Source organism: Sycon ciliatum, chromosome 12 (assembly GCF_964019385.1).
Source record: "Sycon ciliatum chromosome 12, ocSycCili1.1, whole genome shotgun sequence".
NCBI classification, from domain to species: Eukaryota; Metazoa; Porifera; class Calcarea; order Leucosolenida; family Sycettidae; genus Sycon; species Sycon ciliatum.
Window position 1 is genome coordinate 8,194,420 of NC_088654.1, and position 72,089 is coordinate 8,266,508.

The following is a 72,089-nucleotide window of genomic DNA, read 5'->3' on the forward strand; positions in this document are numbered from 1 at the left end:
GAAGATTGTGCCTGAATAGCACCACTTATATAATTATTGCTCTCCAGGCCAAACCATCACCAGGGATACAAACTTACAGAGACGCTTTGTTTCCAGCGCGACAAACACCTCGTGAAGCTCTAGGTAGCAGCGTGAGTCAGAGTCGCTCATGGAGTTGTGAAAAAACAGACGTTGAGAGCCAGTATAGCTATTCGCAACGCTGTCACCTCCAACAACTAGTCGCACGTCCGCGTGAGGGACAACAATACGATGAGGGGTGAATTCCCCGAAACACCGTGTATTGAGCAGGGAGTGGTGCTTTCTTGCAGGTTTGCCGAGTGGAAGGTGCGACGTGCTCCTCGTGTGTGAGTCAGTCAAGTGCCAAGTATTAGTTCGGCAAGAAGCGTGTGTTCCTAGTTGGAACAATCAACTTCATGACTATTACCGCCGAAGTCCCAACTTCTAAGTTCGTATAGCTATAATGTGTTGTACTATTAAGAGCCATGCTGGTTTAAGGATTTCTCTGAGAACTTTGAAGGAACGCTGTTGTGGGTTTGTGCTCGTGTCGAAAACATGAGTTTTATAGTGTCAGCTGAGTAAAACCGGGAAATTATGTTTGTAATTCGATCTGATAGAAGCGTCTGAGCATTACGAAACAAGTTCACCCAATAATCCTTTTGCAAATACGTTGTGTGACCGAATTTATGAACGGTTTACGTTTTTCGAGCTCCGTCTGGTGAGCATTAGTTACTTAGTATAGCCTACGAATGGCTTTGGAACAAGAATACTTCAGCTCTCTTACGAACGAGGATCTCAAGGAGCTGGCCCGGCGAAACGATCTGCAATGGATCGGGCAAAGTGGGTCCGAAACCGTGCGAGAAATAAAAAGTCGGTTTTCTGCCGCGAGTAGCAATGCGCCGGAAACAAGTGACTTACATAAATCAACCAGTGCTATTTCCCTTTTAGCTACTCTTGTGGACACGGTGAAGGTGCTGACTAACCAGGTACAGGAGCTGAAGGAAGTGGTGATGAGTCAAGCGAAGGCAAAGAATTCCGCCATTGAAGCCCTTGAGAAGAAGGTACGCGTTCCAACGGCCAAAGAGAGTTGAAAAGCTTGTGTCTTTGTGGGTAACTTGAACATTTGGGGCTCATGTAAAATCGCACTGATTTTGGGATTTCCGTGCAACCTTTTGCTTCAGCATAAATGTTGTGCTTGACCGCATTCCTGTCACTTCGCAGTGGCTTTTCGTTGGTGCAGTTTGTATTTTCGAGTTGTGTGAATATTTTGGGTCTATCATGATCATGGAAGAGTGTTCTCTCGACGGGAACAGGACTTCAACTCTAGATTTACAGCAGGAAAGAAAATCGATGCTGGTGGTGAGTGGGGAGGACGTGATTGAACGATTTGTTGCTTAGCTGTTGGCAAGTCAAATACATGTACTTTGGTAAATTATCGAAAACATCCACAATCTCAAGTACTAATACTTATCTTTTCTCTCCGGTCCATGTGCTGTCCGAAACCTGGCTGGTTGTCCCAGTGAACTCCGGCTGGTGTTTTCGAGAGACATCTACGACCTTGCTGCCCTTCGCCACGATATGAGACAACTACTTCAGTATGACTGCGGTGTCATCACTGCCAGCACTTTCAGCGTGTCTCTGCCAGGAGCTTCGCCACCATTTGGGACACGATGTTGTGATCGACAGCGCTCATCACCAACTCCGTAGCCTCTCGATCTCATCACTGCGCCCACGGAAAAACTCTCAAGGACTCGTTGAAGCCTTTGAAGAGTATTGCTGCGGTAAAGGTACATGTCGACTCAATCGACATGTCGGAGCTGAGTGACCAATTGCTTTTACAACAAAATTTTACTTCCACAATCTTTGCTGGCCGTCCGAAACGCAATTATTTGTGTAGCTGTCAACTGGTCAACGGTGACTCTGCTCAGCCTTGTACGAAACTTGCTGGTGTGTGGCGGATTACGCTCAGCTCGTTTTAGCTGTTTTCGCCTTTCGCAAATCGATCAGCAGCTCCCAAAACCTTCAGGTACATCCGTTTGCAGGCGCAATCAGGCGATGTGGACCTTTCGTAGGCTGGACCGATTCATGATAGACGGTACACAGCACTGTCGTTTCTTTCTCTACTACTAAGGACTAGTACACTGTAGATCTACTAATAGTACTATGAAAATATAAATAAGATGAGTTGTGGTGGTGTGTGGCTGCGAGTGGAAACTAAAAACCGGAGCACTTGAAAACTACAACTACCACGAGGAAAAACAAAGACCACGATGGCAGGTTCAACAGAGTTGCGCAGAACAAGAGCAAACGCATGAAAATATTTGCGAGTGAAAAATACGATTTTTGCACTCTCCCGCTACGCTCAGCCGTGAAAAAACAAACCTTGCCTTCATCGCCTGCCACCTGGAGGCATGGATGGCTCGAAAACGAAGCTTTTTGACCTGGATTTGAACGTGCATCTTGGTCAGCGTATTGTTTAGTGCTGAAGGGTCTGCCTCAAACTCTGATGAACACGCCGACCTTAGCTGCAATTGCAGCGAAGCGGGAGGCCACAAACTAAAGCCTAGTTCACATTCGACGGGGCGCGACGGGATGCGACGTAAGGATCGACGGGTAGCGACGGGACGGACTGACGGCGTCCAATGTGAACACCAGGAACGGGAACGCAACCGTACGACCGTACAGATCGGGAAGCGACGGGAAGAGTTGGATCGATCCAACTTTTCATATCGTAGACGGGCCTAGACGGGGACGCAAGCTTACAAAACGGCTGCAATTCGAGTGTGAACAGGAGACGGCGTCGTGCGCCGAATACTCCCGATTCGTACTTGGAAGATTTTAGCATTTCGAACACTGCGCTTCCCATGATAAGTCACAGAATGGCTAGCACGACTTGAGTTGAATTTAAGCAACATAAGATCTCATGTCACTTATTGTATTTGGGGTCGTGACAGACGAACTATTCTATCATTTCCTGGGGCTCTTATTTGAATGCCACAACTTTTAAGGCTAATTTTTTGATCTTCATGAAAAACTGGTATTGTTAACTTGATACCGCTTCTTTCAAGGAGAAGTAATTGAAAAGAAGTGCCGAAAAACGAGAAATTAGGTCCGAAAGTCACCCCGTCACGGACCGTGCCTTATGACTCGCGCTGTTTGACGTTCAACGTCGCAACGACCGCTGCTTGTCGTGTCGTACGAATCGTACAGCTCACCCCAGCCCTCCCGACAAGCCCCTACATCCCGTACCGTCGGCGTTGCGTCGAATGTGAACTAAGCATAAAGCCTGGTCCGTCGACAATGCTCTGCCTCAATATCTAGCTGATTTCTGTGCCCTTCAAGTGGACAAAATTAATTCGAAACATCGCTCTGGGAAGCGACAATTTTAATGACGCGGAACTAGTACAAAGAAAAAAGCAACTCAGACGAATGAGGTTTTGTCCGACCCGCCCTGGAACACGCCACCTCGACCTGGTCCTATGCCATCACCAAAGCTGAGCTGAAGCGTTTAAATATTTTACAATCCAGAGTAGCTAGGAAGTATTTGCTACCTAAAAAGGTCAGTGTAGATAGATGCGAAACGTAATCCCAGTTAAATGCCCTTTGTGACTTAGAGTCCTTGCACTTTCGCAGACAAGTATCAGCTCTTGTTAGTCTATGTAAACTTAGAGGCAATATGCTTTGGTTCTGCAAGAGTGCTCAATGCCTGATTCAGAAAGAGCGGCGGACACAAAGGCACACAATGAAAACCTTGGCAAATTAATTCCGTTGTGACTCAGAGTTTCATGGCTGAACCAATCATCAGACAACGGTAATGGAATAGGAGGCAGCGCTGGTATATCTAAGTGGCAAGATGTGGGATAATACGATAGCGAGAGGAGTAATCGCGTGAATGTTTACAGGGACGGGCTATTTCAGAAGCAGATGCAGTAGGTGCAGGTCTAGCACTAACAAGTACGCGCTTAATCTTGCTCACACACCACACACACACACACATACTAACACGCACACACATAGTAACACCCACACACATACACGCACACACTTACACACACACACATACACCCACCTACAACACCCTAACTTGCACATGGGCGCACGCACACACAGGACACCCTACCACCCACAACACCCTTACTCGCACACGCACAAACACACGCACACACGCATATACACACACCTATAGACACATGTCCACACGTATACACAGGCATCTGCGTTCGTATTACAAATCTAAGCGCACACAAACTCCTGCAATCACGCGTCAAAAAACCCGCAGTGATTGCAGGTGATTGCAACACTGCCTACTTCGGCTAAGAAACACTTTTAAGCTTGGAATAATTACGCCCGAGCTAAGGAAAAATATTGTTCATTTCATTGATGAGTGATTACTCGGTTATTCTATAGTATGACATTAGCAAATATCTCCTCAAGCACACTGGTGTGCCTGCCTCTACATCCCTGACCTACACCATCAACACACCTTTCTGACAACACCAGGCACATACCCTGTGCTAACATCACATTGCTAGCCCTGTCAATGCCCCAACAGCTCTCTGGCTACAACAGCCTCACACTCTGTACGCAGCCTCCTGATAACAGTATCCAAACCTACAATGACACCGCTAGTCGTGAAACTTATCCAGCCTCGAACATTCACGCACAGCTTCACAGACAGCGCTTACTTAAAACTACTAGATCAACACCCAAATCATAGTACCATAACAATTCACCATTACCTTGCCTGGCATGAATACCAGTTTGGCCAGTACCATCCCCGTGTTGCATTTACATTAGAGGAGCGACGAACTAGCCTTCCTTGCGGTTGATTGCCCTTGTCATTCTTTGTAGTATGGCACTAGAATCATCGAATAGATTTATATGTGGTCATGACGGCTGTACCCTCAGCTTCACTTGCCTTAGAAGCGTAGACCGGCACAGGCTTACGCATACAGGCGAGGAGCCTTTTCAATGCCCGATCTGTAATAATCGGTTTACAAGTGCGGATAACTTAGATACGCACCTCCGTGACCATTCCTGTGAGAGGGGTTTTTAGCCTTCAAATAGCACTGCTGCATCAACAACACCCGCCTCATCGACGGGTACTACCGCCTCCCGGCACAGGCGTAAGCATACAGGCGAGGAGCCTTTTCAATGCCCAATGTGTAATCATCGGTTTACAAAGGCGGATAACTTTGATGTGCACCTCAGTAGCCATCCCCGTGAAGAGGGTCTTCAGTCTATTAATAGCACTGCTGCATCAACAACACCCGCCTCATTGACGGGTACCACCGCCTCCGCTGTCCCGCAACAACACGTAACCATGGCAGGCTACTCCACAGTGAACGTGCCGCAGGAGCAACGTCAAATCCGTTAGCGTTGTCCTTTTTTACCCATGTTTTTGATGCGTCAAATAGCAGAGATCTCCTCGCGTGCATAATGATGTCTACGTCGCTCTTGCTGACGTTGGTGTATTGCGCCGCAAATCTCAGTGCTTGGCGGAGGAGGTCTTCTGTAATTGACGGGTAGTAGCTGACGATGTCGAAGCACACAAATGGGGTCTTACGACGGAGCTGAGGTCTGCCAGCTGGTAGGCGCATTACTCCTGAACAAGCTGGCAACCTACATCGACAAGCCATCAATCGGATTGTACCGTGATGATGGCCTAGCTACCCTAAGGAGAGTACCGGGTTGGAGAGCAGACAAGATACGGAAGAACATCATCGGCATGTTCCAATCACTCGGCCTGAAAATAACAATCGACGTCAACAGAAAAGTAACCGACTTCCTAGACGTCACTCTAAACCTCGAAACAGGCACCTACAAGCCATACCGCAAGCCCGGGGACACGCTCCTCTACCTCAACCGTGAGTCTAACCATCCTCCAATAGTAATCAAAAACCTGCCGCAGTCCATCAACAAGCGCCTAACGAGCGTCTCTGCCAATCAAGAAGTCTTTGAAGAGGCTGCCCCCACGTACGCTGCAGCTCTCTCAAAAAGTGGCTTCAACTGCGCACTCGTCTATAACGAGGAACCGGCGAACACGGAAGGACAAGCCAGGAGGAAAAAGAATCGAAAGAGGACCATCATTTGGTTTAACCCACCGTACAGCCAATCCGTGAAGACTGATGTTGGCGCGACATTCCTGAGACTTGTCAAGCGCCATTTCCCAGAAGGATCTGCTCTAAGAAAAATATTTAACAAAAACACGCTCAAAGTCAGCTACAGCTGTTCGCCTAACTTAGCCTCAATAATCAAGGGCCACAACGCGAAAGTCCTCAGACAGCCGGAAGAAAAGAGATGTAACTGCCGTGTCAAAGCAAACTGCCCACTCAACGGGGACTGCAACGCCAGCGAGATAGTATACGAAGCTACAGTGGACTCCAATCTCAGCCGGAAGAAGTATATCGGCATCTCCGAAACCCCGTTCAAACTCCGGTTCAACAACCACACGTCATCGTTCCGGAATGCCCCACACAGAAACAGCACAGAATTGTCGAAGCATGCATGGGCATTGAAAGAGGCAGGTGAAGGCGTCAACATCTCGTGGAGAATCAGGCAGAGATCCAGCGCCTACAAAAGAACCTCGAAGCGGTGCAACCTATGCCTATCGGAGAAGATCGCCATAATGAAGAGTGACAAGGCATCGCTCCTCAACACCAGATGCAGCCTGGTCACAAAATGTCGCCACAGCACCAAGTACCTCCTATCGGAGGTGACCTGAACTGTAGACTGCGCTTGCTATCTGTTACACATATACAGAACTCCTGCTATCTAATGTGCATGCATCCTGCTGCCACACTTCACTTTATGCACACCACCCGGCCTGCGCGATTGCTCACACTACCACACTTGCCACATTTATCTTCACCTGTGATTCCCACCTAGACTGGCTAGCCTGCTTCTTTTCCCCACCTGTGATTCCCACCTAGGGTGCTTCTTTTCGTCTTTTCTGGTATGTAAAGGGATACTGATGTGAGAGAAGAGTAAGTTGCCTGAAGAGTGCTTTTGCACGAAACTCAGAGTAGCAACACTGAGAAACTTGGAGATCCTTTGTGTCTGAGTGTATAACCCCGCTCTGTCTTAGGACATTGAGCACTTTTTGCCGACGCAAGAAATACTTCTATTGTTCTATATATATATAAGAAATACTTCTATTGTTCTATATATATATAGAACAATAGAAGTATTTCTTGCGTCGGCAAAAAGTCGCAAGAAATACTTCTATTGTTCTATATATATATATAGAACAATAGAAGTATTTCTTGCGTCGGCAAAAAGTGCTCAATGTCCTAAGACAGAGCGGGGTTATACACTCAGACACAAAGGATCTCCAAGTTTCTCAGTGTTGCTACTCTGAGTTTCGTGCAAAAGCACTCTTCAGGCAACTTACTCTTCTCTCACATCAGTATCCCTTTACATACCAGAAAAAAAGCACCCTAGGTGGGAATCAAAGGTGGAGAAAAGAAGCACGCTAGCCAGTCTAGGTGGGAATCACAGGTGAATCACACTGACAACGGGAACAAGTTAGTGGGAACGACATTTATTATAGACGACGAGACAAGAGACCAAGACGAACGAAACGACTACTTGGTGATTATTGACGAGTGAGAAAAGAGAGAGAGAGATCAAGTCTAAACGGCAAGATAAAGGGCCTGGGTAGCTATGGCAAATATGGGTGCGCAAGTAGCTACCCAGGCCAACGGAGCAAAAGGAGACAAAAGGTGCGTACGCAAGTGCATGCAGGCCAGCTAGAAAAGGTACGGGAGGAGGTACCTAACATACAACCCCTCCATGAAAAAAATCCCGCGTCCTCGCGGAGAGAAAAAAAAGAGAGAAAAAGATTTTAAAAAATGAACTGGAGGACAAAACACACACACACACACACACACACACACACACATACTGCACGCGCGCATGGATCTCACGAAAGTGTATCCTAAAAATGCACTCGTACACATCATTCCTGTACTACTTATTGTGTGTAATAACTATTGGAGTTTGACGAGGAACGTGAATTACTAGTATTTTGCACGGCTAATACAGCCTAGTTACACTTTTGCTAAACATCCAAAAATTAGAGCGTGGCTCACCATGATCGGACCCCTAACTTGGTTATGTTTTACGAACACACGCGCGCGCACACACTACAAAAAAATTCACGAAAATATATTTGACGAAGAAGCATACAAAAAAAGAAAGAGAGAAAGGTAGCTGACCTGCATGGCTTGAACGAGAATAGACGAGGTAAGGTTGGCGTAGGAGAGACGAGGTTGATAGAGACGAGACGAGGTTGGCGTAGGAGATACGAGACTGACATGGACGAGACGAGGTTGACATAGACGAGACGAATGGTGGTTGAGGACGGCTGGGCATGGAATGATCTCAGGGTCGTGGGTCGATCAATAATCGGGCGCCAATGTTGAGTTCGAAACAGGACGACTGACAACGGGAACAAGTTAGTGGAAACGACATTCATTACAGACGACGAGACAAGAGACCAAGACGAACGAAACGACTACATGGTGATTATTGACGAGTGAGAAAAGAGAGAGAGAGATCAAGTCTAAACGGCAAGATAAAGGGCCTGGGTAGCTATGGCAAATATGGGTGCGCAAGTAGCTACCCAGGCCAACGGAGCAAAAGGAGACAAAAGGTGCGTACGCAAGTGCATGCAGGCCAGCTAGAAAAGGTACGGGAGGAGGTACCTAACATATATATATATACTCAATCTGCGGACAGCATGCTGTTTCGTTCTTTTTGAAGTCATCAGCGCAGCACAGAGGAAATGAGGCCGAACCTGATAGCAATGGAAATAAAAATTTCCAATCAGGCCCGAGCGTACCTTGCCAGAGTGCTCAAACTGACAAGTCAGTGAGCTCTGCATAACGCAAACAGCAAAGGCACTACCCCACGCAAGAGTGCTCAACTGCTACAAGAGCAGGAGCGAAATACTCAATCTGCGGACAGCATGCTGTTTCGTTCTTTTTGTACTCATCAGCGCAGCACAGAGGAAATGAGGCCGAACCTGATAGCAATGGAAATACAAATTTCCAATCAGGCCCGAACGTACCTTGCCAGAGTGCTCAAACTGACAAGTCAGTGAGCTCTGCATTACGCAAACAGCAAAGGCACTACCCCACGCAAGAGTGCTCAACTGCTACAAGAGCAGGAGCGAAATACTCAATCTGCGGACAGCATGCTGTTTCGTTCTTTTTGAACTCATCAGCGCAGCACAAAGGAAATGAGGCCGAACCTGATAGCAATGGAAATAAAAATTTCCAATCAGGCCCGAGCGTACCTTGCCAGAGTGCTCAAACTGACAAGTCAGTGAGCTCTGAATAACGCAAACAGCATTTATCTGTCAACTTCGTTGCATAAATGATGGCGTCACCTACATGTGTATGGTTTTTTTTTTAATTGACAATACTGCTAGTTTTATCTTTCAGTTGTTTGGGTTGTTTTTGAGTTATCACTTGAAGTTCAATGCACATTTTGCAATATTGCTGTATGCCATTCGCTGGTGCTTAGTATACCCGAGTTGATTTTATAGAAGTTTTGTCTATCGAGAACGAAATTTGCTATAATGTGCTTGAGAAACGAGAAAGTATCGATAAAACCAATAAATCGATCGAAAGCGCTAATGGTTAATCGTTAAGAGTGAATGAGCGTTTCAGCCCTAGTTTGATGTATATGTGTATACTGTCTATTTTACACGGTCCAATGTAGGTCTACATTGTATGTTGTTGGTTTTCCACTAAGATCATAAAACTACACCAGCATATGTATGTCTGCATTCGCTCGTGGATCATACAAGATTACAAAATCAGTTGTGCCTCGCAGGCGATGACAGTATATTTGATGTAATCCAATGATTGTAGCTCACCGGTCTATTTAAACTTCTCCCATATCTTGCGACTCGTAAAAGAAGATCAGCAAAATGAAAAAGCACCAAATTTTCATTTCAAAACTAAACCTAGCACTAATTACGCCAGTACTGAGGGAATCGCCTGTTTCTTTTCATCGACCAGTGATTACTGGATGGTCCTATAGTACGACCTAGTGCAGATATCTCCTCAATTACCACAGTGTTCCTGCCTCTACATCCCCTTACCTACACCAAACACACACCTTTCCTGCAACACCAGGCGTATTCTCTGCGCTAACAGTGCACTGCTAGCCCTGTCACCTACTCCACAGTGCCCTGTCTACAACCACCACGAGCTCTGTATACAGCTTCCTGTCCACACCAAACACACCCAAAATAAGAGTGCCAGACCTGAAACCCGTACAGCCTTCAAATTTACACACGGCCTCCCACAAAGCGATTGACACTACCACGTCAACACCCACTGCATATTGATAATAACCTCACCTGGCATAAATTCCTGTATGACCAATACGATCCTCATAATTATTGCCTGATAGGGATGGAATTCAGAGTAGCGACGAAAGGGCTTTGTTTATTCTTGGGGTCTGTGTTGTATGGCATTTGTATCATGGAAGAAATTCATATGTGGTTATGAAGGCTGCACTTACCACTGATCGCAAAGTGACGAGCTGACACGCCGCAGGCGTGCGAATGCAAGCGCGAAACCTCCCCAATGTCAGATTCGTAGGCGTTCTTTTTCAAGGTGCTATCACCTAACTGAACACATCCGTACCCATTCTTGTGAGACTGAAACTTATACAGCCTCCACATTCACGCACAGCCCCCACATAGCGATTAGCACTACCAAAATCAACACCCGGTGTTTAGGGCCAGCAAAAACACCAATACCTCTCGTGGCATAAATACATGCTTGACCAATACCAAACTTATGTTGTCTGATAAGCCTGAAACTAAGAGTGAACTAGACTTGCTGGCCGTTGTGGTTATTTGTAGTATGGCATGTGCACCATCGAAGAAATTCAAATGTGGTCGTGAAGGCTGCACACTCAGCTTCTCTCGCGCTCACGAAGTGGCAAGGCACAGGCGGACGCATACACGCGCGTCGATTGTCGTACCCCCTCCAGATTCGGCGGACAGTGCTAAGACAGGTGGTGAGACGGGTCAACCGGCCAATAATGTTGTTCAACAGGAGATGTTTTTGCCCAACCCGGCCGTGCAAATCCATGGAGCTGGGCTGCCGATGAACACAACAAGCAACAACATGCAACTCTATGATATGCCGAAACCTTTCGGTGGCAACGATGCGGGTTCGCTTCGTATTATAACTGGCAATTTATATCAGGACTTAGAATTTTTACAACGTTTAGATCTCAAATCCATTCCTTTGACTCCGCCTAGCAATGCTCTTGGGATGGAGGAGATGCATCCTTACACGACCGACGTCTTCGTCACACCACCGGTGCCAGGCGGTATGGGCACGGCAGCAGCAGAACTTGACTTGCTAGAAGCATCAGCGACCATGGATGTCGCACCTTTCAATCTCACTGATGGCGCAGGTCAGGACGCCATCCTCCAGCATCTGACCCCTTCAGGGCCACAGTCCGAGTCACAATTGTCCGAGTCACAATCATATTCTTATCGACACATACAACGTGCTCAATCATCATTCTTGCAAGACCAAACAAGCTCTTTAGTCAGAAGTAGCGGGCAAATAACGCAGACATCACCTCAATGCCGGAATCTGGGAAGTGACATGGCTGGTGCACCAGTTGATGGTGGGAATGACGATACGTTCCCAAGATTCCCATCCGTTCCATTATTGTCAGGGTCAAAAGTTTCTCTGCCGGATGATCAGGTAGCAATGGGCTCATTAGCTACCACCAACCCGCCTTCCGGGTCTGCTGGTGCTGATGCCACCATAAGCCCTAACCAGAAGCACCAGCAGCACCAGCAGCAGCGGCAGCAGCAACAGTACACTATGACCGCTGGTGTAGTGGGACAAGAAGATGCCACAGCTTCAATTGCAAATATTTCCATGGTGCATGGGGCCGGCTGGCATGAGTTTCCTTCGACTCACGGGATTGGGTATTCACATGGTTCCTCGTGGATGACGACGCCACCAGTCAATACGGTGCCAGCTACTGACAATCACGAAGAAGAGATTTGCAGCGTGAGACTGTCATCGAGTGGTGGATCTATACCATGGAAGCACCGGCCATTGAACCATGTATGTGATTATGGGGACTGCACTCGCCGCTTCCGAAGCAGTTTCAAACTGACCCGGCACATGCGTACACATACAGGTGAAAAGCCTTTTCAATGTGGAATCTGTCAGCGCGATTTTACAAGGCTGGACAACCTGAACGAGCACAAGGTCACACATACTCGTGAGAAACCATACCAGTGTGTGTTGTGCCCCAAAAGATTTGGTTGGGAGCGGAGTATGCGTCGACACATGAAGGTTCACCAACAGCGAGAATCAAGACCAACCCCAGGCGTGCATCACGGAGACTCTCCGGGACGTGTCGGTGCACCTTCCGTTTCAAACATGGTGAGCTTGGCATCACTTTCAGTAATAAATGCAACTGGACAGTCATCTGAAGCAGTCACTGCGTCGCCTATTAGTGCAGCCTCCGTTGCGTCTTCGAATAGCACTGCTGCATCGACGGGCACCACCACCTCCGTCGACGCACAGCAACAGTTAACCATGGCAGGCCCATCCACGGTACAGCAACAGCAACAGATACATTATCTGCAGCAACAGCAACCAGAACACCAGCAGTAGCAACCCCAGGTATTTATATGTGGTCATGAACGCGTGAAGGACGGACAATATCGAGGTCGTGCTGGTATGACTTCGCTTTCAAACATGGCTAACAGACCATCACTTTCGATGCGGAACGCGGCTGAACAGTTCTCTGTCACATCCAATGCCCCAGCGGTTAGTGCAGCTTCAGCCATGTAGTCTCACAGAGCTTCTACTCCGACGACACTCGCCAGACCCGCCTCCATGCAACAACAAGGAACCATGGCAGGCCCATCCCTGCAAAACGTACGGCTGCATCAGCAGCGGCAACATCATCTCCAGAAAATGGAGTCCGAACATCAGCAGCAGAACCGCCAACACCACCGCCAACGGCACTTGGTTACAAATCTAGAAGAGAGGAGTGGATGACTGGTGAAATGGAGAAAAACTTCCTGGTTCATCAGCAGGCACCAATGGTTCAACACCATCAAAGTATTCTTCTATTCTTACATTTAGAATGGCCCTACCTCCACAGGTAAAGGTGCTGGACGTCTTAAGTGGCAAACGCATGTGTTTCTGTAAACTGTAGAGTTAAGTTTGCCTGATATGCTACTGCAGTGTGCTGGTGCAGCTCCAGGGTTTTGCGTAGCATAGACTACTATGCCGAAACCCGGCCATATCCTTTGTATCAATCAAGTCTGTGTCCAATCACACTTTGTCTCCTACATGCGGATAAATTCATAACGCTGACGTCACCTACATGTATATGGTTTGATGTATAGGTGTTCACTGTCTACTGTCTACTGTATTGTGGTCTGCTGTATGTCTACATTGTATGTCGTTGGCTTGGCTAAAGAAACTGCACCAGCATATCTCTGTCTGCATTCACTCGTGCATCATACAAGATGCCTCAATCTGTTACGGTCTAGTCCAGAAGCATATTCTTATAAGCAATTATAAGCAATTCTTATAAGCAATTCTTCTCATGTCTTGTGCAAGCCATACCTAGTAAGAGGCTGACGTTACATGTACTTGCATAGCATTTTGACAAGAGTATAATCACGTATATTGCGTCTATATGTTCGCTCCCGGCCATGTTAACATGGTAATAGCTTGAAAGGAATATGGGACATGTGCCTCGTAAAAAATGCCAGAATCTTAGCTGAACTCTAATGGCTGTAGTCCACCGATCTATTGAAAACACTCTCATAATAATAATTATTATCTTGTGAAAGCCTTACCAATTATCAGGTTCACATTGGGCAATCTTCTCACACTCGCAGGCAGATCTAGTTTCAGCATTTCTCCTGCATCCGTTTCATCTCTCCCGACCAAGTGATCCTGTTAGCTCTTTAAATACAGCAAAAGGACTCTCCCATGTCATCTGCAGGCAGTAAGTATACCGGTCTACATCACGTGACATTTTTCTCTCAAAATGCAAAATTCAAGTGAATCGATAGTAAGTGCACCTCTGAAGAGTGGAAGGTTAGAAGGACAACTGATGCTCTCTATATTGCGGTCCAGCTAGTCAAGCCTATGTACGCCCGTCGTAGTAGTAGGTTGCGTGTTTTGAGGCTCCCGTTTTTTCGTAGTTTTTATGTAGCTTTTGGGGACTAGCCCCGACAGGCTGGGTGAGATGGCTAACCCAGATCAAACTGAGCAGCTGGTGAGCGCCGAACAGGTCCATACACAGCTTCGTTCATTGCCTGGCACCTGACGTAGCACTCAATATGAATTTACAAATTCGATTTTTCAGCGAAGGGGCAACCTACCCATACATTTCATATGGCATTCAATTGACCGTAACTTTGGTGTTTCTCAATGGATTTGAATGGCATATTGAGCACACACTCCTGCCAATATGCTGGCCTTCAGGATTTGATTTACAAGTTCTTGCGCCTCACTGACAGGCTTTCCAGGCCGGAAAACTCAAATTTCCGGCATAGTGCCACTGTGTGCGAGCCACCCAGGAGCAAAACAAATGCATTTACAAAATTTTCACATTTTCGTGCCCATTCTGTCAGTGCTCGGGATCCAAACCTAAACCAAATCCAGAAGCAGCCATGGGTGGTGGGGTAGGGCCCCTCAACGTGGCCCTGCAATCTGTCACAACGGAACGAGTGGGCGTTTCTCTCACAGACTCCCACAGACCCAAGTCAATTTTTGAATTTTTTTAGGTTTAGCACGTGCTACGAGGTCATACCTTTGATAAAACATCCAGTGCTGGGAGCTCCACCGCAAGCCATTTCCACTGCGCTGCACACCAAATCCAGGGTGCCTTCAGAAACCGGCAAAGACTACCACTCACGTTCCACTAGTGCCTAGTACTGAATCCTACCTGACTTCTTGACACGACTCAAACTTGCCAAAGTCACTAAATCAACGTCAACTACAATAATCAAGCCACATATCTGTAACGTCATGAGGGTGCACGCAAAAGTCCTGCTGCACGGCGGCGGGCAAAGCCCGCCGCCATGCAGCCCAATACGTGTTTTTAACGTGATTTTTTGGACTTTTTTGGACTTGGAGCAAAATTCTGCACACTTTCGCGTGTTGCCATGTTACGACAAGTTGCGCACGTACTGCTCACATTCAAATACAGTGCTGCCAACAAATGACAGCGTGCAACCAAAAAATCTTTCCTTGCAAGGGCACATTTTAGGCCATACATGTGTCTCTTGAACGGCTGGTCAGATCGGGACACAATTTTCACGAGAATTTGCAGCTATTCAAGCTCTTTCAACTGACATAGCACTCAATATAAATTTACAAATTCGATTTTTCAGCTAATTTTGGTTAGTCTGCCACCTTAAGCTTGGAATAAGTACGCCCGCGCTAAGGAAAAAGATTGTTCATTTCATTGACGAGTAATTACTCAGTTATTCTATAGTATGACATGTGCCAATATCTCCTCAAGCACCATGGTGTGCCTGCATCTACATCCCTGACCTACACCATCAACACACCTTTCTGACAACACCAGGCACATACTCTGCGCTAACATCACATTGCTAGCCCTGTCAATGCCCCAACAGATCTCTGGCTACAACAGCCTCACACTCTGCACGCAGCCTCCTGATAACAATATTCAAAACTACAATGCCACTGCTAGCCGTGAAACGTATCCAGCCTCGAACATTCACGCACAGCTTTACAGACAGCGCTTGCTTAAAACTACTAGATAAACACCAAATCCTAGTACCATAACAATTCACCAATACCTTGCCTGGCATGAGTACCAGTTTGGCCAGTACCATCCCCATGTTGCATTGACCTAAGAGGAGCGACGAACTAGCCTTCCTTGCGGTTGCTTGCCCTTGTCATTCTTTGTAGTATGGCACTTGAATCATCGAATAGATTTAAATGTGGTCATGACGGCTGTACCCTCAGCTTCACTTGCCTTAGAAGCGTAGACCGGCACAGGTTTACGCCTACGGCGAGGAGCCATTTCAATGCCCGATCTGTAATAATCGGTTTACAAGTTCGGATAACTTAGATACGCACCTCCGTGACCATCCCCGTGAGAGGGGTTTTCAGCCTTCAAATAGCACTGCTGCATCAACAACACCCGCCTCATCGACGGGTACCACCGCCTCCCGGCACAGACGTAAGCATACAGGCGAGGAGCCTTTTCAATGCCCAATGTGTAATGATCGGTTTACAAGGGCGGATCACTTTGATAAGCACCTCAGTAGCCATCCCCGTGAAGGGTGTCTTCAGTCTATTAATAGCACTGCTGCATCAACAACAATACCCGCCTCATTGACGGGTGCCACCGCCTCCGCCGTCCCGCAACAACACGTAACCATGGCAGGCTCATCCACGGTAAACGTACCGCAGGAGCCAGAACACCAGCAACAGGTGCCAGAACACCAGCAACAGGAGCCAGAACACCAGCAACAGGAGCCAGAGCACCAGCAACAGGAGCCATAACACCAGTAACAGGAGCCAGAACACCAGCAACAGGAGCCAGAACACCAGCAACAGGAGCCAGAACACCAGTAACAGGAGCCAGAACACCAGCAACAGGAGCCAGAACACCAGTAACAGGAGCCAGAACACCAGCAGGCAGAACACAACCAACAAACCCACCACCAGGAGCATCTGGTTCCAATTCCAGACCAGAGTAGTGGCATGACTGATGAAATGGAACATCCTCCTGGTTCACAAGGAGGCACAAAGGGTCCAACACCATTAAGGTATTCTACTATCCTTGGAATGCCCCTACCTCCCCCGGTGTAGGTGCTGTTTTGTGCTGGTGCAGCTCCAGGGCTTTGCGTCGCATGGACTACTATGCCAACACCTTGCATATTCCTTGTATCAATGGAGTCTGTGACCAATCACACTTTGTCTCTTACGTGCTGATAACTTTCTAACGCTGACGTCACCTACATGTGCATGGTTTGAGGTATATGAATAGACTGTCTATTGTACACGGTCTGATGCATGTCTACATTGTTTGTCGTTGGCTTGCCACTATCATTAAAATACACATGCATATATATACCGCAGATTGAGTATATATATATATATATTATAGAACAATAGAAGTATTTCTTGCGTCGGCAAAAAGTGCTCAATGTCCTAAGACAGAGCGGGGTTATACACTCAGACACAAAGGATCTCCAAGTTTCTCAGTGTTGCTACTCTGAGTTTCGTGAAAAAGCACTCTTCAGGCAACTTACTCTTCTCTCACATCAGTATCCCTTTACATACCAGAAAAGACGAAAAGAAGCACCCTAGGTGGGATTCACAGGTGGAGAAAAGAAGCACGCTAGCCAGTCTAGGTGGGAATCACAGGTGAAGATAAATGTGGCAAGTGTGGTAGTGTGAGCAATCGCGCAGGCCGGGTGGTGTGCATAAAGTGAAGTGTGGCAGTAGGATGCATGCACATTAGATGCAGCCTGGTCACAAAATGTCGCCACAGCACCAAGTACCTCCTATCGGAGGTGACCTGAACTGTAGACTGCGCTTGCTATCTGTTACACATATACAGAACTCCTGCTATCTAATGTGCATGCATCCTACTGCCACACTTCACTTTATGCACACCACCCGGCCTGCGCGATTGCTCACACTACCACACTTGCCACATTTATCTTCACCTGTGATTCCCACCTAGACTGGCTAGCGTGCTTCTTTTCTCCACCTGTGATTCCCACCTAGGGTGCTTCTTTTCGTCTTTTCTGGTATGTAAAGGGATACTGATGTGAGAGAAGAGTAAGTTGCCTGAAGAGTGCTTTTGCACGAAACTCAGAGTAGCAACACTGAGAAACTTGGAGATCCTTGGAGATCCTTTGTGTCTGAGTGTATATATTATATATATATATCTGTCAATTTCGTTGCATAAATGATGACGTCACCTACATGTGTATGGGGTTTTTTTGTATTGTATTGTATTGTATTGTATTTATTTAAAAGGATTCTCCAAAAGCAAATGGATGCTTATCACGGAAGTCTCCCACATAAATATCGCAAGAAAAATGGGGAAATGGGGGAGAGGAGAGTGGAAGATGAAGCATGGGAAGAAGGGAAACAAGTACCTAAATATCGAGGTATAAAAGCAGGAAAGAAATCGACGAGGGAAGAAATCACCTCTGCAGATAATACCGGGACATTTAGATGAAAAAACCCCAGCAAGGATTAATTTCAAGGAAAAAAAATTCTCAAACGGAAAAGTTCGGAATTCCAGTCAGAGAATATCTATGCTGAGAGTAATGAGCCTTTAGAGCAATGCGAAAATTGACAGAGGACTGAACGCAGCGGATGTGTTCTGGAAGTTTGTTCCATTCCACAGATAAACTGAAGAGAGGGGATTTAAGGAAATGGGCGCCAGAACGAGGTAAAACTATAGAGGACGGGTGACGACAACTAAGGGATACATTGAATTTGAAACGAATTAGCAAAGACGGAAACTGGTAAAAGACATTGTGAAAATACAGCAAGGACAGAATCTGACGACGCCACTTCAGGGATGACCAGTCACAAGTACGATTAAGAAACTGCTTCGGGGTTTCCCACTCAGGAGGGTGCCGGGTCTTACAAAGCAGATATGAACGAGCAGCAACGGCTTGCAGTGGGTCTAACGTAAGCGAATCTGAATGGGATACGGCGAATGGCCAGACAGGGACTGAGTATTCTAACAGTGGTCGTACGTAACACTTGTAGAGCAAATTTTTGAAAATTGACAATAATGCTCTTTTCATCTTTTATTTGTTTGGGTTGTTTTGAGTTATCACTTGAAGTACAATGCACATTTTTCAATATTGGTGTATGCTATTTGTTGGTGCTTAGTATACCCGAGTTGATTTTTTTGAAGTTTTGTCTATCGAGAACGAAATTTGCTATAATGTGCTTGAGAAACGAAAAAGTATCGATAAAACCAATACATCGATCGAAAGCGTTAATGGTTAATCGTTAAGAGTGAACGATCGTTTCAGCCCTAGTTTGATGTATATGTGTATACTGTCTATTGTACACGGTCCGATGTATGTCTACGTTGTATGTCGTTGATTTTCCATATCTTGCGACTCGTAAAAAATCAGCAAAATGAAAAAGCTGCAAATTTTCATTTTCAAACTAAACCTAGCACTAATCACGCCAGTACTGAAGAAATAGACTGTTCTATTTCATCGACCAGTGATTACTGGATGGTCCTTTGCCCAATGCTGTAGACAGAAAGCTGTTTCAGCCATAAAGGCCTCATCAGTACAGCTACGAGCTAAATAGGCCGAGCTACCGGCCATGGTGCAAAGGAGGCACCACAGACCTTAAGGAAGCTCGTCGCTCTAGCGCCAGAGTGCTCAAACTACAAAAGTAGCGGGCATTGCGGGATGCAGCAGCACTAGAGCAGCCTACTGAGAGTGCTCCTATAGTATGACTAGTGCAGATAGCTCCTCAAGTACCACGGTGTTCCTGCCTCTACATCTCCTTACCTACACCAAACACGCACCTTTCCTACAACATCAGGCGCATTCTCCTCGCTACCAGTACACTAATAGCCCTGTCACGTACTCCATAGCACCCTGTCTACAACCACCACGAGCTCTGTATACAGCTTCCTGTCCACACCAACCACACCCAAAATAAGAGTGCCAGACCTGAAACCTGTACAGCCTTCAAATTTACACACGGCCTCCCACAAAGCGCTTGACACTACCACGTCAACACCCACTGCATAGTGATAATAACTTCACCTGGCATAAATTCCTGTATGACCAATACGATCCTCATGTTGCCTGATAGGAATGGAATTCAGAGTAGCGACAAAAGGGCTTTGTTTATTCTTGGGGTTCTGTGTTGTATATCATTTGTATCATCGAAGAAATTCATATGTGGTTATGAAGGCTGCACTTACCACTGATCGCAAAGTGACGAGCTGACACGCCGCAGGCGTGCGAATGCAAGCGCGAAGCCTCCTCAATGTCAGATTCGTAGGCGTTCTTTTTCAAGGTGCTATCACCTAACTGAACACACCCGTACCCATTATTGTGAGACTGAAACTTATACAGCCTCCACATTCACGCACAGCCCCCACATCACAATTAGCACTACCTAAATCAACACCCGGCGCAAAGGGCCAGCAAAAATACCAGTACCTCTCGTGGCATAAATACAGGTTTGTCCATTACCACTCTAATGTGGTCTGATAAGCCTGAAACTACTAGTACCGATGAAGGAGCCTTGCTGGCTCTGGTTGTTTGTAGTATGGCATTTGTACCATCGAAGAAATATGGTCGTGAAGGCTGCACACTCAGCTTCTGTCGCGCTCACGAGGTGGCAAGGCACAGGCGTAGGCATACACGCGCGTTGCTTGGCACACCCCATCCCGATTCGGCGAATAGTGCTAAGACAGGTAGTGAGCCTGGTCAACCGGCCAATAATGTTGTTCAACAAGAGATGTTTTTGTCGAACCCGGCCGTGCAAGGCCATGGAGCTGGGCTGCCGATGAACGCAACAAGCAACAACATGCAACTCTATGATATGCCGAAGGGTTGCGGTGGCGACGATGCGGGATTGCTCCGTATCATATCTGGGAATATATATCAGGACATGGAAGTTTTACAGCGTTTGGCTCTCGAATCTATCCCTTTGACTCCCCCTAGCAATGCTTTTGGGATGGAGGAAATACAGCTCTACACGACCGACGTCTTCGTCACACCACCAGTGGCAGGCGGTATGGGCACTGCGGCATCAGAACCTGACTTGCTAGAAGCATCGGCGACCATGGATGCGGCGCCTTTCAATTTCACTGATTTCACCCACACTGATGGCGCAAGTGTGGACACCATCCTCCAACATCTTGCGCCTTCAGGGCCACAGTCCGAGTCACAACCATATTCTCATCTACACACGCAACTTGCTCGATCAGCATTGTTGCAAGATAAGCCGAGCTCTTTAGTCACAAGTAGCGGGCACCAAACTCAGGCTTCACCTCAATGCCAGAAACTGGAAAGTGACATGGCTGGTAAACCCGTTGTTGGTGGGAATGCAGATACCTTCCCAAGGTTCCCATACGTTCCATTATTGTCACCGTTAAAAAATTTTCTGCCGGGTGATCAGCTAGCAATGGGCCCATTAGCTACCAACATCCCGGCTGCCGGGAGTGTTGGTACTGATGCCACCATTAGCCCTAACCAGAGGCACCAGCAGCAGCGGCAGCAGCGACAGTACACTATGACCGCTGGTGTAATGGGACACCAAGATACCACAGCTTCCCTTGCAAACATTTCCATTGTTCAGGGTGCCAGCACTGATACGTTTCCCTCGACTCGCGAAATTGAGGATGCACATGGTTTGAGTTCCTCGGGGATGACGTCACCGCCACGTAATACGGTGCCAGCTACCTACAATCACGAAGAACAGATTTGCCGCGTGAAACTGTCACCGAAAGGTGGATCGCGACCATCGAAGCACCGGCCATGGACACATGTATGTGGTTATGAGGGCTGCACTCGCCGTTTCCAATACAGTTGCAACCTGACCCGGCACATGCGTACACATACAGGCGAGAAGCCCTTTGAATGTGGAATCTGTAAGCGCAATTTTTCAGTGCTGTCAAACCTGGAAGAGCACAAGCTTACACATACCGGTGAGAAACCATACCAGTGTGTGTTGTGCCCTACAAGGTTTACTCGGGCGAGGGACAGGCGTCGACACATGAAGGTTCACCAACGGCGAGAATCAAGACCAACACCAGGCGTGCATCACAGAAACTCTCCTGGACATGTTGGTGGCGCACCTTCCGTTACAAGCATGTTGAGCTCGGCATTACTTTCAGTAGTGAGTGCAGATGGACAGTCATCTGAAACAGTCACTGCGTCGCCACTTAGTGCAGCCTCTGTTACATCTTCGAATAGCACTGCTGCATCGACGGGTACCACCACCTCCGTCGTCGCACAGCAACCAGTAACCATGGCAGGCTCATCCACGGTAAATATACAGCAACAGCAGCAGATACATTATCTGCAGCACCAGCAACCAGAACACCAGCAGCAGCACCACCAGGAATTTATATGTGGCCATGAAGGCGTGCAGGACGAGCACTATCGAGGTCGTGCTGGTATGCCTTCGTTTCCAAACATGGCTAACAGACCATCACTTCCGGTGCTGAGTGCGGCTGGACAGTTCTCTGCCACAGCCAATGTCCCGACTTTTAGTGCAGATGCTGCTGGATCTTCTAGCCCTGCTGCATCAACAACACCCGCCGGCCCCGCCGCCATGCAGCAAGAAGCAACCATGAGGGGCTCATTCATGGGAAGCGTACTGCAGCAGCAGTGGCAACACTATCTTTAGCAACAGCAGCCCGAACATCAGCAGCAGCACCACCAACACCACAGGCAGCAGCAACTAGTTCCAGCGCAGAGTAGTGGCATAACTGGTGAAACGGAAAAAGGCACAACGGGTTCAACACCATCAAATGATTATGCTATCCTTGGAATGCCCCTATCTCCATCGGTATAGGTGCTGTACGTTCTATGTGTCGATGTCGGTCTTAGTATAGAGTAAGTATGCCTGAGCTGGTACTGCATTGTGCTGGTCCAGTTCTAGGGTTCGGCGTAGCACTGACTGCATGCCAGAACCGTGCACTTTCCCCTTTAGTTATCGAGTTTTTGTGACCAATCAGACTTTGTCTCGTACCTGCTGATAACGTTCTACCGCTCACTCCACCTACATGTGCATGGTTTCATGAATACGTGTCTACTGTATTATGGTCTGATGTATGTCTACATTTATTTGTCGTTGGTTTGCCAATATCATGAACATACATCCGCATATGTATGTCTGCAGTCACCCGTGCATCGTACTAGATGAAAAACATGTGTTGTTCCAGGAACACGGGACACTTGCCTCGTAAAAATTACAGAATCCGAGATGTACTCCAGCGGTCGTAGTACACTCGCCTATTGAAAACCCTTCTCATATTTTGTGCACGCCTTACCATTTACCAAGCAGCTTGTATTATTACTCTGATAGGCATACAGGGCAGGGGGCATCAGGTCTCCCTGGACCACTTGGATTTTAGTTGGGAATGGTGGACTCAGGGAGCCACTCAGCTTGATCCTGGCTGTCGTGTTGGAAAGTAGAGACTTCTTATTTGTTTTGTTGATATCTGCTTCCTCTAACATGTCAAGTGCTGTGGTGCGAATTATAGTGTCAAGCAACAACATGCTACTCTGCGATATGCCGCCTGGTTGCGGCGGCGACTCGGGGGGCTGGCTCCGTATCTTCACTGACAATATGCATGTATATGGGGTTTCGAATTTTTACGGTCCTTGGATCTCGAGTCCATCCCTTTGACCAGCTCTACCAATTCTCTTGGCAACAGAAACCCGACCACCAGAAGCAGTAGCACCAACACTGTTGTGAACTGCATCTGGTTTCAGAGCCAGAGTCCAGTAGTGGTGAGAATGGTGAATCGTAATATTAATGACTCGTGGTTCATAAGCAGGCACTAATGGGCCAACAAAAAAAAACAAAGGGCCAAACAGCATCTGCTTCCCCTAGCACGCGCCTACCCCCAGAGGCATAGGCAGGCCCTTCTTCGATGTTATTACAGCGTTCATTAAGTCCGGCTTATCCACCACTGAATGGTGGTGGTATTGCTCGTCGCTTTTACGTAACATTGACTACTATGCCAGCACCTTGTTATATCCCAAGTGCGAATCGAGTCTGTAACCAAACAGTATATCTGAGTGATATTGATTGATTTCACGGATCCTCCAGAGGCAAATGGATGCCTATCAAAGGGAATCTCCTAAGTAAGTATGGAAAATGATAAAGTATGCTCGTAGGGGAGAAGAGGTAGAAGACACATTAGAATATAGAGTACAAAGAGAAGTAAATTTAGTACTTCGAGTAGTACATTGCATGCTAGTTATAATGAGAATTAGAAAAGCAGCATTGCGGACTACTATAACTGACATATACACAAACTATTCAAACTATTATGTGTCTCTCACGTGATTAATTAATGACTTATTGTTTGCATGAACATGTATACAAGTCTCAAGTATTACCTGTCCAGATGTTCACCATCAGTTACATGAGTTTTTCAACATGGCGCAACCTGCACCAGGTTTGGCGCCATGGTGCTTTCTCTCTTCCTCTTCACTCCTGCTGTGGTCTTGCGCTACTGTCGCTATCGCCTTTGATGACTCGGTAACACTGCCCTGTTATCGCCTCAATTCTCACCTATTATTATTATTATTATTATTATTATTATTATTATTATTATTTCACAATCACGATGACATAGTGCCAATAAGCATGTGATGCGGGCGATTTTAACCAGCCATGGTGGGGACAACTGAGAAAAAGAAGGAGAAGAAAAAGAGAAAAGAAAAGAAAACAAAAGGAGTACTATAGGAACCTGGAGAGAGCAGTATGAAGATTAGGCTAGCAATGGAAAACAACGAATTCAATTCAATTCAACTTAGGCGCGGGCAGAATGGAACAAAATGCAGCGAAGGTGTCACGAGACTTTACCTCCTGCGGAAGCCGAGACCAATGAGAATATGACTTGAACAGAGGGGATTTTAAAAGGATCGATGACCTGGCAAGTGGGAAATGGAGAGAACATCTAGTACGCGAGCTATTATTGAACCAGCTTAAGTGCGCAAGTGCATGAGGAGGAGCAAGTTGAAGCTTAATACGGTGAATGAATTTGCATGCCGAGTGGGGAAAGCGTTCTGAGAGAGGGGAAGAGGAAGCCAAAATGTATAGCGTCTGAGAGGAGGTCAGAGGGGGCATGCGAAATATTAATCGAAGTAATTTACGGTGGGTGACTTCTAACCGATGCATAAGAGCGGAGGATAGACCGGAGGACCAAACGAGAGAGCAGTAATCAAACAAAGGAAGAACATAAGCGTGATAAATTTGTATTCGACAACCATGGTGTAGATGGGAGATGTGAGGAGAAATGCAGCCTATCGCGGAGCAAACTCGCTTTTCAATATAGGTTACGTGCGAATCCCAGGACAAGTGTTCATCAAGAAATATACCAAGGTGTTTGTGATTTTTAACAATGTTGATAGCAATGGGATCATCAGGGAAAGTAAAAAGCCGAGTCGTAAGGAGGGTGAGGTCACTGGAGGGTCGTGGGGGGATACAAAGGATTGCCGTTTTCGACACATTGGGGCGGAGTTTCCACTTCGACATCCAGCGCACAACTTGATTGATGTGATACTGTAGCGAGTCGCAGGCTTGCAATAAGCCTGGCTCGGTTATATGGAGCGCTGTATCGTCCGCGTAGAGTGAGGTATGATCCAAACCTGCCAAATCATTAACGTATACGATGAACAATAGAGGCCCCAAGATAGAGCCCTGGGGCACTCCAGAGTGGACTGTTAGAGGGGCGGACAGGGCATGTCCAATTCGGACACTCTGTCGACGTTCAGTGAGATAGCTGGTGAGCCACTGCAGACACGTCCCGGCTACGCCAAACGCTGCTAACTTATGGAGGAGACCCCTTGTCCAGACAGTGTCAAATGCTTTGCTGAGGTCGAAAAAACATAGGAGGCTAAATTGCTTCTGATCCTTGCATTCATATAGCTTCTGCACAAGCCTCAGCAACTGCCAGGCGGTCGAATCGCCTCGCCGAAATCCAGACTGTGACGGGTCAAGGACCGGGTTCACATGTTGGTATAAGTGGCCAAATGCCACACGTTCACAGAGCTTTGAAATGGTGTAAAGGAGTGAAATCGGCCGGTAATTGGATGCAGACAGTTTACTGCCTTTATTCTTGTAAATAGGCACAACCACAGCTGCCTTCCAGACATCAGGGAAGATTCCGGTGGCGAAGGACTGGTTGAAAACTAGGCTGAGAGGGATAGCTATACTAGGAGACAGGGCTTTTAGCAGTTCATGGGATATGCCATCTGCACCTGCCGCCTTCTTGGGCTTTAGGCGACGGATGTGTTGGGCAATGGCGGTGGGAGTAGTGCTAAAAGAGGGTAGTGCTGGGAGCCCGTGGTGTGGAATACCAGGGAGAGACCATGCAGGATCATCCGGTGTTCCAAAGCTGATGAATTGGCGATTCAGAGCATTGGCAATCTGGGTAGGGTCGTTGTGTACTGTGTTATTTTCATGGAGTTCAGTGATGATAGGGTTTCCAACAGGGGTCGGCGAACGAAGCTGCTTAACAAACTTGAACAAACTAGGGGTGGATGCAATAATGAATGAGGGGTTAGTGCTAATGGAGGACACATACTGGCGGTGAGCCTCTCTAGATAGGATTCGTGCTCTGTTACGTTCGCACTTGTAATGCTCGTGATTGCTAGGGGTAGGATACTTGCGATACAAGCTGTACGAGTCTCGCTTCCTCTTCAGCTGAGCTTTAACAGCACGTGTCAGCCACGGGGGACTTGGTGTACGTCGTCTAGGCGCTGAAGAGCGCGACCGGGTGGGTAGGAAAGCGGAGCATAGACCATGAAGGATGTCATAAAATGCTGGAGCAGTACGGTTTGGATCTCCAAGCTTCAACTGGAGAGCAGCATGCCAGTTCAAATTAGCAATGGATTCATTTAGAGCAACTAGGTGAGTGGGAAGAATGGAGGAGATGTCAAACTGACTGAAGTCAGGTATCTGGAAGGAATGGGAGGGCAGTGTAGTGTTGGGTGCAGGTGGTGATGCGGTACATGTCGGGATGCACAAACGGCCGAGAACAATTGAGTGGTCCGACTGACCGAGAGGGGCTGAGGGGCGCGGATCGCAGATGCTGGCTGCAGTGTCAGTGATCATCAGGTCCAGAGCAGCCTCATTGCCTTTGTGGGAGCGGTGGGTCGAGAATGTGACGTGTTGCTGCAAGGCAAACATGTCAAGAAGACATGAAAGGTGGTGGCCTGCAGTGTCTGTTGTTGTTCCATACCAGGTGGAACATTTAGCATTGAAATCTCCCATGATGAGGACTGGCGAGCCAGGGGTCCGTATTTTAGTCAAGCAGCTTTGAAACGAGGCGTAAAAGTTATCTATCACCAACGGGTCGGTGGACGGTGGGCGGTAGACAGCCGCAATTTGGATGGGCTGCTGGCGCGTGGGGCAAGCAGAGGTTCCAGTGGATGGCGATATCTCTACCCAGGTAGCTTCGAATTGCGGAAGATGTAGGTCTGTACGGTGGGTAATAGGACCAAATGCACTTGATTTTACTAAGATAGCAACACCGCCATAGGCCAGGAAGTCGTTGGTGTTATTTTTATTCTCGGAGGTGGGTCGATCCCCTCGAAAACATTCATAGCCTGGGAAGGAGAGGGAAATTTGTGGACACAACCAGGTTTCAGTTATGCAAACAACAAGGGGACAGCTGGTCGTGAGAAAGTCGGATAGCTCAGCAGATTTGTTTCTAAGGGAACGTGCATTGATACAGGCTACGGGAAAGGAGGCTAGGGGCGTTGAAGGATAGAAGGGTGTTGCGTTAGGGTCAAGTTGAGGTGTTGGTTTACTCATTGTTCAGATTCAGCCTGGTCAGTGTGGAACCTCCATTTCCGGATACTAATTTTGTCAGGCCAGAAACCAGGCCCTTGGATCTTGTCTACACAGTTCTCTCCCACAACCAGGTGGGCATAAGCTGTACCAAAGTACCGTGATTCTGAGATTGAGCAGTGAAAAACTTCGACATCTTTCTTTTTACACCACAGTTCAATTGAGGCAGCATCGCATCCAAGGTCTACATTGCCAAGATAGAAAGCCGTGCGCTTCACCCGCTCCACGCCCTGAAGGTCAGTGCGTTTGGTACGGGCTGGCTCTTTTGTGAACTGGCTTGTGATAGTGCGTTTCAGTGGACTACCGGTAGTGTTGGTGTCGGCTTGTGCAGGGCGGCGGCGGTGTGGGTTTTGCCACCCATTGTCGCTTGTGCTTGTATCTTGCGTTTGAGGTTTGGCGGGCAGGTCAGGTCTGGCCGTTGGGGTACTACTTCTTGTAGTAGTACGTGTACTACCGTCCGTGCTGGTGTGTGTGCCTGTTGGTGAGGCAGCTTTCCTTGCAGTGCTACTGTACAATTTCTCTTGGTCAGTGCAAGCTGGGGACGCTACGGGTACGGGATTTGTGGACTGCATTCTCTCTACTACTCCCTTCAGTTGAGCAACTTCTACTTGCAAGGAGACAATGGCGTCTGTCTTGCTCGTTCGAAGACATTCTATTTCTGAAGCCATACCTTTTATAGTCTCGTTAAGGAGCTGAAAGGTGGAGAGCAGGTCGCTTACCATTTGGTCTGGTGACTTCCGTATTCCTAGTCCTTCCTTGCGAAGGGCAACAACCAAGTCTTGTCGGCCCATTGTCTCCGGGTTGGTCAGTCCTGTAGCTCGGGCAACTGTGAGCAGCTCCTCGTATGTCAGCAGAGCTAAGTCCATATCTTCGTTAGTCGCCATATTATTGAGTCATACATCAACACTAGAACAAATCAGTGTAGGTGCGGTCCTGCCGAAGGCAGCTACACCGGTGAAACAAACTCGACCGCGGAGCGCAAAAACTTGCATCCGCACTCTAGATTATAGCAATAAAAACCTATATCCGTTAACTCTCACAAAAGAACTCAATACCATTGTCCCAATGGCACGTCTTCACTTCGCACATATGCACTAACTTCCACACTAGAATCAAATATCTAGGCCTGCTCGTAGAGTTGTTGTTGTTGTTGTTGTTTGGCTTTATTTAAAGTGGAGTTCCAAAACAGGCCTAAACCTAATGACAATGGTCCCACTGATAATAAGAGAAAAGAAAAATATATAATAATAAGCGGGCAAACAGAACCAAGAAGAAGATACAGCTGTAGTTAGATAACTAATATGAGCACGGCAGCAGGGGAAAAAAGTCACAAGCACGGCAACCGGGAAGAAAGGAGTGAGTGAGTGAGAGAGAGAGAGAGAGAGAGAGAGAGAGAGAGAGAGAGAGAGAGAGAGAGAGAGAGAGAGAGAGAGAGAGAGAGAGAGAGAGAGGGAGAGAGAGAGAGAGAGGTAGTGAAGCAGATGAGTTCATCCTAGTTGACGGTACTAGAGAATTTGATAGTGAATGCTGCTGTCTGATGATCGCTCCGATGCGTGAAACTTTAAGTTACAGCTAACACAGCCTTTCGCCTCTGTTGTGTGTGTATACAAGTCTATGTGTTTGGCTTGGGAAAGAAATGAACATGCCGCAAACATGATTTGTCTCAAAATAAACGTTTGGTTTTGTAGAAGATATCACTATCTTTCATGTTCACGGGTGAAATCGAAACTCGTCTCATGTCTTGTGCCAGCCATACGCAGTCAGCTTGTACACTACTAGTACTTTTTAAGGCGTAGACTCTCTATATGGAGTATTATCCATATAAAAATCGCTCTGTGAGCGGTTCTGAAAAACCTTTACTGGTACTGCCCCGTCGTAAAAGTAAGAAATTAGAACTGGCCCATTGTCCCCCCAAATGCGAACTGATCCACCTAAATCGCGAATGACGGGACCCGAACGCACCAGTAGCACGAGGTCGGGAGGGCACAGGATCACGGCAATTATCATAGGGTAACACCAGTAGTAGCAGTAGAAAAAAATTTTGAAAGGGAAGCCTACCGCTAGTACAGTACATGGCCTATGGTCCGGACCAACGTCCCCTTCTGCATCCACAGGTAGGAACCTCGTGCTACTGGTGCGTTCGGGTCCCGTCATTCGCGATTTAGGTGGATCAGTTCGCATTTGGGGGGACAATGGGCCAGTTCTAATTTCTTACTTTTACGACGGGGCAGTACCAGTAAAGGTTTTTCAGAACCGCTCACAGAGCGATTTTTATATGGATAATTTCAGCTCTTTTTCCGTTCCCTCCCCACCCCAACCCCGAAGGTAAACATGATGACCACGCGCGCGATGTACTGTATGTAGCCATGCGACTGCAATAACACACTGATACATACCAGCCCTCCCCGCCTCGCTACCCCGCACACAGATACACACAAACATGTGTATGCACACGGCACACACACGTGGCCACGCACACATACGCACATGCACACGACACAAACAGGAAATTTTTCATGTATAATGCCATGCAAAGCAGTGGCCACCGTACTTGAGGAAGTCAGTTGTGAAACAAAAATAATTCAACTACAGCGTGTAGACAAGCTGACGGCCAAAGCACAACATAGCAAACATGACATTTGCCCAAGGATTGCAGTTTGCAGACCATGCCATGGAAGCAGCGAATACAGAATGTAATATCATACAAAGTGACAAGCAAGGACGTGGCCATCATACACCAGAAACTTGCAGAAAGTCACATATCCAACAGATAGAGAAGTGAACAGCAATCTGATACAGCCCACACAGGACAAAGCGGACCTGATACTCGTCCCAGGATCGCAAGTGGCAAACCCTTTTCAATGCATAACATGCAGGTGTACGTCAGACGCATGAACATCTGACCGTGTCGCCAGCATACAATGTCATCACATGTTTACCCCACAAGTTACACACATGCACAGTAGAAGCACAATGAAAGCAATGGAAAAGTACGATGTGGTTGCTGAAGCATCTTCACACTTCAAATTCAGACTTCAATGTGGTCGTCACGGGATGATATACCTGCAAGATACAAGTGATGAAGAAAGAAAGCAGAAGGTCGTGAGGTAGGCTATGAGACACCACAAACGGTTCACCTACATGTCTGTTCAGGGCTAGTGCACTCACATGGAGAATTGTCATAATCGAGCATTTCCCAAACTGAGAAGTGCAATGAAATCCACTTGCATGCACAGGAGCAATTTTGCAATATTATGATGCGCAATTCGACACGATCTGCGATGCTGCGTGCGATGTGCCCTGCTGTCATGATAGTGACAGTCACCGCAGTATGATTTGTCAACGTCGCCCATGCACTCTTCTGTCAAGTCCAAAGTGCTCACATACTTGGCAATGTTTTTGCAGTGATTAACTTTTATCCTAGTTATGTCACGGGTAACTTTAATGAAGTACCCGCAGGCCGTGTCGATCTGCACATCGTCCACTCTCTCATGTACTTGGCCTGCTTTGTCTGTGTATCCATTTCATGTGCGATCCACAAAATCGACTAGACAGTGGGTGCAATACGCTCTCTACCTGAAGACGTTCTTCTGGCGACATCTCGCCATGTACTTGGCCTGGCTTTGTCTGTGCATCCATTTCATGTTCGATCAACAAAATCTCAATGCACTACAGAGACTAGACAGTGGGTGCAATACGCTCTCTATCTGAAGACGTGAACCATTAATTTTTTTGGAAAAGTTATACGTACACCTGAACCGTAATGAAGTACAGGAATAGAGAGAGTGACTACAATACGCTCTCGACCTGATATAGTGATAACGTGAGTACAAGACACTCTCCACCTGATAACGTGTTAGAAGGTAACATGTCTACAGTCCCACCGTACCCTTCCGACACGACTGTAGACCATTAAATTTTTTTGAGAAGTTATACGTACACCTTAAACGTAATGAAGTACAGGAATAGAGAGAGTGACTACAATACGCTCTCGACCTGATAACGTGAGTACAAGACACTCTCCACCTGATAACGTGAGAAGGTAACAGGTCTACAGTCCCACCGTACCCTTCATCATTCCTCATTCACCATCGCGCGATACCCTGGCACACACTGGCAACATATCAATGGGGTGCCTTACCGTCGTCTAGAGGAGACGTCTTCGCAGCAATATTTTCCCTCCTGCGCATTCAGTCGCCGACGCGACAGCGTTCACGGGGCCGTTCCAGTTGCGGAAGACATTCGATTCATCAGGCCAATTCAGCAACAGGGCCGTGGACACACAGGGGGCAGAGGAGAGACATTGTTAGTGGACAAGAAATATGCAGTGGCAAGTGGCGAGTGCCGCATGGATGTCAAGTTGTCATGCACAATTCAGCTATTACTTACGGTCCAGCTAGTCCTGCCATTGCTCGCTCGTCCTGGTTCCTCCTCGTTCGTCTTCCTGCACGTCTGCACTTCTCCTTCCCCACCGTTGGCTTTGCGGTACGGGGGTGCCGGAAGGAATTCCCACCATGTATCCATGTACATGAAGTCCCACTCTCCATGTACATGTCCACGGCCACGTCAGCAGTTTGTATAGTACCGGAAGGAGTTCCCACTGCACGATGTCTCCAAAGGCCTAGATCAGCTAGAGCGGACGTCTTTGCAGCAATTCTTTTCGCCCTGCGCATTCAGTTCGCCATGTCTCCAAAGGCAAAGGCCTAGAGCCTAGTAGAGGGGACGTCTTTGCAGCAATTCTTTTCACCCTGGTACCCTGCACATTCACTCCGCCGACACGACAGCGTTCACGGGTCCGTTCCAGGGGCAAAAGGTCCACGTCAGCAGTTCTCAACTATTTCGCGTACGGGATAGTCGCCGCGACAGCGTTTAAGGGGTCGTTCCAGGTGCAAAAGGTATCCATCAATGGCACTTTGCAGTATGGGGTACGGAAAAGGGGCCTCCTCGTTCGACTTCGTCGACTTCTGCAGCTCTCCTTCCCGTCAGGGGTACCGAAAGGGGCCTCCTCGCAGTTGTCCTTGCCGTCAGGTCCACGTCATGCAATTCTCAACTATTTCGCGTACGGGATAGTCGTCTTTGTCGTACGCGACATCGGCGTTTACCGAGTGGCATTGGCACAAAGCAGACCGTTGACGGGGTCACGTGTCAAAAAAGTATCAACAAAGTGTCGACGACGTGTCGACCACGTGTATAGCGGTACACTCAGCGGTACACTAATTCTCGTGCCATTCTCGTGTCACAAAACTGGAACATCGAGTACCAGTATGGAAAGGCTTCAGACAGGAAGCCTTTCCAATAAGCACCTCTCCTGCTACCATAGTATCATTGCTATCCCCGTGATCGTGGTATATTGGTACATCTCACTGGGGTCGACTTTGACCCAGTATCCAAAAATCTGCAAGTTCTTCAAAGGCAATTATGTTGGTTGGTGCCCTGGCCCGCATACCGATGGACAATGCAGTAAGATTATATCGTTGTCTGTGCAGTTGTGTGGACATGCATGCAAAAAGATACAGATATCAAAACACTTTTCTACTTGTCATCAACAATGCGTGTGCATAGCATATGTGTGTCTTTTACTGTTTCTAATTTCTTTCTTTTTTTTGCTGCGAAGTCACTCTGCTGTCAAGCACGTCTCTATTTGGAGTGATGCCGATCGTTTCTGCTGCTGCTGAGGTTAAGGTTTCTGATATAACTCAAATACTTTGTTAGTTCATTTTTGGGGTATTTATATTATATTTATAAGAACATCTCAAGACTCGGTGGAAACACCGGCCAATATAAAGAGAGTGGGTGATTGCCAACCACGGCGAAAATACAATTGCGTGTTCCCATCCCTTTATATCTTAATAGTTATACGCATTTTTGTCATTCGTGCAGCAGTCTTGGCAAAACATGCATAATGCTATCAAGAGCCGCTTTGGCCAAAAGCCCTGATTGGATCTTTTGAAGAAACTCAGGTCTGGGGTTTGTGATCGTGTGGCAAACAAGAGTTCCGAACTGTCAGATCGAGTGTTGCTGGGTCGTACTGCGTGTAGTTCGATCTGTTTAACACGTCTTACCAATACGAAGCACATCCATCTAATAATGGTGTAGATGTTTTATCAGTTCGAGTCACATTCATTGCGGCCTAAGTATATAAAAAGGTCACAGTGATTACTCCTGGCCCTTCAGCTCTCTCGTTCTTATTGTGAAGTAAAAAGGAGAAAAACTCACGCATTACGCAAGACTAAAGACAGGTGCATTCTACCAAGTAGTCAGTGCAGTGTGCCATGGTCCTAGCTTGTAATCTTTACAACTCAGATGGTGAGCCAAAGAAAAAAATTAACATTGACAACAGGGCAGACGTTTTGCGGTCGAATCCACTACCTACACAATCTAACACAAAATTTAAAAGAATTTCTGGGACTATCCCCCGCATGAAGGTCTGAGTGTACAAAATCTGTTGTAGTTGGTGGCGTGGACAGCATAACTTGTGCCCACATGTTTTTCCCATTGTACGTTGTTTCCTTTGCGAGATGCACTGTGCATATACATTTACAATTACACAGCGCTGAATTGGAGCTTCAGATGGTGATATTTTATTTTTTGTTTCCGTTCGTCTCACCTCGTCGTCGTGTCACTATGGGACCGGTAATTTCAAAATATCATTAGTAATCATTACGCTTGCATGTGTGGCAACCGTAGTGTGAACTTCTACTGGACTTCTGGTCTTCGTAATGCGCGTGTTTAAATGAAGATTTAGCGCCGTTTGTATGCATGCCCCATCAGCACTTTACGTCCCATGCTTACCTGTAGATCTATTGTCTAAAGGACTCATCACCTGCTAGAATCAGAACTCATGCACAGAATCAGAATCGTCAATAGGGCTCTCTGAGTCACAACAGCGCTTCCTGCGCTTCCTGCAGAACCAGAACACGTCCAGATTTCAGGATGTTTTTACATCTGGCAACAGTGACAAGCAGGCAACAGAAGACTAGCACCTCCAGTGTAAAGGCATTTTGCACCTTGTCACAATGACATTCATGCTCGCCACACTTGATAAAAGCTGACACCCATGGCTGGAATCAGTCCAGATTCGGGTTTGGTGTCTGCGAATTGCAAACATAGTGAGAGGAGATAACGCGAAATGTCAGGATGAAGCTGTGAACACCGACATTACGTAATCTCACCTGTATGGTCCAGTAGCCTCTACTACTAGTACTAGTACTAGCGAGTGGAGGCGGGCGGCAAAGACGTTATTATGAGTAATGAAGCTCTAAACTCTTAGCATCCCTTCTCGCAAAGGCGAGTCAATAAATTTGACCGGCTAACCCACACAAGAACTCTGATTTTGTCTCATTCTACATGTACCTTTTTTTTTCCAGTTTAATTCGACCTCTTTCTTTCTTTCTCGAAGGGGAAAGGTTGGGGTCGACTTATAACCGGGAACCACCGGTATCTATAAAAAATGACCCACACTGCATGCACTAGTGCACCATGTGTACGCATTGTTGCCAGTATAATTATTGCTTTTTTCCAGGATTTGGACGTTTCACCCTCCATTGAGGAGTGTTTGTATAATTTGTTAGTATTCTTTTATTTATAGTGGAGAAACCAAAACAAGCATACGCCTAATAACAATGGACCCACTGTGTAGGGTGGTGGAGGAGGGGGGGGGGTGTTAGTAGTAGGTAGAGTTAAATGGGTTAACAGTGCTTGGTTGGGTGAAAACAGAAAGAAACCCTCCAGACACGGGCGGTCGACCAATAACCGGGGTCGACCTGTACTGGGTAAAATACGGCACATGTACATTGTACATGCATTCCAGAAAAAAAGTATCACTTGACACTGTGTTCGCCACATGTCAAGTGAGCTGACATCTGTTTGACATCATGCGCGGCTGTGGGCCGCACACTTGTCAACTGAGTGCTGTCCATGGATGCTCACCTCACTTCATCTGCGCCTTGCGCAGCACAAGCCCTGGCTTGGTTGCTATTGTATGGTCACGGGAGAGTAGTAAAATACAGGGTTTTTTTTAATATGCCTCTTATGCCGGCAAGCACGGAACACGATATCACCAGTTGACACAACAACTAACGAAAATCAAAAACAAAGTTAGACAGCTTCCGTGGAGACAGAAATCAATGCAATAAGTAAAGGAAGCCGCGCAGTCAAAGCATCATACACCAATGGCACAGGTTAGAAAACATCATTATGACATTGTTTTTTTTTGAAGAACTTTACACTTGGCCATGTGCAAACAATGACAACTCTATTCATGATAGTCTCTGTCAGATCAGTCTGTATCCATTACCCGTGTTAGCTGGTCGGTCGCCAACACGCCAGGCTTCGGAAACCGCATTAGTTTGTATTACTCCCTGGTGGCCACCGCCCAGGATTACCCGTCTGTAAGCACCCACGCGAACACCTTTTCGAAATGAATTTTCGAAATGAATTTTTCCGCCGCTGGGACTGGTCGCAGGGTATAACAGCCTCATAAAATTGACATTGTAAAGGTTTTGGCGTGCGTAACAAATAATCAAATGAGGTCACGGCTGAAAACGCACCTGCATGGGAGGCCTACGACAGGCAGATTTGAAATTTAATTTATTTGATATAATTATATTTCCCCAAAGGCTGTTTCCCAGTCGAAGAGTTTCATGTTTTAGCTTGACTGATGATATACCGGTATGTGGGATGATAAAACTGGTAAGAGAGGTAGGAAAAAAGACAAGTAAGGAAGGAAAAAGAAGAAACAAACCAACCTAGTTTGGAATAAGAAATAGGGGGATTTCCCATGCAGCTGCTGCTCTCCCCTGGCTGGATTGATCAGAAGGCTAGCACATCAGGATCTGCACAGGAGTTGAGCATCAGCAGCACAGAAGGTGCAGTAGAGGAAAGTTCCTGATATTATAATTATATGTAAGTAAATTCGATTTCATTGGTCCAGAGCACTTTTGATTTCGCATGGAGTAAGGAAGCGGCAAGCTACGTTTGAAACGTCACATGCTGTAAGAAGGAAGCATTCGGTTTTTTACAAGCGATTGTACTACAGCGACTGACCGTTCACACGGTGCTGTTCTTGTTGTTTTTAGTGTCTCCAGCTCCGCTCAGTTAGGCCGAAAAGCCTCGTGTAGAGACCTGGCCCCGAGAAGATTCTCAGCCCTTGAGTACGCTTGAGTACGGGTAAAACCCATGTAGCAATGACTACTGGTCTGGCCTCGAACCCCACAAACTGTGCACCGGTTTTCGCAGTCTGATTCAGCCGTGTGGTGGTCTCCTTGATAGGATCCGTGCTGATTTCATCATTATTGCTCTTCAACGTCTCCTATTGATTTAACGAAGAACCAGAAAAAGACCAAAAACAGATCACTCTCCATTTCTCATTGATACAAACATTTGGCTGAGTTGCGTAAACAGTTTTCAAAATCTGAAATCTGTTGCCGCGCGTGCACAAGGGTTGTGTATAGGGCTGCATCCTCAAAACAGATAACGACCACGCGCAGCAGTCTCACAGGAACACAGCAGAACCTACGAGTACATTAAACACACATAAAGCTATTTGACTGCGGATGACGAAAGAACGGATTTATAGAGCGCTAAAACGCGCCAAGAAAGAAACGAAATGATTTCAACATACATGTACAAACTGCAAGTACCTTATTTTGTGTAAGGCCATACCGCTCGCGCAGGAACTCAGTTATCTCATCCTCCAACGCAAGGACAGCACGCTTGACGAACACGATTCCACGGTGCTCCGAGTTAAGTGCTATATGTCCAGTGATCCCGAAGGCTATCACGATCTTTCCAGGGGTGGGCTTGTCGAACAGCACGCGTAGAAGTTCACTAAAGAAATCCACGATGTCCTTTTCGTTACACCACGAAGATTTGTTCTCAGCCAACAACTGTTGGAGCTCTGCATTCTGCTCTTCGGTAATCACCTTGACTACATTGAAAAGCTGTCGCGCATCATCTGACTTGCTGATTATCTCCTCGTCTATGGCGCTGGACTGTGGGTAGAGAAGGCCCGCCATGCTCGCCTGACCATTGTTGGTGAGTGTATGGCGGACGATTTGGCGCAGCATGGCGCGCAGCACCCACTCTTCCTCAGCGCCCATCGCTTCCTCCTGCGACAGCGGGTCTACAGAGGTGCCTGCGATTCCCCGCGTCCTCATTTCACGGTCCCATAATGCGGCCAACATCCGCCAGGTGGAACAGGTAATGCGAAAGGAGCAAAAAGGTTCTCGCGAGCAGCCTCAAAGAAAACTTCACCCCTCGCGCTAACAGAGCACACGTATGATCTAGCTGGTGTGCCTTGGTCTAGCCACAACTGTTATAAACCACCCCGTGCAAAAGGCACCACTGTCTACGGACACCACAGCAGCACATAAAGCCAGTATCCACTACTATTAGACAGACCCTACCCGACGGCCACCTGACCTAGCCCTAGGCCTAGCTAGCCTGTCCACATGATGGCCCACATCACCATGAATGACACATGACACAGGCCAGTGGAATTACTACTCCCTTATGTTACATGACGGTCGCCTTGCAGTCGACCAATGACAGATCAAACTGCGCCGGCTGGAAAGCGCGATCTTGCGTGATGAATGAGTCCCGAAACATCAATGGTGTGCCGGAACTACCGCAGGATAAATCATGAACGCTTCAAAGCTGACTTGATTCAGCAGAATTTTTGCAGCATCGAAGGCTGCCCAACAGACATGTGGACGGATAGAGTAATCGCTTCCTGCAGGTGCTTGACACTCATGCCCCTCTTAGATCTTGTAAGCAACTCAAGCGACCATCCGTACCGTGGACACACAGCCAGCTCTTTCACCTTCTGAGTAAGCGCAACCGGCTTCATAGAAAGTGGCTGTGAGACAGATCTGAGGAAATGAAAGTAATGGAAACTCTTGTAAACAGACACATCGTGAACTATTTTGAGGACCACCATCTGCTCACGTCGCACCAGTTTGGATTTCGCAGAGCCCTCCGAACATCGGACGCTTTGAAAGCTCTCCAAACTGCCTGGGCAAGCGCTGTTAGCTGTGGAGGGGCGGCTCGTATCCTTGCTATGGACATCGCGTGAGCGTTTGATCGTGTCTCACATGTCGGCCTCCTCCACAAGGTGCACAGCCTAGGCATCGATGGTCCGCTTCACAGATGGCTGGCCTCGTACCTGGACACCCGTTCCCTACAGTGCCTCGTAGGAGGGCGGACGTCATCTAGGTATACGACCTCCACTGGAGTCCCCCAGGGAAGCGACCAACGCTTTTCCTGGCCTACGTCAACGACGCGCCAGATGTTCTCGCTGACGGCGCCAGCTTGGAGGCCTATGCTGATGACACAACTCTGTACAGCTTAGTCACCTCCCAGCAGACCCCAACAGTCGCCGCGCAGTCACTGCACGTGTCCGTTGACCGACTGGACGAGTGGTGCTGTACATGAAAAGTGATGTTTGAACCGATGAAATCCCAGGCCAAGACAGCCACCCTCAGACGCACCGGCTTAGATCTCCCCCCACTCCTGTTTGGTGGCACACTGGTGCCCGAGACAACCACCATCGCCCTCCTTGGTGTGAAGGTGGACACCAAGTTGACCTTCAGCGATCACCTACGCTCCGTAGCCACCTGTGCAAGCCAACGGCTTGCGGTCCTAAACAAAGCCGCCCACATCCTCACCCCCGCCAGCCGGACGACCGTATATAAGGCGTTCGTGCGACCAGTCATGGAGTATGCGCCTCTTGTATGGATGAGAGCTGCGCAGAGTCACCTCCAAGGTCAGAACAATAAATCAGCGCCGCGCGCTTCATGCTATCGGCCGTGGGGCACACCTACCCAGCCTGGCCATCGGCCGCACTGTTGCCTCGCTTGCCTGCCTGCACAAGCTGCACTACTTGCCTGGTGCTCCGCAGCTGCTCTCTGTGTTGCGACCGCTCCGCATCACCTCTACCAACCCCAGAACTCGCAGCGAGCACGGTGCTGTCAGTGGCCATGACCACCAGCTCCAACACCAGCTGCCTCCATCTGCCCCGCTGGCATTGAAGCGCTGGTTCCCACACTAAAGCATCAGCGATTGAAATTCCCTCAGTGCCGTTCTCCTATCCCAGCCTCCCCACAGCAAGAGAATGCAATCATTCAAAACGAATGTTTACCGTCATCTTCACAGCACAAACTGGCTCTGGGCAGTCGATTCCCTATGAATAGTATGATGCTAAGACAGTTTCTCCCCCACAATCGCTCGTGTTAAGCCTGGGTTTTTTGCATCTTTCTTACCTGTACAGCAATATCTTCTTCTTATTTTTTCATTGTTTTTGGTGCGTGTTTTTGGTCGTGACGCCGAGACCTCAGGTCGGCAGAGTCATCAATGCCCCACCATCACTGCTGCGTCTCGGTGCAGCGCATGACTCATTAGTTGTCACGTTTGTCGTAGTTTCTGTACCATTGTCTTTCCTTATTCTTTTCGAGCTGGTTATGTGAACATAGTAAAAAATAAAAATACTTCCTCCGTATACAAAAACTTCGTGACTTTTTTTGAACGGTGTTTTTTTGAGCAAGAACCTGCTCAACGAACGGCGCCAAAGGCTGTCATCGACAACCCACGTCCATGTCGAGTTTAGTCCGGTTGATCCCGAACAGATTCTCCACCGACACCATGCGTGTGAGGACGTTGCCGACAGAAACTCAAAGAGTCAAATGAAAAAAAACTAACACTTACTTGCTCGAAACTGACACCGTGACGAAGTGTAGCTCGTGGCTGCACTGGTATGGAACACGGAGTCATGCGGCACTCGCTGCCCTGAAACTGGCCAGGCTCGTACTTGCAGTGCGCGGCCCCATAGATCTACGCAGCGTGAGAACATAGATTTGTTTCGCTCGCACGGCAAGATGAAACATTTCAGTCGTCGTGCAACCAGCGCAGACTCAGGATCAGAATGTCGATGGCCTGGCTTTCTTCGGCTCTCCCCAGTCAGACGTCTCCTTTGTCGCCAAGGGGAATTGCAGGGACCTCCTCGAAGCCATTGTAGAATGCTTGGGAGGATTATCCTGGTGAGAAAATGCGAAGCGTGTGGATGTGCTTGTACGACTCGTTTCACGGCATAATGGAGGTCGCGGGTTGGAACGACTGAATCTAGTCGACACCGGTTTGTACACAGCTCTAGAGATGAAGAGGACGTAGCCAAAGTCCAGCGTCGGATCATCACTGCAGGTGACAAGAATCTGACCGAAATGCGAGCGGAAGCAGCGACTGTTGGCGGTGCGGAGTCAGCGTCGTCAGGTGACAATGACATGAGCGACGAAGACTCTGAAAAAACTCAATCTCATTCGTCTGAGTTGCTTTTTTCTTTGTATATAGCTTGTAAACAGGTTAGACAATGCCACAAGTGTTATTTCGAGTCAAACGGAACAATTCCAGAGCCGTGCGCAGCTTTCAAAACAATGTCACGAAGTTTTTGTATACGGAGGAAGTAATTGTACGCCACATTCAAAGCGGCGAGAAAGGAGGCCACTACCTGTAACCGAAAGCTGAAAGAAGCGTACTACAGTATCAAATTTCAGCTTGCAACTTGTAATACAAACCTGGCGAATCATCAACCAGGTGACGGGGAAACAAAGAGAATTGGCAACGCTTCAGAGCTCAGCTGAGGCAATTCGAAGTGCTTTCGCCAAGATCGTGGAAGATCCCAGCCGCCCAGATCATCTTCACATACCCGAAGGGCCAAGAACGGCAGCTATTTGTGTGTAAATTGTTCCTGTATCTATTGCAAAAGTCCGGAGCCGTCTGGAACAACAGAATCCGACGAAGGCAACTGGCAGTGACGGCTTCCCTGAAGCTCGTCATTGGCCTTACTGTTCAGCAAATCCATGAGGGAGAGACATTGTCCTGCTCCGATAAAGGTGGCCAGCATTTCACCTCTGTTTAAAGGTAGCGATCTCAGCACAACAAAGAATCACAGACCCGTGTATCTAATGTCGATAGTATGAAAGCTGTTGGGACGAGTCATCCATGATCAGCTCACTCAGTACTTGTGCCGACCTGATCTATTTCCACCAACTCAGTTCGGCTATCGTTCACATATTTCCACATGTGACGCCCTTGTATTAGGCGTTGAGGGCATATGCCAAGCCCAGACAAAAAAGTACTTCACGGGGATTGCTTTCGTAGATATGTCAAAAGCATTTGATAAAGTGAAGCACCAAACCCTTATTCAGGACCTATTCGAGGTCGTAATTGGTGGAACGGTGCTGCAATGGCTTGCAGACTACCTCTCAGATCGGACACAGTATATCAAAGTCGGTCAGATTCAGAGCTCACCATACACCAGCTTCTCCGGAGTACCGCAGCGGTCAGTTCTCGGGGCCCTGTTACTTGTTCTCTACATCCGTGACATTGCGAAAAAGCTGTCCCCGCACAAAGTTGCGACCCTGCAATTTGCGGACGATATCTCAATTATTAGATCCAGCAGCATGAGCACGGATGCGGTGTCCCAAAATCTCTCAAGTGCTGTCCAGCACCTCGCCGAATGGCCAGGAAGGCAGGAACCGTGGTCTCATCTTGAATGAAACGAAAACACAAATCATGCCAATATCAACAGTACGATCTTAAACATTTGACTTGCAAGTGCAATGTAATGGACTGCCTCTGGCTACTGTTCGCTCTGCGAAATAGTTTGGTCTCCACTTTGATGCAGACATGAGCTGGAACATCATGGTTGACCATGTCCCATGGGGCGTCGCGTCAAAAGTTGGCGTGGTCAGACGATACGCTACATTCCCGCCCTTTCAATGTCGCATAGCCTATTTTCGTTCTTTCATTTTATCACACTTTATGTATGCCGCTTCTGCTTACTTACCATTTCTCACGGCGTATCAAAGTGGACGGCTCAATGAGTTCTTCAAGCGTGCTGTACGAACAGTCTGTCGGGTACCTCCCGGGACACCCACAAGCAATATTCTTACATTCATGAACATCCAAACATTGACCACATACGCCAACATTCACCTTCTGGTTTTTATCTGGCATTGTCTCCATGACTCCTCTAACATCAGCATGTTGTTCGCTAAGTTTTTTAGCCGCAGTAATTCCACTCAAACGCGTTGTTGGCACAGCAATTTACTGATTGTCCCAGCCAGCCCAACTGCATATCTTGACGAAAGTGTTACCTATGCTGGGACCACCTTATGGAACCAGCTCCCCGCTGCGGTCAGGCAAGAAAGAAAACGCAATCGCTTTAAGTCAATGGCTCTTGCCTTTTTGCTTACCAGATAAATAATGGAATGGAAAAAGTAAAATATTGTAGGAAATAGCCTAACATGATAGCAGGGTGTAGTACAAAGCAAAGATCGCTCAGTCAATGAATAACGTTAACGTTAGAATACAACAACGGGGAGGAGGTAAACAGCACATGACTGGTACTGTGGAGTACGGCAAACGTTCAAAGATTCATGTAGTGTTCAGTAGTGGGTGCTACTGCTAGCAAGACAGAACGGGAGGCAGGCTTGTTTGAACTGGTGGTACTGGGTAATACCACGCACGTCGGATGGCAAGGTGTTCCATAAAATGGACCCGCGAGCGGTTGGACGGTCGTGGCCAGCTTTGGAGGCAGATTTGGGCACTCGAAGGCCCAAGCTGCGTTGCGCGCGCGTTGTTCGAGTACTGGGATGCTCCAGAGGGGCTTGCAGTGCATTGCTTGCCCGACCATTCGAGCAACGCCAGATCATAATAAGGGTCTTTTGCTTGTGGAGCTCTTCGATGCCATACAGCTGCAGACGAGCAAGCAGAGATTGGGCGCTTGTGCGAGGTGGCAGGCCGAATACGGCGCGTGCCGCACGGTTTTGCTGGACCTGAAGGCGGGACCGCTGGTCTTGTCGAAGGCACCCAGAGAACGCCACGGACCCGTAGAGCAAATCTGGCATCACAACGGATTTCACGTACTGCTCTCTGGACTTTCTTGTAAGGCAACGGCGGGCTCTCCAGAGTGCTCCCACCTTCTGCGAGGCCTTCTTCACAGCATTGTTAACGTGTTCGTCAAATCGAACGTGCTCGTCTATTGTGATGCCCAGGTACTTCGCATGGGGAACTGCTGGTAGCGGGTTTCCACGGCATTTGACAGTAATGTCTTGGCCGGAAATTCGCAGGACATGGCTTTTGCTAGTGTTCTGGATTAGATTCCGTTCCTGGAGGTGGTTAGCAATCTCGGTTGTAGACGTTGTTAGAACTCGCGATACTTCAAGGCAATCAGGGTGGCTGAACCTGAGAGCAATATCGTCAGCAAACTGCACTGAGAGGGACGGACTGGCAATGGTGGGCACATGCCTGGTGTAGATGTTGAAAAGCACGGGTCCGAGAACGGAACCCTGCGGGACGCCACATGAGCATGTGCCACTGACACCAATGGATCCAGCGATTTGCACTTGTTGGGTGCGTCCTTCGAGGTAGTCTGCAAACCATTGGAGTGCAGTGCCGTGAAGGCCAACTTCGAAAAGATCGCGTACAAGAATGTCATGCTTGACTTTGTCTAAAGCCTTCGACATGTCCAGCAAACACACACCACTGGCTAGTCGCGCGTCCTTTGCATGGAGGATTTTCTCCGTCAGGAGTACCAAAGCGTCTTCAGTGCAGTGGTTTGTGCGGTATGCAAATTGCGTGGTCGGCAGCACGTCGTTTGCCGCGAGGAATCTTGTAAGCTGGCGATATACTACCTTTTCAAGCAGCTTCGCAACAATTGGTAATAATGACACAGGTCTGTAGTTAGTGGCGACTGTTGGGTCACCTGCTTTGTAAAGCGGCTTTACCAGGGCGTGTTTGAACGGCTTCGGTAGGCGACCGGAATGCAAGGAGGCATTGAAGAGTTCGCATTAGTGCGGGGCAACAATATCACTGCAGGCTCGCAGCAGACGGCCAGGAATCTCGTCGCTGCCTGTAGCCTTGTCACGGTCGATTGTGGCGAGTAATCGCTGTACTGCGGGACAGGTCGTTGGCGTGAGAGCTGATACTGAGTTGCGGGTGCAGGGACTATGGGGTATCTGTAGGGTGTCCGGACGACTTGGATCAGTGACAATACTATTGAAGGAGCTGCTCACTGGGTCCTGCCTTGCCTTGGAGCGGCCGGTTACCGCGTTCAAGTTTGACCACATTCTCCTTGGATCATGAGAGTGCTGCTCACATTGTCTGGTGAAAGAGCGTTTCGTTTCTTGCGGATGGCGTTGGATGCCTGAGACCGGGCTGTTTTATACTGGGAGAGTAGGATGTCATTTCCTCTATCTCCTAGCCAGCGCTTGTGTAATCTGCTTTTCTTTGGCGTGAGTTGGTACGTAACCTTGTCGAGCCAAGGTAATGTCGCAGCAGCTCTCTGGCGTCTTGACGAGAGCATGATGGGTGCATGTATGTCTAGAACTGTTTTGAACCCTTCATAGAAAGCCGTCCACATGTCGTCAACATCGAAGACGGGGTCCCAGGATCGTTGCTGCTCGCCACTGCCGACATCATCGCACCAAGCCTCACCCAACTTTTCAACATGTCCCTGAAATCGGGTATCGTTCCTCGCGCCTTCAAGCTAGCAGAGGTTCGCCCCCTCTTCAAATCGGGAGATCCTGCTTCCCCTGGGAATTATAGACCAGTATCTCTACTACCCATTATTTCGAAAATCCTCGAGCGGATTGTACAAAACCAGTTACAAGGTCAGCTTTCCCGTGTTCATGCGCTGCCTGACACGCAGTTTGCGTACCGGCATGGCTACTCAACAGAAGATGCATTGGTTGTCCTGACGGACACGCTCCTGGAGGCCCGCGATCGACGCCAGGTATCGGGAGTGTGCTTTCTCGATCTCTCCAAGGCATTTGACAAAGTCAGTCATGAGCGTCTCATTCAGGACCTGTTTGCTTTAGGAGTGACAGGTAGACCTCTTCGCTGGCTCATCAGCTACCTCAGTGAGCGGACACAGCGAGTTTGTTTCGGGGCCAGCAGCAGCACAATCACCTCTTGCAGCTGCGGTGTGCCCCAGGGATCGGTGCTCGGCCCGTTGCTCTTTAACGTGTACACAAGAGATGTTCCTCAAGTAGCCCAATCCGCAGCCACGATCCAGTTCGCCGATGACGTCGCAGTATATTGTAGCGCCGACACGACTCAGGCTGTTGCCAGTACGCTCTCCACCGCAGTCTCCTCCTTGGCTGCATGGCTGGAAGAGCGAGGACTGATTCTGAATGAGAAGAAGAGTCAAGTTCTCACAGTCTTTCCTGGTAGAGACGCTGGACCCCGGGTCACAGTCCTCTGTCGCAGCCAAGCTCTGCCGACAGTTACCAGCGTGAAGTACCTTGGCGTCATCATTGACGAGGGGCTGAACTTTCAGCAACACCTGAAAGCCATTACAGCAAAGGTGTCCCGCAAAGTAGGTGCCCTCTGGCGGACTCGGAGATGCTTGAGCCTGGCGGCCCGAGTCACCTACTTGAAGTCCGTGGTGATGCCGGATCTGACCTACGCATCAAGTTGTTTCGTGTTCTGTCTAACTGCCCAGCAAGCAACGGATCTCCAGACGCTGGAGAACAAAGCGGTTCGCGCAGTTTTTGGCGCTCGGCCATACGACTCTGCTCAACCTCTGCTCCAACGGGTGGAACTCTACCGAATCTCAGAGCTGCACAAGCAAAAGGCGCTATTGCTCACCTGGCGATGCATCCACGGCATTGCGGGGAACCGGCTCTGTGGACTGATTTCAAGGTCACCAGATCGGCGTACCCGCTTGCAGAAGGACATCGGAGCGCACATACCACCCGCCGCAAGCCGCGCTGGTCAGGCTAGGTTCTCTGTTGCCGCTCCCAAGCTGTGGAACGCACTACCCAGCGACATCCGCACCATCCCCCAACGCAGTGTGTTCAAGATGTCAGTCATCCCACATACGCTCGCTCCATGAAACGTATCACCCATTATTCCAATCACTGTTGCTGTCGCATCCACTCGTATGTCGCATCCACTCGTAGTCCACGTCCACTGATGTCGACCGAGGTAGCTCTCTTGCTACTGTGTAATAGTGACATGTACCCAGCTAATGTCTCTGCTTCGTTCAGGGAAATCAGAATAGGAAGTCTGCTGTACCACCCGCTCTTTTCTTTTTACTTTTAAAAGCGATTATTTGTAACATGGAAATTTGTTCCTTGGCTCACCATCTGAGTTCTTAAAGCTATTATTCATTTTCTGCTGCCCCCGGTTATTTCTTTTATTAGTATTATTATTTTCTTTGCCTTCGCTTTCTTGTTATTGGGCAACTTGCCCGTTAGAATCTGCGAAGTAAAATAAACAACAACAACAACAACAACAACATCCATGTGGGCGGATGTAGGATTAGCGCTGAGTGCTTCGGCGAGGTCACACCAGAACTGGTCGATATCAATGTTGCGTAAGTGGCGACGCTTTTGGCGTTGCCTACCTGGACTAGTTGTGGGCATGGCGATATGGAGGTTCGCCATCACCGCGTGGTGGTCGCTAATCGAACATTCCATGACAACGCAACTCGAGACAACGTTATGGTCTGCTAGTACGAGGTCGATTACTGAACCATGATTCCCACTTGGAGTCGGCCGTGTGGGGGACTTCACCAAATTCGAGATGCCAAACATATTGCTGAGGTCTTGCAGGTGTGTACGATGGTGACTATGAGTTGTCATGTTGACGTTGAGATCGCCAATAATGGTCATGTGTGGCGCTTGCGCTTGGGCCCGCTGCAGTGACTCTTCAAAGTTCTTCCAGTAGTCAATCCCCACGTCTGGACCTCGGTAGACGCAGGCCACTTCATGTTGACCCTGGCCGCCTTTGATCGATATCCAGACAGCTTCTAGGCCGTTCAAAGACAGTTCGGGACAAGGTCGGATTGGCAAAGCAGATTTGTAATATATGCACGTACCTCCTCCTCGTCTACCCACGCGGTCTGTCCTTGTGAGGTTGTATCCAGGAATGGCTACTTCTCCGTCACCAATTGTGCTGTCTAGCCAGGTTTCAGCCAATCCAAAAATATCAAAGTCCTGCGCCTGGAGGAGCGCTGTTACTTCATCTACTTTGTAGCGCAAGCTACAGACATTCAAAAAACCTAGCTTAAGAGTTCGGGTGTCCTGGGTGCTCACCGGAAAAAGGGAAGCGGGTGGCTGCATAGCAGCACGAGGCAAAAAGGGATCAGCACGGGGATTAAGAGCAAGTGCAGTAAGTATTAAAAGAAAGAAAGGTAACAAATACTACTCATAGTTAACACTGACGGACCGTAATTACCTTCATTGCGCTAGTGGCTTCCTCTGCGGGTAGCTTCAACTCTCTCTGCCAGCTTCTTGCGCTCACGGTTTGAACACTCCTGAGCCCACGCAATTTGCGGGTCGTTCAAGGCAGAGGCAGGTGGCTCAGTGCGCCCCAAAAGGACAGTGGCGGGGAAGGTGTGTTTGCCTACTGCAAGTCTGAAGCCTTCGTCATCAGGAGAGGGGGTTGTCCCGCTGCTCTTTTCTTTGTCTCCAGATTAGCTGAAAGCCGACACATAGTTACTGGTATCAGTGGTGCCAGTGCTGGTCCCATTGGCTAAAAGTGCCTAGCGATAGCTGTTGACTGAGGCAATGTTCAGCCCTGTGTTGCTAGCTTCACCTGTCTCCACACTGACGACAGCTGGCTCTACAGCGGCTTGTTCGGGTTGGGTAGTCACCGTACCCGTATTAGTGGCTGTACTGACTCTGGGAGGGTTTGTACTCATACCGGTTGTGTTGCGGTGCTGCGTTTGTGGAGGCCGGGAAGCTGTAGACTGTGTGCCCCACGGTTAGGACATGCTTTAGCCTCGTGGCCACTGTTGTTGCAGCGCCAACATGTTTGCTGTTGGCCACGGTGCCATACTCGCAGTTTCAACTGACCTACGGTAACCGTAGATGGAACTGGTGATCGGAGGACCAGGCTGAGAACAAGGGTGCCAGTACTGATTTCCAATCCCTCAAACAATACTTTTTTCTGTTGAGGCGACCCAACAATTCGGCCGAATTGGCCCAGCGCAGCACACAATTTACTGTATTGAAGCCCGACAGGGCACCCAAACACATGCAGATGGGTTAAGTCCACCCCGGAAATCTCGCAGAGCACCTGCTTACCGGAAATCCGGATTCCTGGGTCCAATATCTTTTCCCGCTCAGCAGAACTCTTCACAGTTACTACGCAATGTCCAGGCTTGCCCTGAAGGTCCACCTGGCAGACCTGACTTATATCTACCTTACTCGGCTTGAGCGCCTTGGCTTAAAACAAGCGGTCTGCAGACCAGTCCTTCTCAATCCTAAAAGAAAAGAAGGCCGGAGCAGGAGCTCCAAAACTGCCAACCGTCTCCATCGTACTAAAAAGCTTCCCACTCTAAATAAAGAAAACAAACAAACAATAATGGTGATGGAACTGGATCCACTCCCTGTCGTCGCTTGACGCCGGGCAGTGATAGAAACTGCACTTTTCAACTGACCCTGCCACGCTTTTCACCCTTCTTCCACCTCGAGCGACCAAAACATCATGCCATAGCCGACGCACACAATAGCATCCCTCGCACCAGTTTCAGCTCACGTCCACTCTTCCGCTCAGTGCACGGAATGATGTCCTTCAGGCCTCCTCTGAAGCTGTTGTTGAGGTCTGGAACCAGCTCCCGCAGTGCGTTCGGCAGAATCAGCCAACAAGAAAAGGACTGCAAACGTTTATGAAGGTCAACGCCCACCTGCGCCTTTCCCTCTATGAATGGGCAACGAACAGACTATGAACGAAAGAAAGCGAGACGAGAACTGCTCTAATTCTGTTCCCTCCTCCATTCACTTCTTTTACTCTCTGATATCGTGCATACTTTTCCCCGTAATCCCTGTTTAATTACCTTCTCCCCCCCCCCTCCCCTGCGTATTTTCTGTAATATTTTACTTTTGTGGATCACTTGGGTTGCAATGAAACTGAGACCCTATGGTCGGTCAAGCTGCCCCTGCCTCTCCCCCACTCCTGCCATTCCCTGTGTCTCATCGCTGCCTTGCTTCTTTGTGCAGTCAAATGGGTAAAAGCAAATTGGACAGAATCCCCTGCCTGTCGTCACTTGACAACTGCCAGGAACGCAGGAAAGGAATATGAAATGAGTCCATCATTTCAGTTGTATTAGGTTCTTCCGTGCTTGGTCTCACCCTCTCCTCAATTCAATTGGCTGTCTTGACATGCCACGAGGTGCAGAAATAAAAAAATAAAACATAATAATAAGAATAGATTTTGTGGTCTGAAAGTACAAACAATAGTCATACACTGCAGCAGCAGCTTTTTTCCTTACTAGTCCGACCTGGAAATGAATGGGCGTGATAGGAGAATAGAGTAATTGACGACGACTGCGCAGGAAGTGAGAGCAGCAGAATATAGATGAAGTTATTATTATTATTATTATTATTATTCAAACAGTATTTTGGAGGCGGTGGGAAAAACAGTTTCGTAATACGTATTCGCATGCAACGACGCAAATCCACACAATTCAGTAGACACTTTTTCTATCAAACGTTTTCTTTCCCTTCTCTTCAGGATAGTACAGGGAATGTTGGAAATTAGAAAAACACATAACTATATAGAGAATGAAAGAAAGAAAAAGTCAACACTTCAACATAGGTGTTAAAATGATTAAAGTGTTAAAAACTCAAAAACAAACAGCTGCAAGTTGTAGACAAACACGTTGAACACATCAGGGAACGCTTGTCACACTTTCACGAGGTGTGACACCAAACAACTGCAACGATAACACATTCTCCTTCTGTACACATAGTTCTGGATCTAGTTTACGAATATACAGAGCTTCTAACACAGCAAGATGTAATTTAGACCTTCCACGAGTCAAAATCGAAAAGATATCATCACTATACAACTTACGACAACTAGCACTGCCCGACAAATGACGCTTGATGGACGATGTCCGATCACTTAGCTCTGTCACCTTCGACGCCTGCCGTTGTTCTCTTCCGTTAGGCTTGTTTGGTTGGTTGCTCCGGTCCACACCTCCAACGTCCGTTGATTTCATGTCCGTTTTTGTTGATTTCATGGCCGTTTTCGTGTCACTTCTTGGTCTTCCTCGTTTCCTCTTGTTGATCGTTGTTGTCACTTCCATTATCGACGTATTCAGATCCCCAGTACTCCGTCTCTTCACCTTGCTTCTGGTAACTCTTCCGGTGTCTATGAGCTCCAGTGTCACATTGGGTGGTTTTCGAGACGGTCTCTCTCGCTTCCTCACGTTTGTCTGAGATGGGCCACTATGGCGCTGACGTGTACATCCCAACTCAGGCGGTTGTCAAGAAAGACACCAAGATACCGCGCAGACTTCACTATCGGTAGAGAGGTATCGCAGCACACGATAGAGACCTCAGGCCCGGCATGTTGCGGTGAGATAGTCATTACCTGGCTTTTGGAGGCATTTAAAATTACAGTCCATTCATCGGAAACTGGCCCGCTGGCTTTTGAAAGTCGGATTTGGGCCGAATTGAGGATCAAAAACCCACTTTAAATCTCAAAAATCTGGGTTTTGGATCTGCTTCTCCATACATTTTGCCATGGCATACCTGTCCTAATTTTGTAAAACCTGGCTGAATTTCTATTTCCCTGTTCTTAGACTTTTCTGGCCTCAAATGTGGCAAGGAGTAATTGCACGGGTCACACAATGCAGGATGTACTGTTGTTTTCACGATATCTACAACTATATGACAGAGACACCAAAAAGTTAGGGTGCCAGTTTCCAATGAATGGACTGTAGGCCGCGTGACTTAAGCCATATGGCGAGATCAGTGACAGCTGAAGAGACGGATTTGGAGACTTCCCCAGCGGAAGCTTTTGAATCATACAGAGCAATGTCGTCTGCGAATTGCACGCTGGGTACTGGCGATGAGACCGATTTCACATCACGGGTGTAGACGTTAAATTAAAGAGAACAGGCCCCAAGACGGAGCCTTGGGGCACACCACAGGTGCAGTCAAGAGCACGACTTGTGGCCGAAGCGACTGTAACTTGCTGCCTGCGATCTGTCCGGTAATTCGCGAACCACTTCAGGGCGACACCAGAGATACCAACGTCAAAAAGGTCTTGGATGAGGATACCATGCCGGACTTTGTCAAAAGCCTTGGACATGTCGAGGAGGCACAGCCCTGTTACCAGACCACTGGCCTACGCCTTCTGCAAGCTGTCCGTGAGAACACAGAGGGCATCCTCAGTGGAGCACTTCTTCCTGAAAGCAAACTGAGAATCAGGTAGGGCATTACTCAAGTCTAGATGGCGAACTAGCTGACGCTGCACCACTCTCTCCAACAGCTTTGAGACAACTGGAAGGGGGGAAACAGGGCGATAATTGATTGGGACTGATGGGTCCCCGGTCTTGTAAAGCGGTACAACGGTCGCCAGCTTGAACGCCAAAGGAACCGTGCCAGTGCGGAGGGAAGTGCAAAACAGTACTGCTAAAGAGTATGCCAATAAATCGGAACACTGCCGCAATAGCGAACCCGGTATGCCGTCACTTCCCGTAGCTTTGCGAGCATCTACCTGCTGAAGGAGACGTTGAACGTCCGATGGAGTTACAGGGGAGAACTCGGTTAGGGAGACAGGCCCGTTGGGGCCACACGGAACGCCGAGATGGTCGGGTCGGTTTGTGTCTGTAACAATAGAGTGGAACGTGTTGCTGATCTCATGGACGTCGCAGCACGGATCCTGACGGCACCGTGATCGCCCTGTCACGGTATTGAGAATTTCCCAGGACTTTTTTGGGTTACCAGCATTCTCTTTGCACTGGGTGGCGAAGTACGCATTTTTCTTTTGCCGAGAAGCGTTCCGAGCAATGCTACGTGCTCGTTTGAACTCAGTGTAAAGATTTCCATTCGTTTTGTCCTGTCTCCAACGTTTATGAATGCGACGTTTTCGCTGCATTAGCCTGTGTAGTTCTGCGTCTACCCACCGTGTTGTGGACTGTCTGGGAGGCTTTGAGTTGCATAGGGGGGCATGCTTATCCATAACGTGCATAAACTTGGCATGCCATTCTTTCCACATGATATTTACATCATTGAAGTCAGAAAAGTCATGTAGGTTGGCCTCACAGATAATCATGATGGAACGCGGTACTGTCTATCTTATGGATTCTTCGCATGTGCCTTGGGGCCTGCCGTGTAGTCCGGGGAACATCGACCTGGATATTGCACTCCACGGCACTGTGATCGCTGATATCAAGAGGTACGACAGTAGCTACAGTTGCATGGGTAGGGTCAGCCAGAATGAGATCAATTATAGTACCATTCGGACAGCGGGGAGTTTCACGAGTGGGTTCTCTAACGATGTTCTTGAGGCCATAGGCGGCACAGAGGTCACTGAGATAGTGATGCTGGGGACCAGGCTGTTTTGGGTCCATGTTGACGTTGAAGTCACCAACCATTGTAATGGAGGCCGATTGCAGCTTGGCACGCAGGATCACCGCTTCTAGGTCTGTCCAGTAAGATACTGATTCCCCGGGGGGACGGTAGATACAACCAATCAAGTGGCAGCCAAGCGGACCTTTTATTTCCAACCAAGCAGACTCGATCTTGTCGGAATGAAGGTCAGGACGGGCTCGAATAGGAAGGTCTTGGTGGTAATAAAAGCAGACCCCACCACCCATCCGGCCGTGCCTGTCATTACGGTGTAAATTGTAACCATGGATACTAAGTTCTCCGTCTGCAATTTCGGGACTCAGCCACGTCTCCGAGATACCCAAGACATCGTAGCTGCGGTCGCGGATGAGGGCAGCTACTTCTGCACGCTTGTACCGTAGGCTACATATGTTTAGGGCGCCGATCTTGAGAGGCGCAGCGGTCTGGGTAGGTGGAGGGTGTACTGAAGGTGACTGTGCATGCGGAGTGGCAGGATTCCTAGGGGAGAAGGGTTTGGCAAGAGGGTTCAGCGGCATGAGTGTTCAGGAGGAGATAATTTACAGAAGAAAACGGTATATACAAATAGAGCAATAGATGGGCTGGGTTCATAGAATGTGGACAGTTTTCAACGAGTACTTACTCAGTGGCTTCCTCTGCGGGCAGCTTCAACTCTCTCTGCCAGCTTCTTGCGCTCACGGTTTGAATACTCCTTAGCCCACGCAATTTGTGGGTCGTTCAAGGCAGAGGCAGGTGGTTCAGTGCGCCCGGATAGGACAGTGGCGGAAAAGGTGTGTTTGCCTGCTGCACATCTGAAGCCTTCTTCATCAGGAGAGGGGGTTGTCCCGCTGCTCTTTTCTTTGTCTCCAGGTTGGCTGAAAGCCGGCACATGGTTACTGGTATCAGTTGTGCCAGTGCTGGTCCCATTGGCTAAAAGTGCCTGGCGATAGCTGTTGACTGAGGCAGTGTTCAGCCCTGCGTTGCTAGCTGCACCTGTCTCCACACTGACGACAGCTGGCTCTGCAGCGGCTTCTGCGGGCTGGGTAGTCACCGTACCCGTATTAGTGGCTGTACTGACGCTGTTAGGGTTTGTAGGGTTTGCGGTGCTGCGTTTGTGGAGGCCGGAAAGCTGTAGACTGTGCCCCACGGTTGGGACATGCTTTAGCCTCGTGGCCACTGTTGTTGCAGCGCAAACATGTTTGCTGTTGGCTACGTATAGGATATTACCCAAGTACGAGGGTGTTACCTCCCGAATATCATCCCGACTTCGTAGCAGGAGGGATGATATGAGGGTACGGTAACACCCGAGTACGCGGGTCAATATCCTACTTATCCCAGGTACATCTACGCATTTTGGGGATCGACGCAACTGCGTTCTGCATACAATTACCAAGGTACAGCTATACCAAAAACAAGATGCTGCCTTTCTTTTCAATCCAGTCAAGGTTTGAGAGCGATGGAGCTCGGGAGACAAGTTGCATTTTTGTAGTTGGACTAGAGAATTGACGAAGATTGCACTGTTATGATACATAGTCATTTGGTTCAAAGTAAGGGCCATACTTCAAGTCACGTTGAGATACAACGTCATTGTGGATGCTGGTGCTGACTTCCTTGTCATTGGATCGGCGTGGAACTTTCAACGGTTTGTGATCCTTGCTGAACACTGTCCGTGCAGGCAGTAACCACATTGTACATATCGTCGGACATAGGCACCAGTGAGTAAAGTGCATTTCGTTGTATCAAGACTCTTGGTTGTATCACTATCGGCCACTATGCAATCAGAAGAACGTTTATCTTGTTATATTATAGGCATACTGGATTTGTAGCAGCATCTACGTTTTATATTGTTCTTGTGGTAATCGTGCTGGATACGATGTCATGATAATCACTCAGTGCGGGTCGCATCTTGCATCCATATCTTATCTTCATCACACATGGATTGCTGAGCTCTTCTTCTTTCACACTGTTGAATATTCTGTACAAGATTTTTCCTCTCACTTTCACGTCTTGTACTTTTCGAGTTGTTGCGGTATCTCTCCTTGCAATTACATGTAGTAATTTTCACTCGGATGGTGATACTTTGTGTGGTTTTCGAGTTTACAAAGAGTGAATGAGAACTGATGCACTTCGAAGTCTCCTTTGTGTCGTAGTGTTGAGTTGAATAGTGATTGGAGTTCGTTGTTTGTTTGTGTGGAATCTGGTTTTGGACGTAGTCGCGGAGGTAAGTTCTCTCCGTTCACTTTTACTGTACCGACGGCGCACTCTGCATTGGCATGCTCTCACCCTCTCACGGTTCTGTGTAGTGCATTTTGTCGCTGGGTTCTGATCCAAAGGACTCCAGTGGCAAGATGCATTGCATCGAATCGAGAGGGGGTGGGGGGCTGGGGGCACGCCAATGCAGGGTGCACCGTAGTAGGTACGGTAAAAGTGAACCCAGTTAATAATGAATACGAGAGAGCTTGGAAGCTCAGGGCCCTACGCTATGCTTTTATGCCTTTTTGCCTAGCTCATCGTACATGTTATAAGAACTGATGGAAATGTCTTTTTCCGTTGATTGGCCACATCACTGTATTGCAAAAACGTTTCAATCGGTTTCAATATTATGAGTTAGGCAAAAGTATTTGCAGAATTTATTGCGGATTGTTATTTCTCTAATAATCATCTACTTTTGGTTTGTTCCCTCTTTTCTTTTTATCTCCTTATACTGTAAATCAACAAATTTTGGCCGATGAGAAATAGAAACCTCTCTATTAGAGAGGTTAAGATGCACGTTATTTCCGACGTGACGCGCAATTTCACGTCAAATTTGAAACCGATCGGTATTTTTGCTCTCTCATGCATCCATTGCTCCATCATGCATCATTTGCCTATATGACAAACTTTGGCCTGCGATTTACTTTGGCCGGTTGGTACCAAGCGGCGAAATCAGCGAAATTAAATCGCCAGCGAAAATTAGTTTATTTTAATACAGTAATCGGATTCTTCCTCGCTCACCGGAGGAATTTCTCTAGTCTCCTCGCGCAACTGGGGAGCACTCCAATGGAGAGAGAAAGATTTTTATAGGGCGGCTTGGTGTGAGAGGTGGACTGAGACTTGACGGCGCTAACGGCGAATATCAAGACCTTACGGCCACGGAGCTGCGGGACTCTGCGCTGGTCGTCTATCCGTGTGGAGGCAAAGCAAACGCGGGCAACATTCTGCTGAAGCGAGCGTGGAGCTGAAGCTGGATTGGTGACTGACGTACCTGCTTACTCCACAACACCGGCGCATAATGATGTGCATGTACAAGACTTCGTGAGTATTCAACTAAAATTCGTGTTCCGTCAGCGTCAGTATCAGCAAGTACAGTCATGTAGTACAATTTGTTCCCAAAATAACTTCGGGACAGTCTGTTCATGGTTTTCATGTGTATTGGACTCGTTCTCTACACTTGCGATAATTTAGCGGCAATTCTAACGTTGTAGCGTTGTTCTCTTGTAATTTAGTGGAACCTGTATTGAGTAACTGAGTTTTATGTTTCGTTACATTGTCGTCAGATCTCCTGTGTACCGGTTTTGTGGCACAATGATTATAGCCATTATATTTGGTCGTCTCCATTCTTGTGCAATCATGCGTACATGTATGTAGGTTGGTTCTCTTCATGTTATTGTGACCAATTTCATAGATGTTGGTTGCCTTGTTGCTTTCTCTCCCCTCTCCTCTCACCCAAGCCATTCTGCATAAGCGAAGCTGTGGACGCAGCATACTGCTGCTACACTTCAACGCGGGAATGCGTATAATAATAATCGGATTTTCTGGCCTTTTTGTAGTAATACATGTACATTGACCCTTTTGAGCCAATGACTTCGCCGAATGCTTGGTTGCCTGTGGAGCACATTACATAACTTTACAGCCTCCTAAAATACGTATCCTGTCCGACGGCAAAAGAGGCTGCAGATTTAGTTTTTCTGCGCGTCGACGGGATGTCTGCGACGCGAAAGTTCAGCTCGCGTTATTTGGCTCGCACGTCGAAAAATCAACGCGAGTGACCTGCTGCTCACGTCGAAATTTGGACATTACATAACTTTACAGTCTCCTATAATACGTATCCTGTCGGAACGGCAAAAGAGGGTGCAGATTGAGTTTTTCGGCACGTCGACGGGATGTCTGTCCTGACGTTTACTGGGACCGGCGCTGACTCTGCCGATCACGAGCGGTCTGGACTCGACGGGATGTCTGTCCTGACGTTTCCTGGGACCGGCTTAGACTCTGCCGATCACGGGCGTTCTGGACTCAACAGGTATGTCTGTCCTGACGTTGCCTGGGACCGGCGGACTCTGCCGATCACGGGTGTTCTGGAGTGGACGGGATCTCTCTTCCGACGTTTCCTGTGACCGGCGCTGAATCGCTCGTTCACGCTTATTTTGGAGACGACGGGATCTCTCTTCCAAAGTATGTTTATGCTGACGCATCCTATCACCTATTCGGCGTCTATTCTAATTTAATTTCCTCCTCGTCTCCCTTTTTCTTTCCAAATCTCCCTCTACATCAGGGAGTCGTATACATAATACGACGAATATTGGTACGGTACGGGACAGATACAGGAGCCCGCAAATATTGTGGACAGCTGTTATGTACAATCCTGTAGAGCCTTTGTAGTCACAGATACGGGACAGATACGGGACAGATACGGGACAGATACGGGATAGCTCCAGCCGTGACACAAACAAACAAACAAACAAACACCAAATTAAAGCTGTGTGGACCCTGGCTAGCGCCAGACGTTACTGAAGTAACGTCTTCTGCATAGCTACGGGAATCATCCCGCGCGGGATTGTATTGGCTATTATTTCCCGGTCAGCAAGGCTCCTGATTGGCTGAAACAGGCCTATAGTACCGTACCATGGGATAAGGTGCCATACTCGCAGTTTCAACTGACCTACGGTAACCGTAGATGGAACTGGTGATCGGAGGACCAGGCTGAGAACACGGGTGCCAGTACTTATTTCCAATCCCTCAAACAATACTTTTTTCTGTTGAGGCGACCCAACAATTCGGCCGAATTGGCCCAGCGCAGCACACAATTTACTGTTTTGAAGCCCGACAGGGAACCCAAACACATGCAGATGGGTTAAGTCCACCCCGGAAATCTCGCAGAGCACCTGCTTACCGGAAATCCGGATTCCTGCGTCCAGTATCTTTTTCCGCTCAGCAGAACTGTTCACTGTAACTACGCAATGTCCAGGCTTGCCCTGAAGGTCCACCTGGCAGACCTGACTTATATCTACCTTACTCTGCTTGAGCGCCTTGGCGTAAAACAAGTGGTCTGCAGACCAGTCCTTCTCAATCCTAAAAGGAAAGGAGGCCGGAGCAGGAGCTCCAAAACTGCCAACCAACTCCATCGTACTCAAAAAGTTGGAAAGTTCCGACAGCGATTTTTTCTTTTCCTCCGTAAAGCGTTCGTTCATCAGCTCGTACCATTGATTCCCCTTGCATCGTCCCGTCACTAATGTCCAATGAAAACTGCTCCCCAGTTGCGCGAGGAGACTACAATTCCTCCGGTGAGCGAGGAAGAAGAGCGGAGTTACCCAACTCAACCAAACGAGATGAAGGTATAGTGAGCGCAATCATACCACAAGAACAATGTAACATTTATCCCTGTCACTATGCAAAAGACGTTACTTGAGAAACGTCTGGTGGTAGCCAGGGTCCACACATATGTAATTCCCTAAATCTTTGTTCTGTCGTGGGGCATTTTTTTGAATTTTTTTACATCGCAAACCAAACGGGCATTGATGCCCAATATTATGATGGCGATAGAAATTCCTGGCGCTATGCTGTACATGTCCCCTACCGTGCAATCAAAGACAGCTGGTCAAATTCTTCAAATAGGGCTTTAAACTGCAAGACCATAACGCGAAGCAACTAACTTGGAAGAAGATGTATGTAATTCAAAGTGTATGTATGTATGTGCATGCAAGGCGATAATGCAGGTTCGAATGCCATGTTATGTCCTTATAAATTGGAGAAATGAAAAAAATATCTAACACCGCTATGCTTTTTGCCTAGGTCATCAATGTTACAGTGTTGTATTATCGCATTTTCGTGTTTTTGGGTGTGCTGTTAATGGGCCGGGAATGTAAGTATCGGGTAGATTGCAGTGTTTTAATGGGCGCGTTGTTGTCTAAATGGAATAGTAAGGATACCAGTAGATGGCTATGAGGAAGAGCCAAATGACAGGGGTGACAGTGTGGAAGCTCAGAGCAGATGACTTCGGCAGGATTGCCCATGCAGAGAGTAGAATACGGGAGAAGAGATGTCCCGCAACCTCGAGAGTCGCGGTGCTTGCGAAACGCTACGCCGAAAACAAGAACCAACGGTGAAGATATCCGTGAATTGGAGACCCGCCGACTCGGTGAAAAGATGCGTCGACAGCAAGAGACTGCTGAACAGGCATTCAGTTGGCAGCAGAAAAGGACGTGATCATGCCCGAATTTGTTCGGTATGTTGGGACTGCGGTCCGTTGGCATAATGCCGTCATCTACTCATCTATGCTAATATGCGAAAGACGTTACTTTATCGGCTACAGCCTGTTGCCGGAATGGCGGTATTTTCAAGCACATCATTGTATTGCAAAAAAACGTTTCCATCAGTTCGACTAACATTCATGCTGAGCAAGGCGAAAGAGCATAGCGTAGGGCCCTGAGCTTTAAAACCCTCTCGTTATAAGATTTGAACGTCGTTTTCATGTGGCTATCATCAGAAACCATCTTCACACTGAGTGTTGGACTATAAAGGAAAGATATATGACGCCATAAAGTGAAAGATATTGGGTCTGAAACTAATACCAGAAACACCAATATTCTAAAGCTAGCACTAATAAAGCCGTGATATCACACGGCTCAACAGAGCTGTGTGATAGCATGTGCAGATCGGACAAGTGCAAGTGAGAAAGGTACATTGTACATGTATGTGACTGGGTTTGTGGTTTTGGTATGTTTAATTACAGAGCCCCTACCCTTTGGGGGTGATTTTTCCTTCATAATCCCCCCCCCCCCCCCCCCTGCTCTTTGTGGAAGAGTGTAATCTGTATCATCCCATGTTACTCCACAAAGAAAATCAGGGGGGTCTCGGCGGTTATAAGACCGTTTGAGATGCATTCCTTAGGGTGGGTGTATATTATTATATCGATTTCAGCCTAAATTTGCCTGTTCTGGGTCATATTTTCAGATTTACCAATCACCTGGCTTCTCTTTGTGATTGCAAGTTCTTTCACACATCACAGTGAAGCATTTGAGCTAGAAAATCTCGCAGTCATCATTGACTACTAAGGAAAATAGCAATTTAGGTACAAAAATGAACTTGGCAGAAATGTCAGTCCGCAAAGTAAAAGCTTCATAATTTTTCTTGGACATGCCCTTTTCATTCTAGTTTTGGGATCCTCGTACTTCATAGAAGCTGCAAATATATAATTTGAGGGCGGGGGTGTAAGGGGCCGGTCACACTGAGAAACATTTTGGAAAAAAATCCGTGGTTAGTACCATGGATATTTTTCGCGGTGGAAGAGATTTGAGAGATTTAATCCACTCCATGAAAATCACCTCGAGGCCTCGCTGTTCCGCGGGATAATTGTATTTCGGAGGCTCCGACTTCGAATGTAAAAATGTGTTTTTTGTTTCAAACCTCTTCTTTGCCATAAAATGCCATTTTCCTTTGGCCTTTTATTTCGCTCGAGAAGAAAGACATTTTGGAAATCCTTTCTGTCCCACTGAATTCCACTGCATACTCTATGAAGTAGTTGCGGAATTCCCGATCATCCGCGGCCCCCACTGGATTTCTTGGAGTTTCATTTTTTTATTGCGTAATGAAGTGTTGAGATACTCTACAGGGTGTGCTGATGCAGCTCTGGCCCAGAAAGTGTGGCTGACAGACTGCCGAATGGGGACAAAAAAATAGCTAGTGTAGGTGAGATTTGTTTCATTATGCGTGTCCAGTGTGGCCGTGATGGAAAGTAGAAAAAATTCCCGGTTTATATAATCTGAGCATCGTTCCCAATGTTACCGGTCCCTTACCGTGCATTGTATTGTATTGGCTATTATTTCCCGGTCAGCAAGGCTCCTGATTGGCTGAAACAGGCCTATAGTACCGTACCATGGGATAAGGTGCCATACTCGCAGTTTCAACTGACCTACGGTAACCGTAGATGGAACTGGTGATCGGAGGACCAGGCTGAGAACACGGGTGCCAGTACTTATTTCCAATCCCTCAAACAATACTTTTTTCTGTTGAGGCGACCCAACGCAGCACACAATTTACTGTTTTGAAGCCCGACAGGGAACCCAAACACATGCAGATGGGTTAAGTCCACCCCGGAAATCTCGCAGAGCACCTGCTTACCGGAAATCCGGATTCCTGCGTCCAGTATCTTTTTCCGCTCAGCAGAACTGTTCACTGTAACTACGCAATGTCCAGGCTTGCCCTGAAGGTCCACCTGGCAGACCTGACTTATATCTACCTTACTCTGCTTGAGCGCCTTGGCGTAAAACAAGTGGTCTGCAGACCAGTCCTTCTCAATCCTAAAAGGAAAGGAGGCCGGAGCAGGAGCTCCAAAACTGCCAACCAACTCCATCGTACTCAAAAAGTTGGAAAGTTCCGACAGCGATTTTTTCTTTTCCTCCGTAAAGCGTTCGTTCATCAGCTCGTACCATTGATTCCCCTTGCATCGTCCCGTCACTAATGTCCAATGAAAACTGCTCCCCAGTTGCGCGAGGAGACTACAATTCCTCCGGTGAGCGAGGAAGAAGAGCGGAGTTACCCAACTCAACCAAACGAGATGAAGGTATAGTGAGCGCAATCATACCACAAGAACAATGTAACATTTATCCCTGTCACTATGCAAAAGACGTTACTTGAGAAACGTCTGGTGGTAGCCAGGGTCCACACATATGTAATTCCCTAAATCTTTGTTCTGTCGTGGGGCATTTTTTTGAATTTTTTTACATCGCAAACCAAACGGGCATTGATGCCCAATATTATGATGGCGATAGAAATTCCTGGCGCTATGCTGTACATGTCCCCTACCGTGCAATCAAAGACAGCTGGTCAAATTCTTCAAATAGGGCTTTAAACTGCAAGACCATAACGCGAAGCAACTAACTTGGAAGAAGATGTATGTAATTCAAAGTGTATGTATGTATGTGCATGCAAGGCGATAATGCAGGTTCGAATGCCATGTTATGTCCTTATAAATTGGAGAAATGAAAAAAATATCTAACACCGCTATGCTTTTTGCCTAGGTCATCAATGTTACAGTGTTGTATTATCGCATTTTCGTGTTTTTGGGTGTGCTGTTAATGGGCCGGGAATGTAAGTATCGGGTAGATTGCAGTGTTTTAATGGGCGCGTTGTTGTCTAAATGGAATAGTAAGGATACCAGTAGATGGCTATGAGGAAGAGCCAAATGACAGGGGTGACAGTGTGGAAGCTCAGAGCAGATGACTTCGGCAGGATTGCCCATGCAGAGAGTAGAATACGGGAGAAGAGATGTCCCGCAACCTCGAGAGTCGCGGTGCTTGCGAAACGCTACGCCGAAAACAAGAACCAACGGTGAAGATATCCGTGAATTGGAGACCCGCCGACTCGGTGAAAAGATGCGTCGACAGCAAGAGACTGCTGAACAGGCATTCAGTTGGCAGCAGAAAAGGACGTGATCATGCCCGAATTTGTTCGGTATGTTGGGACTGCGGTCCGTTGGCATAATGCCGTCATCTACTCATCTATGCTAATATGCGAAAGACGTTACTTTATCGGCTACAGCCTGTTGCCGGAATGGCGGTATTTTCAAGCACATCATTGTATTGCAAAAAAACGTTTCCATCAGTTCGACTAACATTCATGCTGAGCAAGGCGAAAGAGCATAGCGTAGGGCCCTGAGCTTTAAAACCCTCTCGTTATAAGATTTGAACGTCGTTTTCATGTGGCTATCATCAGAAACCATCTTCACACTGAGTGTTGGACTATAAAGGAAAGATATATGACGCCATAAAGTGAAAGATATTGGGTCTGAAACTAATACCAGAAACACCAATATTCTAAAGCTAGCACTAATAAAGCCGTGATATCACACGGCTCAACAGAGCTGTGTGATAGCATGTGCAGATCGGACAAGTGCAAGTGAGAAAGGTACATTGTACATGTATGTGACTGGGTTTGTGGTTTTGGTATGTTTAATTACAGAGCCCCCTACCCTTTGGGGGTGATTTTTCCTTCATAATCCCCCCCCCCCCCCTGCTCTTTGTGGAAGAGTGTAATCTGTATCATCCCATGTTACTCCACAAAGAAAATCAGGGGGGTCTCGGCGGTTATAAGACCGTTTGAGATGCATTCCTTAGGGTGGGTGTATATTATTATATCGATTTCAGCCTAAATTTGCCTGTTCTGGGTCATATTTTCAGATTTACCAATCACCTGGCTTCTCTTTGTGATTGCAAGTTCTTTCACACATCACAGTGAAGCATTTGAGCTAGAAAATCTCGCAGTCATCATTGACTACTAAGGAAAATAGCAATTTAGGTACAAAAATGAACTTGGCAGAAATGTCAGTCCGCAAAGTAAAAGCTTCATAATTTTTCTTGGACATGCCCTTTTCATTCTAGTTTTGGGATCCTCGTACTTCATAGAAGCTGCAAATATATAATTTGAGGGCGGGGGTGTAAGGGGCCGGTCACACTGAGAAACATTTTGGAAAAAAATCCGTGGTTAGTACCATGGATATTTTTCGCGGTGGAAGAGATTTGAGAGATTTAATCCACTCCATGAAAATCACCTCGAGGCCTCGCTGTTCCGCGGGATAATTGTATTTCGGAGGCTCCGACTTCGAATGTAAAAATGTGTTTTTTGTTTCAAACCTCTTCTTTGCCATAAAATGCCATTTTCCTTTGGCCTTTTATTTCGCTCGAGAAGAAAGACATTTTGGAAATCCTTTCTGTCCCACTGAATTCCACTGCATACTCTATGAAGTAGTTGCGGAATTCCCGATCATCCGCGGCCCCCACTGGATTTCTTGGAGTTTCATTTTTTTATTGCGTAATGAAGTGTTGAGATACTCTACAGGGTGTGCTGATGCAGCTCTGGCCCAGAAAGTGTGGCTGACAGACTGCCGAATGGGGACAAAAAAATAGCTAGTGTAGGTGAGATTTGTTTCATTATGCGTGTCCAGTGTGGCCGTGATGGAAAGTAGAAAAAATTCCCGGTTTATATAATCTGAGCATCGTTCCCAATGTTACCGGTCCCTTACCGTGCATTTTAGACCTCCAAAAATAATAATTAATAGGACTGAAAATTGGTCGATTTCCCACCATTCTTGAAATTGTTATTTTTCAGGTAAGCTGATCATTCCTTGTGTATTACTCCAGTTGTTTGAGTTAAAAACATTGAATCATCTCCCAAATTGTTATAGTACCCATGAAGACCAGGTGCGGCCATGGTTCCTGGGAGTTTTAGCCCATGGTCTGGATATCGGCATGATCCATGCACAACGTTATTCATGATCCAGGCCGACGGCTACTGACCCTGAACGCAGTTCAGACTAGCTTTGCATCACAACTCTTGCAATAGTTCACTCCTAGTCTTTTCTCATAAGGCGACAGGAAAAGAGCTTGATGAGGATAACAGTTACTATATTCTGGACCAATAACTTCACAGTTTCAGGTTTGTAGTACAGTCCATGTAAATGTACAATGTACATGTACATGCAGTCTCAAATAAATATTGGCAATGATTGACTGCTAGTATTTGTAGCACCCATTAGGGTATAATCATAATTCTATTCCCGATAGCATGGAACAAGCACAACTGTTTGTGGGTGCATGCGCATTTTCAATGATACATACGCTTACGTGCACATACTCACACTCAAAAACAAGTACCCCTTGCGCACACAAATGCATCAAATACGCGCACACGCAATAGCATACTCCCGCATGTTACAATGCATGCTCTTGAGTTTAGTTACCAAATCCTGCTGTCCATGCACATACACATCTGGAGTTGTGAACATAACAGATTGCGTCATCTTGTATGATGAACGGGTGAATGCAGACATGGATATGCTGGTGTAGTTTCATTAGCCAAGCAAACAATATACAATGTGGCCATAACTCTGTTTTACAATGTACACTTACATGTACATGTACAGTGCTGGCAACGGAAATCCGACCACTTTTCCGGCGCGCCGCGCAGCCCGGGGGGTCGGATTTCAGTTGCCAGCACTGTACAGGTACGCGAATGACTGTTGGGACATTCTTCCAAAACATGACGTCACAGAATTCGTAAAAAAAAGACAACTTTTGTCGCAAGCGGCTAGCGCGGCTAGCCTGTCGCGCTCGCGAGACTCATCTTGGGCGCGCTCGAGCTGCGAAGCGCGACACACGAGCGCGACCCAAACTGTGTCACGTGTGTGTCGAATCTGACTGATGATCGCCTTCGATTGTTTTATTTTCGTTCTACTCGACAATTCCAAAAATCAGTGCCATTGGCTTTAGCTTTGCCCTTGAACTTGAAATCTCGTGCCTTATTCTTTCCTGGGGACTGGTGTTGGATATTGAACGGGCGGAGTTACCGCCGGGATGATGGATCAGTGAAGGAGATGATGGCCTAAACTTGGCTGCGCGCATTCTCATTTTCGCGTGGCCTGCCACTAGTGTTTCGCAGATTCACAAAGGGTATCACAGGCATAGCTGGAGGAAGAAAGGTGAGAGAATCGGTTGCACAGTGCAGATCAACCCAACCATTTGGTTGTTTTAATTTTACTTCGCACAGTCAAACGGGATGACCACCCAATAAAATTTCCGAACGTGACATTGTTGTTCAGGTTATTTCGCTTCAACTTTTGAGGTATGAATTCCTTAACTGCAGACTCGACATGCAAGCTCCATACTGACCAGGCTGTGTCAACATCAGGTCACGGATTGTTTGACTTTGTCCGTTAGGCTGTGTTTGCATAGATATTCTGATGGCGTCAAAGACAGTTAGAGATTTTGTTGGTCGTGTGTCGGGGGTATTGTCCCCGCCGAAACTGAATGCAAGTTTAAGAAAGACTAGGTCTAGTGAGTTATGATCAGAAGTGTCCTGTGGGTCTAGCCCTCAGCCCCTCTGCGGCAAGCAGTAAACTATATTTACACCAAAAAGCGCAAAACAAGACTTGATTTTTTACGCGGCTCTTTTCACCATGATAATTATTGTACCAACCATACCAACGCATATGGCTGATTGGTTTGCAGGCCTGCCTGCGAATCATGAGGTCCCGAGTTCAAGACCCGCGCTGGTAGCAGGGAGCGTGTAAAAAGACTTTTTACGCGTGTTGAACTGCGCCGACACCCACGGTCAACTGGGTACTCAAAGCTCGGAGTGAGAATAACAAGGATGCAGTTTACAGGGTTATGGGCCGTTATACGCCCGATTGGTTGAGAGACTAACCTCCTCTCCCCTGACTCACTTGTGAGGTCTGCATTCGCCACTAAGGTTAACAGGCATAGGTGTGGCCTGCGGATGCGAAGGCTAGTTTGGGTGTTTCTGAACATTCAAGCGATGCCGACGCGGATCCCGCGAATATTATTATTAATTATTTTACACGTGTTTTGAAAATTTGAAATACTCATGGCAACTGGTGGGTGAATCATTCAAAAATGCAAACGTGCCCGCTGTTGAGTGCAGCCATGTGAATCCACACAGTCACTTTTCTCGTAAATCACTCGCCGTAAAACGTGCAAGTGGCTGTCGTGTGAATCGCCTATAACTGACTGTCTGCAGTTGTCGAAGTATTTCCCTGCACTCACTGTACTTTGTTAGAGATGTTCCGCATAACGTAATTACGTTAGTTAAAAAATGTAGTAGATCTAGGGAAAGTCTTACGTAAACTGCATGCGCATCTGGGTTCCGCCATACGGAGTTTTCAAATCATAGCAGACTCAGCGGAGGACGTTCAGGTTGGTTGTAACTCTTGAGTTTCATGCCGTTAGGCAAACATCAGACAACTGATACTCGGGTCTACCCAACAGTGAGTCAGTATGCTTATATATATATATACATAGGGCCACAAGCATAAACAAATTTAGCGCTAAATCTGGTGTAAGGTATGGGGAGAACAGCTGGTGCGGGCCACGGCGCGACAGTAGAAGTGCCAGGAGGGTGGCAGGCAACAGGCAGGTGTGAGCATGAAAGCGCAGAAAGAGGCGATGGGGAGGCAGTGAACAGCAGATGGGTGGAGGTGCCAGGAGGATGGCGGGCAATGGGCCAGTGAGATCGCTAGGGGGTCTTTGGGTGATGGGCAGGCGTGGGCGTACTATTGACATCATGGATGTGTCCTCACAACAAGGCTCTACCACGAGCATGGCAAACTTTACAAAGTAAGCCTTTCAGTGCAAGTCTTGGTGGCATGGTGTCTTTTGGGTGTTTTCTTAGGTTCCAAGAGACGCGGAGCTACATTGTGTGTGTGTGTTTGTGTGTGTTTGTGTGTGTGTGTACGCGCGTGTGTGTGTGTGTGTGTGTGCATGTGTGTGTGTGTGTGTGTGTGTGTGTGTGTGCATGTGTGTGTGTGTGTGTGTGTGTGTGTTTGGCACACGCCATGTACTCTCTTGTGCAGGTACTACACGAATGCGAAACGCGACAAACCCTACAACGTCATTAGCCTGGAGTTCACCAAGACTAAGTTGGAGCCTCAAGTGGAGTCACCCAGTCTGGTACGTCAGCAATCCTACATACACTTGAGAGAATCAAAAGCGTTTCTGCTGTAACTCTGAGTTTCACGGTTTTAACCGATCATCAGACAACAACTTGGACTACAATTTTCAGAAGATATGATTGGTATAAGCTGCAATCAATCAATCCTATGCATGTAACGTTATATGTAGTACACTCTTATCTGTTGTATCCGGGCGGTCCGGGACCGAGGGCTCTGCCCTTCATTTGGAAATGTTCGTAATCACGTACATCTTGATGTGGAAGGCACGTAGATCTGGCATATTACGTCACTCCTGGTATTTCCACAAATTGGTAGAAAAGAAAAGAAAAGCGATGTTCCGTTGGAATGTAGCAAACTGCCAAAAATGTGGTTTGATGTACCTGTACCGCGCTCAGTGTGAATGGTGGTTCACTGAAACTAGTGGGTTGCTGATAGATTGATCTTCTGCAGATTGCATCCGAAATAAGGCCCATGCCCTAAAATAAGCCCATGCCCAAATATACGCCCGGTTGTTGACGCTCTGCAAAGTATACGCCCTGGGCTTATTAACGGAATTTTACGGTATTCTGATTGTCTGATTGCTGACAGATACGGATGCAGCGAAGCTCTCTCCGGCGCCCACATGCGCCGAGATCCCACAGCTGTCAACGGATGACACTGCAGCCCAGTCGCCAGCGACAGCGGCAGCTGCTGCTGCTGCTTCGTCAGGAGACGGGAACAGCTCACAAGGCGGCAAGCCACCTCCATCACCGCCATCCTGCCCGTTCTCGGACATGGCCTGTCTCAGCTCGTATGAGATTGATGGCTTGCGACGGCTGCTGGCCGAGCTGAACGTTTCCACGACGATGGTGAGGGCGTGTCCCGAGGAGCTGGGGGATCCTGGGGAGCTCATGTCGACCGTGGAGGTAAGTTGTCGTGTGTGATGTGTGGGTAAAACCGAAGTTACCGAAAATAAATCTCCACCGAAATTTTCCGGTTTTACAGTAGCCTATCTTCAGGGACATATAATAACTATTGGCGTAGATTTGTGTTATCGTTTTGCCTTGTATTCTCTTGTCAAATGTACACCGTAGATTCTGTTGAACGAGTATGAAAGCCAGTATTCTCCTCTGCAATGTACAAGCATTTTCCTGTGCAATGTATGCTGTATATTCTGTTGAATGAGTATGAATTCTGTTGAACTAGTATGAAAGCCGATTTCGCGAGGACAAGGCCACTGGATATTTAATGCTCATACCGGGAATACAATCTGAAGTATGGTGTGGTGAATTGCTGTGTGGTACTGATGCTGCTGCTATTGCTGCTAATAGTGCAGCTATTGCTGCTGCTGCTTCTGCTGTTGCTGATGTTGCTCTCCTCTCCATCCCCACCATCTGCCTCTGGAATATTTGACAGTGGCAACATGTACATGTACATGTAGTAACAGGTATATGTTCATGGTGTTTCTTTCCTTCTGCGTGTGTCGCCCGCACCAATACCTGACAACATTGTGGAAATAGTGGCAGTTGAAACAGAGATTGTATGCAAGTCCTCAGCTGCTACTGCATCTCCAAGAAAGACAGCAGGTAAGCTACAATGACAGGGGTGTCACAGGGTGGTTGGGAGTGGTACAAGGGGGGGGGGTCCGGGGTGTCCCCGGGAGAGAAAAAATTCGGATTTTTCGGCCAACAGGGCACGTTTTAGCGCTCTACAGCCACAAAGGAGGGTTCTCCTAGCACTTATCAGACAACCCCAATCGTACTCCAGCTCCAAAAAATACTTCTCATGGATTTTTTGGTCATACTTCGTAGGTAGCCAAAGCAAAAAGGAAGCCATTGCCCTCGAAAAAATCGCAAAATCCGAAGTACAAGCTTGCTGCTTGCTGCACGTTCTAGCGCCAGCCGCTGCGCAAAAACGTATGTTATTACCACAATGACGATGATATTGCTTTCACAACAATGACCACAACCTAACTGGGTTTTCAGTAGGAGCAGTGACACAGCCTTACTGCTCCAAGTAGGATTTAGAAGAGAGTGAAGGGAGAGCAGACCGGGCCGGTCTAAGCAAGGAAGTAATCGGCATCAGAGGTGAGCACGCAGCATCGCAGATCGTCTCGAATTGCGCATCACATCAGCGGCAAAATTGCTCCTGTGCATGCAAGTGGATTTCCTTGCACTTCTCAGTTTGGGAAATGCTCGATTATGATAATTCTGCGTGCGAGTGCACTAGCCCTGAACATACATGTAGGTGACCCGTTTGTGGTGTCTCATAGCCTACCTCACGACCTTCTGCTTTCTTTCTGCATCACTTGTATCTTGCAGGTATATCATCTCGTGACGACCACATTGAAGTCTGAATTTGAAGTGCGAAGATGCTTCAGCAAGCACATCGTACTTTTCCATTGCTTTCATTGTGCTTCTACTGTGCATGTGTGTAACTTGTGGGGTATATATGTGATGACAATGTATGCTGGCGACACGGTCAGATTTTGTCCATGCGTGTAACGTACACCTGCATGTTATGCATTGAAAAGGATCTGCCACTTGCGATCCTGGGACAAGTATCAGGTCAGCTTTGTCTTGTGTGGGCTGTACCAGATTGCTGTTCACTTTTCCATCTGTTGGATATGTGACTTTCTGCAAGTCTCTGGTGTATGGTGGCCACTTCTTTGCTTGTCACTTTGTATGATATTACATTCTGTATTCGCTGCTTCCATGGCGTGGTCTGCAAACTGCAATCCTTGGGCAAATGTCATGTTTGCTATGTTGTGCTTTGGCCGTCAGCTTGTCTACACGTTGTAGTTGGATTATTTTGTTCCACAACTGACTTCCTTTTAAAAGTACAGTGGCCACTGCTTTGCATGGCATTTTACATGAAGAATTTCCTGTTTGTGTCGTGTGCATGTGCGTATGTGTGCATCCGCGTGTTTGTGTATCTGTGTGCGGGGTAAGCGAGGTGGGGAGGGTTGGCATGTATCAGTGTGTTATCGCAGTCTCATGCCTACATACAGTACATCGCGCGCGTGTTCATCATGTTTACCTTCGGGGTTGGGGTGGGGAGGGAACGGAAAAAGAACTGAAATTATCCATATAAAAATCGCTCTGTGAGCGGTTCTTAAAAACCTTTACTGGCGCTGCCCCGTCGTAAAAGTAAGAAATTAAAACTGGCCCATTGTCCCCCCCAAATGTGAACTGATCCACCTAAATCGGGAATGACGGGACCCGAACGCACCAGTAGCACGAGGTCGGGAGGGCACAGGATCACAGCACATCATAGGGTAACACCATCACTAGTACATGGTATCAGTGGCAGTGTAACTTTGCTAGTACACATAGTTACTTCCATCGGATATCCAACATGGGAGTTCATCGACGACCATGGCCTGTGGACCAGCGTCCCCAGCTGCATCCACAAGTAGGAACCTGATTGATTGATTGATTTTATTTGGATTTGCGAGACCAAACGAGCAGGAGTGCTCAATAACAGGGTAGCGAATGGTTGAGTTGTGCTATGTGTCAATGTAGTGTGTGCGGAGGCCCAATACGATGTAAGGGGATGGGAGGAGAGAAGGCCAGCGGAGAGTCAAACTCAGAAGAGGGAGGAGAGAATAACTGAAGTACACATTTACTGTGCGAATTCAAATAAACCAGACAAACAGCAAAACGAGTACACAACTCACGAGAATAAAGAGGACTGGAGCACAGAATTGAACTGCTGAAGTACACAGCTGACGAGAATAAAGACAGGAGCACAGAAATGAACGGGAGGCAGTCTACGAAGTGGTGGTACCACCGGTGCATGCACCACGGTACATTATCACATTATCGGCGGCTTTGCAAAGTTTGTGGGTACTGAATACCATGGTATGGACAACTGTGTAGCAGTCTACAACGACTTACGTGTAGGGAATGGCAGCTTGGCGGAATGCTGGGATGTTGCCCATAGCTCGCACCGTGTCAGGTATATGGTTCCATAACAGGCAACCGCGAGATGCCGGTCGGCATTGGCCTGCTCGGCTTCTGGCTGTTGTAGGCCCAGACTGCGCTGAAGGCGAGTTGCTCCGCAGTTGCGAACAAACAGTGCCTGCAGAGCAGGACAGGCACGGTTATGAACGCACCGCCATACCAGCACGAGCAGTTTCTGGCGATATACCTCGTCCATGCGATAAACAGAGAGCCTCTCCAAGAGATCACTGGCCCTGGTAAATCGTGGTCGTCCGAACACCGCCCTTGCTGCGCGGTTTCGGGCCACCTGCAAGCGGTTTAGCTGGTTGTGGGTCAAGCCGGAGCCATATGCTGACGATCCATAATATCAAATCCGGCATGATGACAGATAGGAAGTACTTGCTTCGACTAGCTAGAGTCACGTGAGGCAGTGTCGCCCCGCCACAGGCTACCGATCTTCCTAGCACTA

At 47.7% G+C, this 72,089-nt stretch overlaps 2 protein-coding genes and 1 long non-coding RNA gene across 3 annotated transcripts; 2 read left to right on the forward strand and 1 right to left on the reverse strand.

Moving 5' to 3' along the window:
* The first annotated feature begins 10,839 nt into the window (after window positions 1–10,839).
* Window positions 10,840–23,091, forward strand: LOC135827937 (uncharacterized). Its single transcript, XM_065340373.1, has 2 exons — window positions 10,840–12,670; window positions 20,342–23,091. The coding sequence occupies exons 1-2, from the start codon at window positions 10,884–10,886 to the stop codon at window positions 22,428–22,430; spliced, it is 3,876 nt and encodes a 1,291-aa protein (XP_065196445.1). The 5' UTR covers window positions 10,840–10,883; the 3' UTR covers window positions 22,431–23,091.
* Window positions 23,092–36,034: 12,943 nt separating this feature from the next.
* LOC135827818 (uncharacterized) lies at window positions 36,035–37,985 on the reverse strand. The gene is made up of 2 exons (XM_065340247.1): window positions 37,256–37,985; window positions 36,035–36,924 (listed from the first exon to the last, which is right to left on the reverse strand). Exons 1-2 carry the CDS (start codon window positions 37,796–37,798, stop codon window positions 36,688–36,690), a joined length of 780 nt encoding a protein of 259 aa, XP_065196319.1. The 5' UTR covers window positions 37,799–37,985; the 3' UTR covers window positions 36,035–36,687.
* Window positions 37,986–67,521: 29,536 nt separating this feature from the next.
* On the forward strand, window positions 67,522–70,547 carry LOC135828331 (uncharacterized). Its single transcript, XR_010555629.1, has 3 exons — window positions 67,522–67,695; window positions 68,286–69,262; window positions 69,998–70,547. It is a non-coding gene; the product is annotated as an uncharacterized LOC135828331 (long non-coding RNA).
* Window positions 70,548–72,089: the final 1,542 nt, after the last annotated feature.

Coding starts and splice junctions, on each gene's coding strand:
- LOC135827937 (XM_065340373.1), top strand. CDS start 10,884: ATGGCATGTGCACCATCGAAGAAATTCAAATGTGGTCGTGAAGGCTGC. Junction 12,671..20,341: donor CAGCAACCAGAACACCAGCA/GTAGCAACCCCA, acceptor GGTTGTTTGTAG/TATGGCATTTGTACCATCGA.
- LOC135827818 (XM_065340247.1), bottom strand. CDS start 37,798: ATGTTGGCCGCATTATGGGACCGTGAAATGAGGACGCGGGGAATCGCA. Junction 36,925..37,255: donor ATGGCCTTACACAAAATAAG/GTACTTGCAGTT, acceptor TTAAATCAATAG/GAGACGTTGAAGAGCAATAA.